Consider the following 60,948-nt stretch of genomic DNA (forward strand, 5'->3'; position numbering starts at 1 on the left):
AATCGTTTTCCTAGGGTTGACTTTGGCACTAATTATAGGCTACAGTTGCCAGGCCCATTGTGAGATTATAAATAATGTTACAATCAAAATGTTTAGGGCTATGTAAGTTATAGCAGAGGTCACATGTGTAAAGTGGGCTTTCATCAATGGCATTCATGTAAGAAGGTGGATGTGAAACCAGGTCTCCTACTTGTCAAAACACTGCCTTAGTGCACTCAGCCAGTCTTCAAGACTAAACTGGTGTGCTAAACCACCCTTGTTACAATGAGCACTGGGGCCTGATTCAGACTTGAGATGAGTAGACTTAACATAGATTCAAGTCATGTTAAATCACCTTATCTCAAGTCTGAATAGGGCCTAGGGAGAATATATTTTTGTGAAATTCCACCTTTATTTTGGAGTGAAAGTTGGACCGGCGGAAGCAGGAATTTAACCCCTGAATGCTGGGGCAGTAAGATGGCAAATTGATTTGGAATTTTACCCACTCAACCACACAGCCACGTACCGTATGAGGAACTTGGTCCCCCATATCAGAATACAAATGTTTAGATTAAAGGCAAAATGTGAACTTCAAACATTGTGCTGCCATACTGTTCAGAATTCAACACACTATCACAGCTTATTATGAAATAGACACAAATGACTTTTTCGAAATTCATGACAGGCACACGAAAAAGTCCATTGTGTATTATACGATTTTCTTTCTTCATAACGCATTCGTGTACATTACACAAATTCCAATTCGTTGCAATAGCCACCGAGCTAAGCTATCTCGGTGGCTAACATTAGCTAGGCTAAGGGTTAAGATTAGGGTTAGGGGTGAAGATTAGGGTTAGGTTTAGGGATTAGGGTTAGTGGTTAAAGTTAGGGTTAGGTAAAATGCTAGCTAAGTAGTTAAAGGGTTAAGGTTATGAGTTAGGTTAAAGGGTTAAGGTTAGGGGAAGGGTTAGCTAACATGCTAAGTAGATGCAAAGTAGATAAAAAGTAGTTGCAAATTTGCTAATTAGCTAAAGTTGTACATGATGAGATTCAAACACACAACCTTTGGGTTCCTAGACGTTCGCGTTATGCGCTCGACCAACCTCCCTCCTATCTGAAGTAACCTACTATCTGTGATTGAAATGCACTGTATACAAATATTGTACTGCACACTGTATATAAAGTCGTGTACTGCACACCAAATGTTTTTTTTCTTCTTCGTGTACCTGTCACAAATTTCCAATAAGCAATTTGTGTCTATTTCACAATAATCTGTTATACTGGGTTGTCAGAATTCCCCCAGTCTGAGGCATGGAGGTGGAGAGAGGGCATTCGTGGCAGGTGTGTCCTCTAGCAAACTCTATGGTCAAGTAACAAAACAGGCACGTTTGTGGATGCCTCCCCTGTATTCGGGTCCTTCAAAAACTCAGACAGGTGAGAGCACACCAAATGCTCACAGGAAGAGGTGAAGCGAGACATTTTACTCTGCCCAAAATCTGTCCATGAAAATAAGCCCACGGAGTGAGGAATTTTTGTATGGAGGTCAATGAGAGAGTGTTTTGGTCAATTTCTTGGGGGAATTGCTCACTTGCTACGTGAGGCTTATTTGATCGAGTAGAAGTTTTGTAATGGTTAGGTTGTTACGAATGCACTGATATAAGAGGACGCACGTGGCATTTCGTCAACTTACCCAAAAACAACTTAATATCGGAGTTGTGCTCGTTGTCATAGATAGAGGACTCATCATTGCTATAACCCGTTTTAGCATGGACATTGCCATTCAGGGCTTCCACCATTTTAAAGTAATCAACTGGGTGGGATTCCTATGAGTTGGGCGCAATCAGCCAATGAAGAAATTGACTACTTTCAAATGGAGATAGCCTCAATGGCACAGATATAAAGATGAGTCCTCTATCTATCTCAATTGCCTGTTGTGCACACACATATCTGCCCTCTCATTGACTAGAATGGTCCCACCTGATCTTGCCTCCTCCCTCCTGCCTTCCATCTTTGAGGACATGTTTTTCCATTGTTAGTGGTCACACGAATATCTTGTCAATATAATAGACAATCTTCGACGCTCAGATAAAACTCTCCAAAACAATCCAAGTATGTGTCAATGAAAACGTGAGTACAATGTTATCAAATTGAGAAAGGAAACGGTATAGGAATTCACTCAATAAGAATATTTGTTTTGTGTAGCATTTTTGGCCGCTAATGCTAATAATCCAAGTCAAACAGCCATTTTGATTAATTGATCAGTTTTTATGATGCTACATGTAGTTGTTAACTGCCACGTTATTGTTGTTTTAAATTAAGGCCTGCTTTTTAATTAATACTGCTGGCTTGTTTGCCTACTAACTTTAGTTTTGTGAAGACAAATTAATATATTTTCTTGTGTCCTTTGTTAGAGCATAATAATAATAATAATTTTGGAATTACTGATGAGTTTGTAAGTGCACCATATAAGATCAGGGAATATACAAATAGAAAAGGGACTCCCATTTACAGTATTTGGAAACTCCAGAAGACAGGATCTAATTCGGCAGTAGACTGGATGTTAAACACCACAAACGCCTCAGAGATAGTCAGGGATGTTGTTGACCATTGAGCCCCATGTTGTCTCTGCCCATTAGTGATGGTACAGTGGACTCTAAACTCTGTGATGCGTTTCCTGTCTCTCCACAGCACTTGTCAGTGGGGTGCCTTTCTATGTAGTTGATGCTCAGCTCTAACTAAGATCCTCCAGAGCCTTGTTTGCTGATGGAGACAGGCCTGCTGGGAGGCTGGTGTTGGCATTTGAGCTGCTCGTCAAAGCACAGTTGGGGTGAGGACAGCGCTCAGTGTTTTTGACTGTCACTGTCAGTTCTCTGACGTAATGTGTGCGCATGCAATGGGGTAAAAATAGGGAAGGTATTTCTGGGTCACAACTAACATGCTGCTAATCAATATGGGCCAATTCGCATACAGCTGAATCAGCAACCATCTGTCAGACCTCTGGTCTTTACCCTCTGACCCCTCTGCTGTTTACAGATACCAACAAACACTGTTTGTCTGACTACAGTGGAGGCTAGAGGCACTCTACTGTCCTGTCTCACTGTGTACATCTCTCTTCTGTCTTCCCATTAAGCCCTCCACAACTTTGTTTATATAGATTCAGACTTCCCTGTTTAGGTAAAGTTCCTAAATCTGCATCGCTGGAGCACTGATATTTACAGTATATGTATCTACAGTACATTCTATCACGATCTTCTTTTATTCACATGGAATGAGACTGAAACCCATTCAAATAAGCTACTTATACTTTTACTACTATACTATTTCTATATGAACCCTCAGATTACTCAGTCCCAGTGCTTTCAGGCAGTTCTCCAATGGCATATTGCTGAACCAAAGGTCTCAACACCCCCTATTAACACTAACATATTAGCAGCAGATAACGCCATGTGTAGTAAACTGTGGCTGATGAAAAGAACAGATTGTGAGTGTGAGCTACCTGTCAAACGTAAAGGGTAAAAGACAGGTGTTTGATGTCCAGGGATGAGTGTATCTGCCAAGCAAATGAATACAGACCAAAGTCATAGTGTTGCCATGTTTGGCATGTCCGTGTGCCACTGTTATTGTCTGTATGTGATGAAAGAGGTCTTTCACCACGTATACATCCGGTTTACAACTTCCCAGTGGATTAAGAAGCTAGTAGCCTACGTAGGCAGACTGTAGTATGGTAAATTACCTCCTGTTTATGATGATGTATTTAGATATGGGTTTAATGCACTGAAATAACTGTGAAATTATATTATCATAGCCATGTATGTAATACTGGACAGGCTGTCTCATCGTCTCCCCCGCACACTTTCCTTCCCTCAACTTAGTCTATTTTAACAAGTGGGACCCCTCTCTGTCATCCCTAAGTCTGCCCTAGTTTTCTGTGTCCCAGTCTTGTCTCAGTGTGTCTCATTTATTAATTACATTTTAGTTATTTAGCAGACGCTCTTATCCAGAGCGACTTACAGTTAGTGAGTGCATACATTATTATTTTATTTTTTCATACTGGCCCCCCGTGGGAATCGAACCCACAACCTTGGCGTTGCAAACGCCATGCTCTACCAACTGAGCTACATCCCTGCCGGCCATTCCCTCCACTACCCTGGACGACGCTGGGCTAATTGTGCGCCACCCCATGGGTCTCCCGGTCGCGGCCGGCTACGACAGAGCCTGGATTCAAACCATTTCTATACACACAGTACCAAACATAAAGCAGATACAGTGAACAGAGGCCCAGTGAGGCCAAAGCAGGAATTATTGTATGAATCGTATTCTATACAGTGTTATCCTACCAGACTGGAGACTACTGGGAGCAAACTTACAAGACACATCGCTACTGTTTATAGCACAAAGTCTGAACACTGTCTTAAGATAAACACTAAGTGGACTCATTTACTGTGTGTGTAATCAAATCAAATCAAATCAAATTGTATTTGTCACATGCGCCGAATACAACAGGTGTACACCTTACAGTGAGATGCTTACTTACAAGCCCCTAACCAACAATGCAGTTTTAAGAAATAAAAGTAACAAATAATTAAAGAGCAGCAGTAAAATAACAATAGTAAAATAACAATAGCAAGGCTATATACAGGAAGGTAATGCTCACTCATTCGTTCCATTATTGCTTGCATGGTCTTGTTCTGTAATTTTTTTATCTGACACCTCTCCCAGCCACCTCTGGCTCTGGTTGCAGCAGTCAAGATTTGATGTGAAAGTGCTGAGATGAATGGAATGTTTGTGTTGATTCGCTCTCCCACTTTCATGAATGATTGATGTGTTTTCCAGCAATGATAGTGTTTGTGCTACCTATGAAGTGACAGAAGAGAGACTTCAATTCTGCTCAAACTCAGAAAGAGGTAACCTCCAGGCTGGCCTGTCATAGCCACAGGTCGAATGTCAGATGTTAATTACCTCAGATGAGGCAGCTCAGGAGGTAAAGCAGGACTGTATTGTAAAGCAGAGAGGCCTGCCATAGAGTATAGGTGGAGTCCTATTGATTCCAGGTGATGTAATTACTCAGAGCTTATATTCTCCATAAGGTTACTGTGACCTTTAGCATAGATCAATTCAATCAGCAGACACATGACTCCACACGCCATGGTTACTCCGCTCCACACCCTCCATTCCTCCCTCCACACCCCACTACTGGGGGAATTCAGATACATTACTGACGTCTGTTTGACTGACCCTGTGTGTGTGTGTGTGTGTTTTCCTACACTATTCATAATAATATAATAATACAATATACAGTATAATAATATACAGTTGAAGTCGGAAGTTTACATACACTTAGGTTGGAGTCATTAAAACTTGTTTTTCAACCACTCCACAAATTTGTTGTTAACAAACAATATATTTTTATTTTTATTTTTTATTTTTAGGGGGTAGATCAGCTTTAATATTGCAGATAGATTGTAACTTCCATCAATGTAATTGTCTGCATCACTTCCAATCCCCCATATGTTTTTTTCTTATTTTTTTCTCGCATATATACAAGTATTTGATACACTGCCGATTTTGCAGGTTTTCCTACTTACAAAGCATGTAGAGGTCTGTAATTTTTATCATAGGTACACTTCAACTGTGAGAGACGGAATCTAAAACAAAAATCCAGAAAATCACATTGTATGATTTTTATGTAAATCATTTGCATTTTATTGGATTTTTGTTTTAGATTCCGTCTCTCACAGTTGAAGTGTACCTATGTTAAAATTACAGACCTCTACATGCTTTGTAAGTAGGAAAACCTACAAAATCGGCAGTGTATCAAATACTTGTTCTCCCCACTGTATATATATACAGTGGGGCAAAAAAAGTATTTAGTCAGCCACCAATTGTGCAAGTTCTCCCACTTAAAAAGATGAGAGAGGCCTGTAATTTTCATCATAGGTACATGTCAACTATGACAGACAAAATGAGGGAAAAAAATCCAGAAAATCACATTGTAGGATTTTTTATGAATTTATTTGCAAATTATGGTGGAAAATAAGTATTTGGTCAATAACAAAAGTTTCTCAATACTTTGTTATATACCCTTCGTTGGCAATGACACATGTCAAACGTTTTCTGTAAGTCTTCACAATGTTTTCACACACTGTTGCTGGTATTTTGGCCCATTCCTCCATGCAGATCTCCTCTAGAGCAGTGATGTTTTGGGGCTGTCGCTGGGCAACACAGACTTTCAACTCCCTCCAAAGATTTTCTATGGGGTTGAGATCTGGAGACTGGCTAGGCCACTCCAGGACCTTGAAATGCTTCTTAGCATTTGTCATGCTGAAAGACCCAGCCACGTTTCATCTTCAATGCCCTTGCTGATGGAAGGAGGTTTTCACTCAAAATCTCACGATACATGGCCCCATTCATTCTTTCCTTTACACGGATCAGTCGTCCTGGTCCCATTGCAGAAAAACAGCCCCAAAGCATGATGTTTCCACCCCCATGCTTCACAGTAGGTATGGTGTTCTTTGGATGCAACTCAGCATTCTTTGTCCTCCAAACACGACGAGTTGAGTTTTTACCAAAAAGTTCTATTTTGGTTTCATCTGACCATATGACATTCTCCCAATCCTCTTCTGGATCATCCAAATGCACTCTAGCAAACTTCAGACGGGCCTGGACATGTACTGGCTTAAGCAGGGGGACACGTCTAGCACTGCAGGATTTGAGTCCCTGGCGGCGTAGTGTTTTACTGATGGTAGGCTTTGTTACTTTGGTCCCAGCTCTCTGCAGGTCATTCACTAGGTTCCCCCGTGTGGTTCTGGGATTTTTGCTCACCGTTCTTGTGATCATTTTGACCCCACGGGGTGAAATCTTGCGTGGAGCCCCAGATCGAGGGAGATTATCAGTGGTCTTGTATGTCTTCCATTTCCTAATAATTGCTCCCACAGTTGATTTCTTCAAACCAAGCTGCTTACCTATTGCAGATTCAGTCTTCCCAGCCTGGTGCAGGTTTACAATTTTGTTTCTGGTGTCCTTTGACAGCTCTTTGGTCTTGGCCATAGTGGAGTTTGGAGTGTGACTGTTTGAGGTTGTGGACAGGTGTCTTTTATACTGATAACAAGTTCAAACAGGTGCCATTAATACAGGTAACGAGTGGAGGACAGAGGAGCCTCTTAAAGAAGAAGTTACAGGTCTGTGAGAGCCAGAAATCTTGCTTGTTTGTAGGTGACCAAATACTTATTTTCCACCATAATTTGCAAATAAATTCATTAAAAATCCTACAATGTGATTTTCTGGATATTTTTTTCTAATTTTGTCTGTCATAATTGACGTGTACCTATGATGAGAATTACAGGCCTCTCTCACCTTTTTAAGTGGGAGAACTTGCACAATTGGTGGCTGACTAAATACTTTTTTCCCCCACTGTATATATATATATATATATATACACATATACACATACATACATATATATATACACATACATACATATATACATACAGTGAGGGAAAAAAGTATTTGATCCCCTGCTGATTTTGTACGTTTGCCCACTGACAAAGAAATGATTAGTCTATAATTTTAATGGTAGGTTTATTTGAACAGTGAGAGACAGAATAACAACAACAAAATCCAGAAAAACGCATGTAAAAAATGTTATAAATTGATTTGCATTTTAATGAGGGAAATAAGTATTTGACCCCCTCTCAATCAGAAAGATTTCTGGCTCCCAGGTGTCTTTTATACAGGTAACAAACTGAGATTAGGAGCACACTCTTAAAGGGAGTGCTCCTAATCTCAGCTTGTTACCTGGATAAAAGACACCTGTCCACAGAAGCAATCAATCAATCAGATTCCAAACTCTCCACCATGGCCAAGACCAAAGAGCTCTCCAAGGATGTCAGGGACAAGATTGTAGACCTACACAAGGTTGGAGTGGGCTACAACACCATCGCCAAGCAGCTTGGTGAGAAGGTGACAACAGTTGGTGCGATTATTCGCAAATGGAAGAAACACAAAAGAACTGTCAATCTCCCTCGGCCTGGGGCTCCATGCAAGATCTCACCTCGTGGAGTTGCAATGATCATGAGAACGGTGAGGAATCAGCCCAGAACTACACGGGAGGATCTTGTCAATGATCTCAAGGCAGCTTGGACCATAGTCACCAAGAAAACAATTGGTAACACACTACGCTGTGAAGGACAGAAATCCTGCAGCGCCCACAAGGTCCCCCTGCTCAAGAAAGCACATATACAGGGCCGTCTGAAGTTTGCCAATGAACATCTGAATGATTCAGAGGAGTACTGGGTGAAAGTGTTGTGGTCAGATGAGACCAGAATCGAGCTCTTTGGCATCAACTCAACTCACCATGTTTGGAGGAGGAGGAATGCTGCCTATGACCACAAGAACACCATCCCCACCATCAAACATGGAGGTGGAAACATTATGCTTTGGGGGTGTTTTTCTGCTAAGGGGACAGGACAACTTCACCGCATCAAAGGGACGATGGACGGGGCCATGTACCGTCAAATCTTGGGTGAGAACCTCCTTCCCTCAGCCAGGGCATTGAAAATGGGTAGTGGATTGGCTATTCCAGCATGACAATGACCCAAAACACACGGCCAAGGCAACAAAGGAGTGGCTCAAGAAGAAGCACATTAAGGTCCTGGAGTGGCCTAGCCAGTCTCCAGACCTTAATCCCATAGAAAATCTGTGGAGGGAGCTGAAGGTTCGAGTTGCCAAACGTCAGCCTCGAAACCTTAATGACTTGGAGAAGATCTGCAAAGAGGAGTGGAACAAAATCCCTCCTGAGATGTGTGCAAACCTGGTGGCCAACTACAAGAAACGTCTGACCTTTGTGATTGCCAACAAGGGTTTTGCCACCAAGTACTAAGTCATGTTTTGCAGAGGGGTCAAATACTTATTTCCCTCATTAAAATGAAAATCAATTTATAACATTTTTGACATGCGTTTTTCAGTTTTTTGTTGTTGTTATTCTGTCTCTCACTGTTCAAATAAACCTACCATTAAAATTATAGACTGATCATGTCTTTGTCAGTGGGCAAACATACAAAATCAGCAGGGGATCTAATACTTTTTTCCCTCACTGTACATACATACATATCCTTTAAAAATATATATATTTCCCTTTATTACTTTCCAACCCCACCATCCCCTTCCTAATTGGAGTAAACTAGTGAACAACAATGCTTAGGCCTCTACTTCATGCTTATACATACTATATACATTTTATGGACACAGTCACTAATTATATTTTGTTTGTTTTTGCTCCTGAACTTCCTCAGATCATTTTCATGATGTCCATCTGGTATGCTTCTATATGCCATATCTTTCTAACTGTGCTCTTTCACAAACGCTCACAATATATAACCTATATACTTATTATGGACACAGCATGTCTTACACTAGTTATCTTGTTGTTATTACAAACTATAGTTTTGGCAAGTCGGTTAGGACATCTACTTTGTGCATGACACAAGTAATTTTTCCAACAATTGTTTACTGTCACGACTTCAGCCGAGGCTGCCTCCCCTCCTTGTTCGGGCAGGCTTCGGCGTTCGTCGTCACCGGCTTACTAACCACTGCCGCCCCAATCATCATCATATTTGTCTTGTCTTGTCAATCACACACACCTGGTTCTAATCCCCTCATTAGTCTGTGTATAAGTGTTCCCTCTGCCCCCTTGTCCTTGTGGGGGATTGTTATTTGTGAGAGTAGTATAGCTCGGTGGAGCTACTCGTACATTTTGTTGCCAGGGTAGATTTTCCCCTGTGCCTATGTATTATTGGATTCTACCATTACAGTGTATTTGCCAGGGATGAGAGTTTCCCCTGTGCCTGTTTCGTTGATCGCTATTTGAGTGCATTTGTGTGTCAACGAAGGAATAAACTCTGTATTCGGTGATTACCCTCCTGCGCCTGACTCCTTTCACTCATCACATTTACAGACAGATTATTTCACTTATAATTCACTGTATCACAATTCCAGTGGGTCATAAGTTTACATACACTAAGTTGACTGTGCCTTTAAACAGCTTGGAACATTCCAGAAAATGATGTCATGGCTTTAGAAGGTTCTGATAGGCTAATTGACATCATTTGAGTCAATTGGAGGTGTACCTGTGGATGTATTTCAAGGCCTACCTTCAAACTCAGTGCCTCTTTGCTTGACATCATGGGAAAATCAAAAGAAATCAGCCAAAACCTCAGAAAAAAAATTGTAGACCTCCACAAGTCTGGTTCATCCTTGGGAGCAATTTCCAAACGCCTGAAGGTACCTCGTTCATCTGTACAAACAATAGTACGCAAGTATAAACACCATGGGACCACGCAGCCGTCATACCGCACAGGAAGGAGACGCGTTCTGTCTCCTAGAGATGAACGTACTTTGGTGCGAAAAGTGCAAATCAATCCCAGAACAACAGCAAAGGACCTTGTGAAGATGCTGGAGGAAACAGGTACAAAAGTATCTATATCCACAGTAAAACGAGTCCTATATCGACATAACCTGAAAGGCCGCTCAGCAAGGAAGAAGCCACTGCTCCAAAACCGCCATAAAAAAGCCAGACTACAAAAGATGGTACTTTTTGGAGAAATGTACTCTGGTCTGATGGAACAAAAATAGAACTGTTTGGCCATAATGACCATCGTTATGTTTGGAGGAAAAAGGGGGTGGCTTGCAAGCCGAAGAACACCATCCCAACCGTGAAGCACGGGGGTGGCAGCATCATGCTGTGGGGGTGCTTTGCTGCAGGAGGGACTGGTGCACTTCACAAAGTAGATGGCATCATGAGGAAGGAAAATATGTGGATATATTGAAGCAACATCTCAAGACATCAGTCAGGAAGTTAAAGCTTGGTCGCAAATGGGTCTTCCAAATGGACAATGGCCCCAAGTGTGTGCGAGCAAGGAGGCATACAAACCTGACTCAGTTACCCCAGCTCTGTCAGGAGGAATGGGCCAAAATTCACCCAACTTATTGTGGGAAGCTTGTGGAAGGCTACCTGAAACATTTGAAAAGGGGTGATCCTAACTGACCTAAGACAGGGAATTTTTTACTAGGATCAAATGTCAGGAATTGTGAAAAACTGAGTTTAAATGTATTTGGCTAAGGTGTATGTAAACTTCCGACTTCAACTGTATATGTCATTTAGCACGCACATTTATCCAAAGTGACTTAGTCATGCATGCATTTTTTGTATGGGTGACCCCAGCAGGAATCGAACCAACAACCCAAGCGGGCTGTCATGTGCCTTTTACTGAGGAGTGGCTTTCATCTGGCCACACTACCATAAAGGCCTGATTGGTGGAGTGCTGCAGAGATGGTTGTCCTTCTGCCAGGTTCTCCCATCTCCACAGAGGAACTCTGGAGCTCTGTCAGAGTGACCATCGGGTTCTTGGTCACCTCCCTGACCAAGGCCCTTCTTCCCGATTGCTCAGTTTGGCCGGGTGGCCAGCTCTAGGAAGAGTCTTGGTAGTTCCAAACTGCTTCCATTTAAGAATGATGGAGGCCACTGTGTTCTTGGGGAACTTCATTGCTGCAGCAATTTTTTGGTACCCTTCCCCAGATCTGTACCTCGACACAATTCTGTCTCGGAGCTCTACGGACAATTCCATTGACCTCATGGCTTGGTTTCTGTTCTGACGTCCACTGTCAACTGTAGGACCTTATATAGACAGGTGTGTGCCTTTCCAAATCATCTCTAATCAATTGAATTTACCACAAGTGGACTTCAATCAAGTCGTAGAAACATCTCAAGGATGATCAATGGAAACAGGATGCACCTGAGCTCAATTTCGAGTCTCATAGCAAAGGGTCTGAATACTTATTTAAATAAGGTATCTGTTTTTTTAAATAAATTTGCAAAAAATTCTAAAGACCTGTTTTTGCTTTGTCATGATGTGTGTAGATGGATGAGGATTTTTTTTATTTAATCCATTTTAGAATAAGGCTGTAAATGTGGAAAAAGTAAAGGGGTCTGAATACTTTCCGAATGCACTGTACCTTAACTCACTCTGGTTTAGGGTTGCAAAGCTACTGGTAATTTACCAAAGTTCCTGGAATCTTCAGTCATTTATTGTAATTAACAGGTAATCTATGGTAACTTTGATAATTTATACTTGAATAACTTTTAAAAAGTGTATTCATATATAGTATTTATGTTTTACATCTGTGTCCATGATTCTACTGGATAGAAAATAACATAATTAATGAAAAAAGCATCTAATCAACAATGGCATTATTGTCAATTAACTCTGCAACTCTTCCAACTATAGACTTTTTTCACAACTTCCACCAGTTTGGCGCCAAAACATTTACAACTAAGAAATATTTATATGGTAATAAAATACAAGTGTGTAAATATATATACAGTATATATACAGTACCAGTCAAAAGTTTGGACACACCTACTCATTCCAGGGTCAAAACTATGAAATAACACATATGTAATCATGTAGTAACCAAAAAAGTGTTAAACAAAACAAATATATTTTATATTTGAGATTCTTCAAATAGCCACCCTTTGCCTTGATGACAGCTTTGCACACTCGTGGCATTCTCTCAACCCGCTTCACCTGGAATGCTTTTCCAACATTCTTGAAGGAGTTCCCACATATGCTAAGCACTTGTTGGCTGCTTTTCCTTCACTCTGCAGTCCAACTCACCCAAACCATCTCAATTGGGTTGAGGTCGGGGGATTGTGGAGGACAGGTCATCTGATGCAGCACTGCATCACTCTCCTTCTTGGTCAAATAGCCCTTACACAGCCTGGAGGTGTGTTGGGTCATTGTCCTGTTGAAAAACAAATGATAGTCCCACTAAGCGCAAACCAGATGGGATGGCGTATCACTGCAGAATGCGGTGGTAGTTATGCTGGTTAGCTGTGCCTTGAATTCTAAATAAATCACTGACAGTGTCACCAGCAAAGCACCCCCACACCATCACATCTCCTCCTCCATGCTTCACGGTGGGAACAACACATGCAGAGATCAGATCATCCGTTCACCTACTCTGCGTTTTACAAAGACACGGCGGTTGTACTCATCAGACCAAAGGACAGATTTCCACCGGTCTAATGTCCATTGCTCGTGTTTCTTGGCCCAAGCAAGTCTCTTCTTCTTATTGGTGTCCTTTAGTAGTGGTTTCTTTGCAGCAATTCAACCATGAAGGCCTGATTCGACCATGGCTATTTGAAGAATCTCAAATATAAAATATGTTTTGATTTGTTTAACACTTTTTTGGTTACTACATGATTCCATATGTGTTATTTCATAGTTTTGATGTCTTCCCTATTATTCTACAATGTAGAAAATAGTAAAAATTAAGAAAAACCCTGGAATGAGTAGGTGTGTCCAAACTTTTGACTGGTACTGTGAATCCCATCTGCTCCTGTTTTGGCCTTGGAAAGATATGTCTGTAAGTTGGCACATGTTGTTTTCAAGTGTTTAGCATATGATTTCGTTAATACAAGTGGTGATTTCTGTCAGTTTCATGTTTTCACATCTTTGTTCAATCTTTTAAGTTCGCAAATGTGCTAAGCGAATTAAGCTAACTAATCGCCATTCACTTAACTTTGTTTGTTAGCATGCTAGCTCCCATTTCGTGATGAAATGTAGCTAGCTTGTCTTTGTATGTATCTGACTAATTTCAGTGCTTAGTATGTTACGAGATTGTATACTTGTAATGACATTGTATGTATACATAGTTAAGTGTACTGGGTTTCAGTCATTTTATGGCTATTTTTCCTACAAGTCATTGTCCTGGCTAGCTAAGCTAGCGTAGAATCCCGTATTATCGGCATATTCAACAGCGTTTAAGAAATATATTACCTTCAACAGTGTTATCTTGTGATCAAGCCTTCAATGTTTTGTGATTATTGGTGTCGTAAAAATGTTAGCTAACGGGTTAGCAATTAGCAAGTTTGACATTTCATTGGAAATACTACTGTTATCAGCTTTTGATAAGCGGTTTAGCAAAAAAATACGTCCCGTATTATCGGTATACGGCCCCCAGTTATTGGCCACCTTACTATTTTGTTCAATTACAAGATATATCCGTTTAATTTTGTTGAAAAAAGAGACACCAACCACGTACCCGAAGTGTTTACTAGATAGTTGACTAGTTGGCTAGTCTTCCGGTAAAAAATTATATGATTTGCCTGTCAACTTTTCATTGCGTAGCCCGGTGCGCCCTCCTGTGGACTCTTAAAAAATGGTTCTTCACCAACATATTCAGTGTTGTAACCAAATCAAATATGAGTATTAATAATTTACATCAAATACACTTTAATTTCTGTTATGTGCATTAACATAAACAATGAAAACACTGTTGGAGTTTGTGTTGCAGAGGTGCACTTGGAAAGTAAAGGAAGAAATACACAAGATGGGTTCAATAAATATATATATTATATTTTAGACATGTATTTTTTTGAACAAATAAATAATTTCATATGAACACAAACAAAACAAACAATTAAATCTCGACCTCCATCCCTATATTGTCACAAAAATCACAATAAAAATCCAGCTCCACCGCTACCTCTTGATCCCACTGCACACACCTGCAGTGGAACCAGTGCTGGCAGAAGTCACAGCACACCCATGGCACCTCGGATCTACACTCCTGAGAGGAGCTTGCAGGCGGATCACGCTCCCCGCAGCGAGCACAGCAGGTGCTGTCTTCTTTTATAAAAAATAAAATAATAATACAAATGGATTAATATGGTTTTGCAAAATGTAGAAGTTCTTCAACAACAATAGTAATTGATACAACTGAGAGAGCGAGAAAAACTGATTATGAAGTACCTGAGAGTGGTGCCATGGGTGGTGTGACAGATGTGACCGGTGTAGCTTTTCTCTTCCTTTTCTGTGCTGCAGTTTGAGAAAAAGTAGTGTTAGACAGAGCATGTTGCATGAAAACCCTTTTCAACTTTTTTACATCAATACCTCTGGAGGAAGCTGCAGAGGTTTTGGAGGAGGTGGAGATGACTTGAGGGCTGGTGCTATGTACTGTAGATATATAAAGATATATATATATATATATATATTTTACATTGCTGTTTTATAAAACAGATAACAAACAGTCATTTTTTCGTAATTTAACATGTGTTTACCTGTGGAGGTGGTGGTATTCAAATTGCAGGGGGCAGGGACACCAGACGAGGCTGCTATGGTGGTGTGACCAGGGGAGACGGAGGAGGCAGTTGGTCCAGAGGAGGCCGTGTTGGTGGTGACAGACATGGGGGGTGGTGTGCATTGGGGTGGTGGTGGACAAAACCGCCGACGATGGCTTGGAGGAGCTGGTGTTTGTAATGGTGGGGTTGAGGGGCTGACAATGGTGTGGCCGGGAGAGTAGGCACGTGGCCTTCTGCAGCTGGGGACTCCGGCGGCTCCTACAGGTGTTGCACACTGGGAGGCACTGGCAGTGGTGATGCAGCTGTCAGGAGTGGTTCCAGCAGGGGGTCCAGCAGAGGCGATGTCGTCAATGGTCTCATCCATGGCAGCCCTCTCCTGTGCCCTCTGTGTTCTGAGGGCTGCCCGACGCTCTTTCTCCTCTGCCTCGGCCCTCTCCTTCTCACCCCTCTCCTGCCACTGGCGCGTGTATTCCTCCCCGGTGAGGCATGTGGCGACCACAGGGAGTCTTCTGTATCGGTCCAGCCGATACTTCAGGACAGTAAGGACGTGCCCCAGGTCCTTCGCTATCAGCCCCCCCTCTATTAGGGGGTGCTCTTCTAGAGCTAGGGATGGGACTGGAGCAGCGGCTGGGACTGGAGCAGGGGCTGAGGGTCCTCCTGTGGTCGCTGGGGAGGAGGTGCTGATGGATGGCACAGTGCTGCTGGTTCCAGTAGAGGCAGTGTTGGGACCCGGTAGGGTTCGAGACGGCATTAAACGGGACCCTTCAATGGCTGAAGGGTCAAAAGGGAAGAGGCCACACTTCTTAAACCCTTCCACCACATAGCGCATGTCCTTGCATCGCTGGTACGGGTAACGGAATACTCTGGCAAATTCTGATTTGTTTACCATGTAGGAGTGGTCAAAATGGCTAAGGTCTCCAGCTACCTTGGAGAACTCAGCCTTTAAAGGGCCAAAGTATGCCACGTCCAGCGGCTGCAGGACATGGGTGCAGTGTGGTGGAAGACAAAGAAGTATAACCCCTTCCCTCAGTGCCGCTGCGAGCACTTCCGGGTCCATGTGGCTCTTGTGCCCATCGAAGAGGAGAAGGAGAGGGCGCTCTTTCACTGCATGCTTAATGAAGTGCTGAAACCACTTCCTGAACAGGTCCCCGTCAATGTAGCCACTGCTTGACCGTCCATACAACACTTGGGGGGGGGGCCTCCCAGTGTGTAGTGGCCACGGGAAACACTTGGGGTAGATGATAAACGGGGGGACGTCCTCCCCAGTTGCGTTGAAGCAGGCCAGCACTGTGATGTGCTCCTTGGTCCCCGGAGCCTGCTGGTACACGTGTTTTGCGCCCCGGGGAGCCAGCACTTTGTGCCTGCTCTGGTCGCTACGAAACCCAGACTCATCGCAGTTATAGATTTGTCTGGGTTTCTCCCTCAACCCACTCTCCTCCAAGTGCTTCTCATAAGAAGTGAAGAAGGTGTCCATCGTCGGACGTGTGGCACACTCAGCTCTCCCCCTATCCAGGGTGTCCGGCCTCCTCATGCTTAGGTTCTTGTGCCTCCTCCTGGACATTTCCCACCACCTCTTGGTGGGATTGTGGTGGGATTGTTTCCCCTGGATGCCGAAACCTACAATAGAATAGAATATATAATTGTCCATCCAGGATGAAAATGTTTGTTTTGGCATCACCATACACATCCACATTTACATCACACACATTGAGAACAGTCAGTCCACCAATCTACATACATAAACACATAGAACACCAAATACCTGCGTATTTTGTTGGGGTATTTCATCAGCCTCTGTCTGGTGAAGGGGAACCCATGGCTGGCGCAGTAGATACAGTACTGCACCAGAGACTTTTCATCCTCTGGTGCAAGCAATGTGGGTGGTCCACTGCGACAACCATGGGTCACCCGGCCGCTCAGCCTGTCCGCCAGGGTCTGCCGAGGTACACCATGCACCTTGGTAGATAAGAAAAGAAAACTGTTACTAGAAGATACAATTAACATACACATGGTAATCTCCTAAAAACAAAAGATGCCTAACCTTGGCAGCCTGGCGGATAACCATCCCTGCCCCACGGTCCTCCATGGCATGGAACATGTCCACCTCACTCCACTGCTTCCTCTTGACTTTCTCCATGCTGTGGTGGTAAATACATGTAGCTAAATAACTTGGCATACTATACACATTTTAGAAAGATAACTAAATCTGAATATGTATAAACATTTACATTTCAAAGCTAAGGCATTGAAAGGTGATAAAAGTTTTCACAATAACTGAAAGTGTACCCACGTTTTTTGTTTGATGTTATCTGTAATGAAAATGAGTGTCCCAATTAGTGTAATATTGATGCATACATTGTACCATTTGACTAAATACTGCCTCTATGTAGCTGTTGTAAGATGAAACATAGCCAACAGTGATAGGTGTCAAAAAGTTCATGGTTCAAAGTTCCAAATACATTTTTGCAGATTGTGCAAAATGCCTCCGTCAGAGGACTCAAATTTTGATACGGTAAAGCTTGACAACATGCAGCTGTTTTCGTGATATGTATTATCTAACACTTACAATTTCTTTCCTTTTTGCTTACTTAGCAGTTCTATCAACATTTAGCAACTAAGATAGCAACATTAGAAAATCCGTTAGCTATATTTCAGAGGTAAAAAGTTGGATATTAAATTAGGTGTGGTGTGTCGCGCAGTCGAATTTTACAATATGCAGCGTGTTCCACAAAATGTGTACATATAACGTTTTTGAAAACTCTCAAAACCTAACTTAACTTACATAAATTGCACTGAAAATCGGTGGTCAGCTAGCTAAAAGGGTGTCGTTAGTCACAAAACTTACCGTTATTTTTCAGTCCATTTAAATGTTGAGCTCGAGGTGATTCAGTCCTCCAACCGCTAGAGAGTGTCCGAGGTTAGGGGGTGTCCGATGTTTGGGGAAAATTAGCTAGGCCCTATTCCTTGTTAGCTCGGGATGGTAAATTAATGGAGTCATGCTATTCATTGGTGTATTTCTAATGTATTATTTTTATGCCTTTGTGTTTGCTTGATGTGAATGGATGCAGAACATTTTGTGATGCATATTTTCAATTTTTTTGTATTGCAGTTTTACAATTATCCTTACTAAAGAACCCAAATGGTATTCCTGCCTCCTGGATCTTCATTATTATTAGAGTTGTTAGCTATCTGTCGATTTGTGTAGGAGACACACAAATTGGGGACAGAATATTTTATATATTTAACATGTGATGAGGCCACACAGAGGGCCAGAGATAATTACAGACACCTGTGATAATCTGAAGTACCCAAAAAGGCCACTAGATGTCATCTGATAAAATAAAATAAAAACCTTGAAAGTTACCAAAATACTTGTAATTTATTGGTAAACTTAGAAACTTTCCAGTATTATACTCTCCATTTGCAACCCTACTCTGGTTTCTGGGATTAAGGAGGATCATTGTGTATGATGAAGCTGTTGCTCCAGACCTATTTGTAACTTTGACTCTAAGGCAAGTGAAGGCTGTGTGACAAGTATGTGTGTACCACAGGCGGCCGGTGGCACCTTTATTGGGGAGGACGGGCTCATAGTAATGGCTGGAACGGAATTAATGGAATGGTATCCAGCACATCAAACACAGTTTCTATGTGTTTGATACCATTCCATTTAGTCCATTACAGCCATTATTATGAGCCGTTCTCCCCTCAGCAGCCTCCTGTGGTGTGTAGGTATGTGTGGAAGATTGAAACGAATCATCACTTCACCATAAATGTTAATCATTCTTGGTGTTCCATATTCTTCTGGCCCAGAGAGCTGATACAAGTCCAAGGTTTATGAACTGCATCAATGAACAATCATGCAGTATAAAACAGGCACCCTCTCCAGGGCATTCACTATGCGTGTGAACATTAAAGTGTTGTCAACATTACTGAAATATACAGCTATGAAACAATATTAAAACCAGCTTCAGTTTTAATTGTGCAAAATTATGAAGGCACGAATAAAGCCACATGTTCTTTGGTAATGCAATGAAAGGGAACATACAGCTACAACATAAATTATTGGCATAAAGATAGCAAAAAAGACTATAAATACGGTAATACAAATACTGAGCTATATGGTATGCTCAAACAAAATTATATTATATTATACTAATACAATTGCTCAGAGAAAAATATTTAGTTCAACAAGTAATAAAATAAAATCTCAAAAAGATGTGTGTCAAAATTATTGGCACCCCTGTTTTCAATACTTTGTGCATCCTCCCCTTGCGAGGATAGCGGCACTTTAACTTTTTCTATAATGTTTTATAAGATTGAAGAAATCATTGGGAGGGATCTTAGACCATTCCTACGTACAGAGTCTTTCCAGATCCTTGATATCCTTCATTCTGCGCTTATGGACTGCCCCCTTCAATTCAAACCACAGATTTTCAATGGGGTTCATGTCTGGAGACTGAGATGGCTATTGCAAGATGTTGATATTGTGGTTTCTTTGTGGATTTTGATGTGTGCTTGGGGTCATTGTCTTGCTAGAAAATCCACTTGCGACCAAGTTTCAGCCTCCTGGCAGAGGCAACAAGGTTTTTGGCTAAAATGTCCTGGTACATGGTAGAGTTCATGATGCCGTTAACCTTAACAAGAGCAAAAAAGCCCCATAACATCAAAGATCCACCACCATATTTTACAGTAGGTATGAGGTTATTTTCTGATATGCATCCTTCTTTCAAACCCACCACTGGTTTGCGTGGCCAAAGAGCTTTATTTTCGTCTCATCTGACCATAGCGCCCGGTTCCAATCCAAGTGCCAATGCCGTTTAGCAAACTCCAGAGGGGTGTCCTCCGAAGCAGGTTTAAGGAATTAGCAAGGTAATTTTGGTCAACTCTGGGTTCAACTCGGAATAACCGGTCATACGAAAGTGGCTCACCTGAGCCGAGAGTTGAGGACCAATGAAATCAGATTCCCTCCCTCTTGCAAAGATTGTGTCATCATCCCCATCATTTGAGGAAGATGACTGATTAAATATTTTATTAATCAAATGTTTTTAGTAATGACAGAATGCATTTTAAACTTCAAATAATGTAACACTTTTGTATGACTTAATAAAGAAAACATAACGATAGGAGTGGGGAAAAAAGGTGCTTGTGCATTGATAAGCACACCAAAGCAAAATATGGCATTAACGATGAGTAATAAAATAAAGTCGGCACTTCTAAAAGCCTATTTCACACCTTAGCCTGCTGAATTTGTAAGACAACTTGTCATTCATTTTGATTTCGTCACAAATTAAAATGTGGCCCATGGATTGATGTTTCAGCATTGTCTCAACGAAGATTTTGGCATTCGACTAGCCATGTGCGACATGCACGCGCAGTTACAAGCCTGCTAGAGTTAGCGGCAGGCGGTCGAGCAATATACACCGTAGTACGGATGAAGCCTGAGCTGGAATGGGAAGCTAACTGAAGCTGGTTAGTTTTAGAAAACCCTGAGATCTAACTTGCTTTGTAGGATATCGCTCTGGTGTTTGCATTTGTTGGTTGCTCTCAATAAAGTTTTTTTTAATGGAAACCCTTCCAAATAGCATATTGATTGGCATGGAGGTGGTAAGGAATTATAAATTTGGTGACCACAGGATGTGACCAAGTTCTGTAATTCTTTGTAAAGTCAACAACCATTTGTCTCTTTTCATTTGTGAGTTCTTTGCTTTTCCCCATGGTGATGGATGACAAATGGATTTTACATTTACGTCATTTAGCAGACGCTCTTATCCAGAGCGACTTACAGTTAGTGAATACATTTTTTTTTTATACTGGCCCCCCGTGGGAATCGAACCCACAACCCTGGCGTTGCAAACGCCATGCTCTATCAACTGAGCTACATCCCTGCCGGCCATTCCCTCCCCTACCCTGGACGACGCTGGGCCAATTGTGCGCCGCCCATGAGTCTCCCGGTCGCGGCCGGCTGCGACAGAGCCTGGATTCGAATCTAGTGGCACAGTTAGCACTGCGATGCAGTGCCTTAGACCACTGTGCCACTCAGGAGACTCACATGTGTGTTACCTCATTATTGTACCCCAGTGAAACAGGAACCCATACAAGGCCACAATACAGAGATTAATTTAAAAACATAAAATGTTAATGCAGATGAAATGTTGCTTTATTTTATTTAAAAGAATCGTTAGAGGTGCCAATAATTTTGACACTTATCTTTTTTTGATTTTTTAATTTACTTCTCTGAACAATTGTATTAGTATAAAATAATGTAATTTTTCCAAAAAAAATTGAGCCTACAATATACACTGAGTATACAAAAAATTACAAACACTTTCCTAATATTTAGTCCCCCCCCCTTTTGCACTCAGAACAGCCTCAATTTGCTGGGGCAATGGACTCCACAAGGTGTCGAAAGCATTCCACAGGGATGCTGGCCCATGTTGACTCTAATGCTTCCCACAGTTGTTTCAAGTTGGCTGGATGTCCTTCGGTTGGTGGACCATTCATGGGAAACTGTTGAGCGTGAAAAACCCAGCAGCGTTACAGTTCTTGACACACTCAAACCGGTGTGCCTGGCACCTACTACCATTCCCTGTTCAAAAGCACTTACATTTTTTGTCTTGCCCATTCACCCTCTGAATGACACACATACACAATCCATGTCTCAGTTGTCTCAAGGCTTAAAAATCCTTCTTTAACCTGTCTCCTCCCCTTCATCTACACTAAATGAAGTAGATTTAACAAGTGACATCAATAAGGGATCATAACTTTCACGTCTGGATTCAGCTGGTAAGTCTATGTCATGGAAAGTGCAGGTGTTCTTAATGTTTTGTACACTCAGTGTAGCTCAGTATTTGTATTATTTATTTTATATAGTCTTTTTTGCTAATCTTTATCAAGCGATCCAATAATTTGGGTTATGACTGTAACTTACTGTCATTTGGGGGACAGGTAGCCTAGCGGTTAAGAGTGTTGGGTCAGTAACCGAATGGTCGCTGGTTAAAATCCCCGAGCTGACTCTGTGAAAAATGTGTCGATGTGCCCTTGAGCAAGGCACTTAACCCTAATTGCTCCTGTAAGTCGCTCTGGATAAGAGTTTCTGCTAAAAGACAAAAATGTATATTTTGACTTACAGTTTTTGGAGGCTGGGTGTTTGGTTGCCATTCACAGTTTGACAGTTAGAGAATTGACCAAGCTACATCCTTAGAGATATGTCCTAAGATTTTGCATTGATTGCTGTAATAGTGAGTGTTTTGTATGTGTCACCGGTCGGTCTGGCTGTATTCTACAGTGCATGTGTCTCCAGTGAATATGAGCTGCTGGAGAGGCAGTTCTGTGTGAGTAACATCCAGAACCCATTCCTGCTCCTTCTTCTCCTCTGTGCAGCAAAGTCACCATGATATTAATGATTATTTCCCTTTACTTTATTTCCCAGGATGCATTGCTCCGACTGGCCTCAGTCACAGACTCCTCTTCCCTGCAGGATGCCATCAGAAAGGCTCTCCAGGCTGTCCTCTCTGAAGTGGTGTGTGTCTACTGTCTCCGTCATGATTTGTATCTAAAGTCTGTGTCCATCCTATCCACCACCATACTGTATTCTCCCTGTGGTAGGGCTTACAGAGAAACTGGAAACCAATTGAATGACACAAAACAGACCAAAGACCATCCACTTGTACATGTTTGACCAAATAATGAAATAAATGTAATAGAAATTCCAACCATATTTTCTCCTGCTTGGCCTTAAAGTATACATACACTCCCCTCCATATACAGTTGAAGTCGGAAGTTTACATACACCTTAGCCAAATACATTTAAACTCAGTTTTTCACAATTCCTGACATTGAATCCTAATAAAAATTCCCTGTTTTAGGTCAGTGAGGATCACCACTTTATTTTAAGAATGTGGAATGTCAGAATAATAGTAGAGAGAATTATTTATTTAAGCTTTTATTTCTTTCATCACATTCCCAGTGGGTCAGAAGTTTACATACACTCAATTAGTATTTGGTAGCATTGCCTTTAAATTGTTTAACTTGGGTCCAACGTTTTGGGTAACCTTCCACAAGCTTCCCACAATAAGTTGTGTGAATTTTGGCCCATTCCTCCTGACAGAGCTGGTGTAACTGAGAAGGTTTGTAGGCCTCCTTGCTCGCACACGCTTTTTCTATAGGATTGAGGGCTTTGTGATGGCCACTCCAATACCTTCACTTTGTTGTCCTTAAGCCATTTTGTCACAACTTTGGAAGTATGCTTGGGGTCATTGTCCATTTGGAAGACCCATTTGCGACCAAGCTTTAACTTGCTGACTGATGTCTTGAGATGTTGCTTCAATATATCCACATAATTTTCCTTCCTCATGATGCCATCTATTTTGTGAAGTGCACCAGTCCCCCCTGCAGCAAAGCACCCCAACAGCATGATGCTGCCACCCCTGTGCTTCACGGTTGGGATGGTGTTCTTCGGCTTGCAAGCCCCCCCTATTTCCTCCAAACATAACGATGGTCATTATGGCCAAACAGTTCTATTTTTGTTTCATCAGACCAGAGGACATTTCTCCAAAAAGTACGATCTTTGTCCCCATGTGCAGTTGCAAACCATAGTCTGGCTTTTTTATGGCGGTTTTGGAGCAGTGGCTTCTTCCTTGCTGAGCGGCCTTTCAGGTTATGTCGATATAGGACTTGTTTTACTGTGGATATAGATACTTTTGTACCTGTTTCCTCCAGCATCTTCACAAGGTCCTTTGCTGTTGTTCTGGGATTGATTTGCACTTTTCGCACCAAAGTATGTTCATCTCTAAACGCGTCTCCTTCCTGAGCGGTATGACGGCTGCGTGGTCCCATGGTGTTTATACTTGCATACTATTGGAAATTGCTCCCAAGGATGAACCAGACTTGTGGAGGTCTACAATTATTTTTCTGAGGTCTTGGCTGATTTCTTTTGATTTTCCCATGATGTCAAGCAAAGAGGCACTGTGTTTGAATGTAGGCCTTGAAATACATCCACAGGTGCACCTCCAATTGACTCAAATGATGTCAATTAGCCTATCAGAAGCTTCTAAATCCATGACATAATTTTCTGGAATATTCCAAGCTGTTTAAAGGCACAGTCAACTTCATGTATGTAAACTTCTGACCCACTGGAATTGTGATACAGTGAATTATAAGTGAAATAATCTGTCTGTAAACAATTGTTGGAAAAATGACTTGTGTCTTGCACAAAGTAGATGTCCTAACCGACTTGCCAAAACTATAGTTTGTTAAAAAGAAATTTGTGGAGTGGTTGAAAAACAAGTTTTAATGACTCCAACCTAAGTGTATGTAAACTTCCGACTTCAACTGTATATTTGGACAGTGAAGCTACTTTTATTTTATTTTGGCTCTATACACCAGCATTTTGGAATTGAAATAAAAATTTTAATTTCAGGCAACAGTACAGAATGTCACCTTTATTTGAGGGTATGTTCATATATCTGTTTTACTGTTTAGAAAGGAAAGCACTTTATGCATCTAGTCCCCCCATGTCATAAGTATTTGGAAAAATTCCCTTACAGGGTATCAAAAGTTTAGTATTTGTTCCCATATTCCTTTAACACAATGACTACATCAAGCTTGTGGCTCTACAAACTTGTTGGCCGCATTTGCGGTAGGTTTTGGCTTATGTTTTGCCCAATAGGAACTGAGTGAGTAGATAAGATGTTTCTGAACACTAAATTAATCATATAATGCCATGATTAAGAATGAATTGTGAATAATGATGAGTGAGAATATTACAGAGACTTCAACAAATCATGCTAACCTCTCACCATTACCACTAACAGGGGAGGTTAGCATTTTTGGGGGGGTATGATCTTTGTGCCTCTGTAATCTTTTTCTCACTAATTTACATTTACGTCATTTAGCAGACGCTCTTATCCAGAGTGACTTACAGTTAGTGAATACATATATATATATATATTTTTTTTTTTATACTGGCCCCCCGTGGGAATCGAACCCACAACCCTGGCGTTGCAAACGCCATGCTCTATCAACTGAGCTACATCCCTGCCGGCCATTCCCTCCCCTACCCTGGGCGACGCTGGGCCAATTGTGCGCCGCCCATGAGTCTCCCGGTTGCGGCCGGCTGCGACAGAGCCTGGATTCGAACCAGGATCTCTAGTGGCACAGTTAGCACTGCGATGCAGCGCCTTAGACCACTGCGCCACTCAGGAGACATTATTGATGACCCATTCATGATTATCCATACTCATGGTAGCATCCACATGAATGTAGAAGTGTTCAGAAACATCTTTTATTCTTACTTACAATAAAAGTGACTCCAAAATGGCACAAGACATTATTCACCATTCAGTTCCTATTGGGCAAAACGTAATCCAAAACACAGCCAAAACAAACCGCAAATGCATCCAACAAGTTTGTAGAGTCACAAGCTTGATGTAGTCATTGCGTGCTAGGAATATGGGACTAAATACAAACTTTTGACTAAACGTAATACACTATAAGTGAATTTGTCCAAATAATTATAGGGGGGACTAGAGACATAAAGTGCTTTCAAAACAGAAATGTATGAAAATACCCTAAAACAAAAGCTGACATTCTGTACTGTCGCCTAATATGAAACATTATATCTTAAATTAGAATGCCGAAGTATAGAGCCAAATAAAAAAATATAGCTTTACTGTCCAAAAATACATATGGAGCGGAGCGTATGTGGTTTTTACCCTCCTCATTAACAGGCTCCCCCCCCCCCCTGTCTCTGTTATAGGACAGTGTATACATCTATCTATTAGATGCAGAGACAGGACGCTTGTGGTGTGAAGAACCACCTCATGAGCTACAGAAGAAGGGGAGACTCAGGTAATAGGCAAAGCTGATGTGGTGCCCAGTTGACCTGTACTTCAGACAGTCATAATTTAGTCTTCATTTTCCCTCAAGTGACATTGTTTGTAATGTAATATATCAGCCTAATGCGTAATGTTTTTTATAAAGACTACCTATCATTTATCACATCATACAAGCAATATTATATAATATAACGAATATCTCTATTAATATGTTATATTATCTAGATGGCTTAGGTTGTTACCTAACTGGCTAAAAGTGAATTAGCTAGCTAGCTTACCAATTGACCTAGCTAGCTAGCCAACCAACTTTTGTCGTACTAATTTTGCGGACAATTTTGGCAGACAACTTTTGGTATGCAATGCAATGATATTGACAAAATTTGGTGGACAATTTTTGGCGCACAACTTTCGGTGGACAAATTGACCAACAGGACCATCGTCAAAAATAACTTTAGCTGACTTTAGCTAACTAGGCAAGCTGGCTCCCATGTCTCAATCCCAGCAATGTGTCGACATGTTTTTGGAACACAGTCACAAGTTGACAAGCTAGATAAGCTTGCTAGCTAGCAGAGAGACAGGCTATGACACATTAGCTAAGTTAGCTGGTCAAAAACATTGCAGGCAGTGTAGCTTTTCTTGTAACGTTATTAGTATACAGGTAGTAACCTTATAATAAATGTTAGCTAGCTAGATATAACAATCTAGAAATGTTAGCTAGATGATAGATAAATACAGTATAATTTGTACAAATACATAGCTAGTTAAGTTAGCCATAAAGTGTAGCTATATTAGAGGTTTACCACATTGAACTTACCTGGTTTATCTCCATCATTGCTGACACTCGCGATGTACCGGAAGGTCAGTAGGGAACAGGTTGCAGGCTTCACATTCATGCTCGGCACAGCACCTGGTTTCAGTCGGAGTCTCATTCCGAATCCTGTCTTCCACTGGTTATAGCCATCAAAATCCTCCGGGGTGAAATGAGTACCGCATACAGTAGATGTGCCCGCGGTTCCCTTACTCCAATCCACTCGCTTCAACCGGACAAACTAGTCCCACTTCAAAGCTAGTTTCTTGTTTTTGGGCCACAAAGGAGTTGTAACCCTGTCCTTGTGGGTATTACTGCACCCAGCAACAACACACTACTTGGCATATTTAGCTTCTAAAAAAGCTGTTGGGTTGAGCTTTAAAAAAAGCTGTTGGGTCTGAAATGAAAACTAACACTAGCTACAGACAAAGGAAAAATACTACAACACTTACTAGCTCGCTCGACTACCACTACCAAACGCACAGGAGAAGAGCAGATGCAGTTTTTCGCATTCATTTATATGGTTTCTTCTGCATGGATGTACATAGTAGCTCACAAGCGCCAACACTTGGTTTGGAATGTAATTACATGCTAGCATGGCTAGTAGCTAACGTTAGCCAGCTGGAACTAGCTAGGTAGCACCGGTTCTCCATATGACGTTGAAAAATAGTGCATTGTGGGTAGTTCCGAACATATCCGGAAATAAGTTAATAAATATGTAAAAATGTAGTTATAGGTAACCAGTTAATGACTACAACTAAGTTACTAAGTCTTTGACCACACTGAGTTATTACTTTGGTGAGTAAAAACCCATGCTTCCTACCCTTTAAATAAATCGGTAATACTTTATTTGGATAGTCCATCTGTAGCTGCTCTACAGACTATCAATAAGATTTCAACTAACTAACTACAGTGAGGGAAAAAAGTATTTGATCCCCTGCTGATTTTGTACGTTTGCCCACTGACAAAGAAATTATCAGTCTATAATTTTAATGGTAGGTTTATTTGAACAGTGAGAGACAGAATAACAACAAAAGAATCCTGAAAAATGCATGTCAAAAATGTTATAAATTGATTTGCATTTTAATGAGGGAAATAAGTATTTGACCCCCTCTCAATCAGAAAGATTTCTGGCTCCCAGGTGTCTTTTATACAGGTAACGAGCTGAGATTAGGAGCACACTCTTAAAGGGAGTGCTCCTAATCTCAGTTTGTTACCCGTATAAAAGACACCTGTCCACAGAAGCAATCAATCAATCAGATTCCAAACTCTCCACCATGGCCAAGACCAAAGAGCTCTCCAAGGATGTCAGGGACATGATTGTAGACCTACACAAGGCTGGAATGGGCTACAAGACCATCGCCAAGCAGCTTGGTGAGAAGGTGACAACAGTTGGTGTGATTATTCGCAAATGGAAGAAACACAAAATAAATGTCCATCTCCCTCGGCCTGGGGCTCCATGCAAGATCTCACCTCGTGGAGTTGCAATGATCATGAGAATGGTGAGGAATCAGCCCAGAACTACACGGGAGGATCTTGTCAATGATCTCAAGGCAGCTGGGACCATAGTCACCAAGAAAACAATTGGTAACACACTACGCCGTGAAGGACTGAAATCCTGCAGCGCCCGCAAGGTCCCCCTGCTCAAGAAAGCACATATACATGCCCATCTGAAGTTTGCCAATGAACATCTGAATGATTCAGAGGAGAACTAGGTGAAAGTGTTGTGGTCAGATGAGACCAGAATGGAGCTCTTTGGCATCAACTCAACTCGCCGTGTTTGGAGGAGGAGGAATGCTGCCTATGACCCCAAGAACACCATCCCCACGTCAAACATGGAGGTGGAAACATTATGCTTTGGGGGTGTTTTTCTGCTAAGGGGACAGGACAACTTCACCGCATCAAAGGGACGATGGACGGGGCCATGTACCGTCAAATCTTGGGTGAGAACCTCCTTCCCTCAGCCAGGGCATTGAAAATGGGTCGTGGATGGGTATTCCATCTTGACAATGACCCAAAATACACGGCCAAGGCAACAAAGGAGTGGCTCAAGAAGAAGCACATTAAGGTCCTGGAGTGGCCTAGCCAGAAAATAGAAAATATGTGGAGGGAGCTGAAGGTTCGAGTTGCCAAACGTCAGCCTCGAAACCTTAATGACTTGGAGAAGATCTGCAAAGAGGAGTGGGACAAAATCCCTCCTGAGATGTGTGCAAACCTGGTGGCCAACTACAAGAAACGTCTGACCTCTGTGATTGCCAACAAGGGTTTTGCCACCAAGTACTAAGTCATGTTTTGCAGAGGGGTCAAATGCTTATTTCCCTCATTAAAATGCAAATCAATTTATAACATTTTTGACATGCGTTTTTCTGGATTTTTTTGTTGTTATTCTGTCTCTCACTGTTAAAATACACCTACCATTAAAATGTTTGACTGATCATTTCTTTGTCAGTGGGCAAACGTACAAAATCAGCAGGGGATCAAATACATTTTTCCCTCACTGTACCTACTTACCCTAACCCTAGCTCTAACCCTAACCTTAACCCTTATCCTAACCCTAAACTTAACCCTAACCCTAGCCGTAACCCTTACCCTAACCCTTATTCTAAACCTAACCCTAACCGTAACATTAGCAAGCAGTCGCTTATCAACAGATAGTGTACTGATAGAATGGCCATCTGTAGGGCATCTACAGATGGAAAATCCGGACTATCCAAATAAAGTGTGACCAATCAATCAAATCTCTGTCTCTCTCAGGGATGTGGTTGTCCAGCAGAGGAGAGTACAGTGTGAGGGTCTTCCTTCCTCAGAGCTGCAGGAGCAACAGAGAGAGAGACTAACAGAGCCACTGCAGCAGGACAAAAGAGGTGTGTTTTTGCTTATAATTGTCCTATTTCACACATTTGAATTGGAAATAATATTTTTGCGTATCCCAACTCCCCCTGAGAGGGGGATCACGGCCAGGGTCTGCCAACGGGTGAAGTGCCTAACTCAAGGGCACATCTACAGATTTGTTCACCTTGGGGATTCGAACTAGCGAGCTTTCTGTTACTGGTCCAATGCGCTAACCTCTAGGCTACATGCCGCCCAGTGTCAGTATCTGTGTGTATTACTGGGTGAACAACAGCAACTATACTCGAAACGATTTGAGAGAGTTCAAGGAGAGTTCAAAACAGTGCACAGTCCTCCTCCAGGCTAATACTTCCCTCCTCTCCACCCCCTAATTTGTCTTTAATTTTCTCTCCATCTTCTCCACCTCCACCCCAGTGATGATCATTCCAATCCTGGATGGGGACCAAGGCGTAGCTACCGCCCTCCTCTTGGTGAGCATGCTCCACATAACCATCTCACCTCTCTGCCTTGCAGTGTGAAAGATAATACTTCATTCTTATGACTGTACCTCTGTCTTCTCTATTCTAAAAGGTTTGCTGTACACTGCCCACTATAGCTCAGGAACAAAGCCTTGATGTCCTGGAGAAACACGTGAGTATGAAGTGCCTTCTCCAGACCCACCGGTCCTTTCATGGGATCACATTCTGGGACAACAGGCCTGCTCTGAATGCAGCTGACATTTGCTGGTACAACTCTGATTGTGCCTCACAGGTCACCGTAGCCTGTAAGAGAGTCCAGGCTCTGCAGGGTCAAAGGCTCACCCAGGGGTCAGAGGTCAACAGGACACCATGTCTATCCCTGAACAAGAGGACAACAACTGATGTGGACTACAGTGCACTGGACCATCAGATCCTGAGGCTTTGTGGTATGATAGTGGGATGGGAGACGTACATCTGTATTTTGCTGTCTGTAGACACATCAATGTTGAGTGTATTGGATAATAGTAGATAAGAATATATTATAAAGTAATATAAAGTAATCACTTTATGTTGCTTCTTTCACTCCTTACTATAGGAGAGTTGTATGACCTGGACGCTGCCTCCCTCCAACTTAAAGTCATCCGTTATGTGAGTCCAGAACCATAAATAAACTGTGAATGATCAGAGCTGGTTGATCGTTTGATTGATACACAGTGACTGTTTGACTGAATCGGTTGTATTGTTGTTTTCACAGCTGGAGGAGCAGACTCAGTCATTGTGCTGCTGTTTACTTCTGGTATCAGAGAATAACCAACAGCTGTTCTGTCAGGTACACATACACACACACAATATGCAATCATCTAAAATGAAGCAAAAGTTGCAAAAATAAACAAACAAAGACAAGTTTGTTAGATGTCTTTGTTATTCCTCAGGTAGTTGGAGACAAGGTTCTGAAGGCGGAGATCAGTTTCCCAGTAAGTTACACAACACAGCCCTTCTATCCCTCTGACATTACCACCTGTGTCCCTGCTGCTGCCCCTTACTCTGCCTGACCCTGTCTATCTGTCTGGGGTCCAGTTGACATTTGGCCACCTTGGTCAGGCTGTGCAGAAGAGGAAGAGCATCTCCCTGCAAGACGTCACTCCAGTAAGAACACTGAAATGTTCCTGATCAGTATTGTAGTGTTTTGTAGTCTTACAATAAGTAGTAGGTTTGGATGTGTTTGATGCTCGTGTTCTCTACATCTCTGCCCCTTTCCCTTCTTCTCTGGGCTAATAATGTAGGAGGAACACCAGCAGCTGAACAGCACTCTGGGATTTGAAGTTCTCTCTATGCTGTGTGTTCCTGTTGAGTGTCGGGCCACCACCAAGGTTGTGGCCCTCGCCTGTGCCTTCAACAAAAAAGGAGCAGACAGGTATAGAGCTATGTGTGTTAGCGTAAGCGTGCATACGGCTGCCTGTGGGTGTATGCGTGTGTGCATGGGTAGCTGCATATGTCTGTGTCTTACTGTAAAATATTGTATGTGTGTTTGTCATCCTTCAGACACACAGAGGTGGATGAACACATAGTGCAGCACTGTTTCCGCTACACATCCTCAGTACTGACCAGCACACTGGCCTTCCAGAAGGAACAGAGACTCAAGTATGAATGTCAGGTAAGGAGACGCTACCTGACTGCACTCATTGACCACTGAGCCAATACTGTACTGTGCTAGCCTTGCTCTGCGTGACTGACCTTTGTCCATCACAATCCCTAACTTGGTGAGAATCTTTATCTAGGCCACAAATACACTTCTAGTCTTCTCAACTGTTACCTGTGTCTGTTTGGGTTCATATAGGCACTGCTTCAGGTCGCCAAAAACCTCTTCACACATTTGGGTACGTATCATAATTAACCTAATTTTAGTGGCACAGTGAGGCATCAGTGTCAGCCGTTAAAACAACAGTTATTTATTTCTGTCTCCAGATGATGTATCAGTCCTGCTGAAAGAGATTATTGCAGAAGCCAGGAGTCTCACCAGTGCAGAAATGTAAGTACTGTATTACCATAAGGCTATCACAAGGATGGTAACAAAAGCGTTAGTAACATTGATTAATATGACCCTTCTATCTCTCCTCCAGTTGTTCTGTGTTCCTGTTGGACAGTGTCAGTCATGAACTGGTTGCCAAGGTGTTTAATGGAGGAGTGGTTATCGATGAGGAGGTAGGTCGTCATCCTAAACTCACTCCCACCAAAGCCCTAATCCACAGACTTTTAGTTTAGACAAAATGGTATTGTATATGGCTGTTATTTCCAGAGTGTAATGGCCTCTTTCTTCTCGTCTCAGACAGAGCTGCGTATCCCTGCTGACCAAGGCATAGCAGGCCATGTGGCCACCACAGGGAAGATCCTCAACATCACAGATGCCTACTCCCACCCTCTCTTCTACCGTGCCGTGGACGACAGCACAGGCTTCAGAACACGCAACATCCTCTGCTTCCCCATAAAGGACGAACACGGAGGTCTGTCTCTGTCTCTCTTTTTTTCTGCCTGTTTTTCTTTCTTTCTCTCTCCATTTTCCCTCCTCCCTATTTCTGATCTATCTACTGATAATTGTATATCTCACATCTCTCGCTCTCTCTTTTTCCCTCTCTCTCTGTTATCCCTCTCTCTCTCTCTGTCATTTCAGAAGTGATTGGCGTGGCTGAGCTGGTCAACAAGACTAATGGACCATGGTTCACCCACCTGGATGAGGACTTGGCCACAGCTTTCTCCATATACTGTGGCATCAGCATCACTCATGTGAGTGCACAGGCATCCCATTTGCTTATCCTATAGACCTTATAACTGATTATTACCTGACATCTGGGTTTTTTTATAGAGTAAAGGGCCATCCAAACCAAGGACGATAACTATAACGATAAATTATACATAACTATAAACGCTGGCGAGCATCCACACCAGCAGACAGTTTATCGTTCTGAAGTACACCTGTCAATCAGCTGATTAACGCATCCTTCTGCACGCTGTAGGCCTAGTAATAAGGTGGTAACACAGACCATTCATTGCTTTAATGTACATGTAATGAAAAGTAATATAGAAACTCATTTTTAAATGTAGCAATTCAACAACAAACGCTGTTTAGCCTGCACACCTTTTACATAATGTTATTGATTATGCAACCATTTGGATTAGTTATTGGTCTATTCTCAACAGTTTACTAGGTCCAGAAAGACATATTAGCAGGCCAGTCATAGTGAGTGTTTTGTCAGACTCAGGATGTATCGGCATTAACAGATAGGCCTACCAATCAGAAAATATGGCCTTCTCATGCGCTGTTTGTCGTGGATCATCATTCTCCCAAGTCGTCCTATAATTAATGTTGCCACCAATATGCTCACACATGCCCAGTTATTCAGGCAAGCTTACCATGCGCTCAGCCTTCTCTCTTCTCCGAGCAGCATCGCGCACCTAGAACCAAGAATGCTTCAATACAATGCTTTTTCGATTGGTTGTCAATGTTTTATCATCAGAGGGACAGGGAAAAGAATCGCTCTGAAAGTGATCCGAACGATAGCTCTTGTAATCGTTCTCCACTCTTTTTGTAGTTGTGGTTGTACTGTGAACGCTCCTGTTCACTTGAATTAGAACAATAAAATATATATATATCGTTATAGTTATCGTCCTTGGTGTGGATATTGATAAATTGATTAACACTAATTTGTCATCATTTCTGTTCCTCCTCAGTCCCTCCTATATAAGAGGGTCGATGAAGCACAGTTTAGGAGTCAGCTGGCCAATGAGATGATGAAGTACCACATGATGGTAAAGCATCCAATCAGAGCACTTCAACCTATTCAACTGATCTCTTCAATCTATGAATGCAGATCCAGTCATTGTTATTTTTGGCAGTTAATGTCCTGACCTTTGACCCTGTCTCTCAGGTGTCAGACGAGGAAGTGACCCGGCTACTGACTGTGGGCATCCAGCCTGTAGGGGAAATCCACCCCAGCTTCTCCAGCTTCACCTACACACCTCGCTCCCTGTCAGACGACTGCACACCCACAGTGAGACAATCAACACACAATCTTGGAGAAAGACACTGGTAGTGTTTATTATTTCTGTTTTCTCATGTCTCTCAATCATGCCTCCTTTTTTTAGGCTGTGATCAGCATGTTTGAGGACATGGGCTTCATCAACACCTACAAGATTCACATTCACACGCTGGCCAGGTTCTGTCTAATGGTGAAGAGAGGCTACAGGGATCCTCCATATCACAACTGGATGCACGCATTCTCAGTCTCTCATTTCTGCTACCTCCTCTGCAAGAACCTGGAGCTCTCCAACTACCTAGAGTAAGAACACACAGAGAAATGCATTTTAAAACTTTGTTACGGTAAAGTGAAACACCCTCATGAACACTTCAACTCACACTGCAGCGTCCTCTTTCAGGGACATCGAGATGTTTGCTCTTTTTGTGTCCTGCATGTGTCATGACTTGGACCACAGAGGGACCAACAACTCCTTCCAGGTGGCATCGGTAAGATCCCACATACCACAAACACACAGACTTATGCTGTATGTAACCTTTCTATATCCCACTAAGCACGGAACGACGCCGATGTCTTTTGGATGTATTTTTTTGGTCCTGTCCGGACCAACCGTCTTTTTTTGGTGCGGTCCGGACCGGCCTTGATTTCAACGTCCGGACCGGACCAAATATGAACCTATCATAGACGTCTACGTTTGGTTCAGATTTGGTCCGGGCCGGACTGGCCTTGATTTCAACATCCGCAAATGTCCAGTCCTGACGGGCCTATATTTGGCCCAAACATAGATTTGGTCCGGTCTGAACCAATCATTGATATATATGTTTCACAAGTTAGGACAGCACAGTACAGTACAGTAGAGTACAGTAAATTAAGGAAAAGTTAAGTATAACTCAGTACAGTACAGGACAGTATAGTACAGTATAATGTACTGTATTGTACCCTACTTTACTCTAATGTACTCTACTCTACTAAACTGTACTGTACTCTACTGTACTGTACTCTATTCTACTGAATTAAACTGCACTGTACCATACTCTACTGTGCTCTTCTGTACTGAACTGTGCCGTACTGTACTATGCTGTTCAAACTTGTGAAACATAGCCTAGATGTCTATGATTGGTTCAGATTTGGTCTGGTCTGGACCGACCACATTTGTACTTATTTGGGGGCTTCATTCATCAGACGCGCTTATCCAGAGCGACTTACAGTCAATGCATTCAACTAAGGTAGATAAACAACAACATATCACAGCCATAGTAAGACAAATATTTTTCTGTAACCGTTACTGAGAATTGTATTGTATTTGAAGTGGTCTGTTGGTTTATTCTGTAGCTTGGACTACTTTGAACATCATCGCTGCCAGTTTTAACATAAGTGCATGTGACAGATAGGAGCAATAATAAATATTATATGTTGCAATCTTCAGTTGGCTCCTCTTTCCTATATTAAATTGATTTAAACATTATTATTGTGATATAATGCATACTTCATTGAGAATGTATTTGCAGTTTAAAGGACAATTCCACCACTTTATAACCAGTTATTATGCTGTAAGTACCTGTATACACTGAGTGTACAAAACATTAGGAACACCTTTCTAATATTGAATTGCACCCCCTTTTGCCCTCAGAACAGCCTCAATTCGTCGGTGCATGGACTCTACAAGGTGTTGAAAGTGTTCCACAGGGATGCTGGCACATGTTGACTCAAATGCTTCCCACAGTTGTGTCAAGTTGGCTGGATGTCCTTCGGTTGGTGGACCATTCATGGGAAACTGTTGAGCGTGAAAAACCCAGCAGCGTTACAGTTCTTGACACACTCAAACCGGTGCGCCTGGCACCTACTACCATACCCTGTTCAAAGGCACTTAAATCTTTTGTCTTGCCCATTCACCCTCTGAATGGCACACATATACATTCCATGTCTCAATTGTCTCAAGGCTTAAAAATCCTTCTATAACCTGTTTCCTCCCCTTCATCTACACTGATTGAAGTGGATTTAACAGGTGACATCAATAAGGGATCACAGCTTTCACCTGGATTCACCTGATCAGTCTATGTCATGGAAAGAGCAGGTATTCCTAATGTTTTGTACACTCAGTGTATATGCACTACTGTAAGATTTGATACATATTTTGATGTTTTATCGTTTTTGTTAGTCATACTGCACGATTCCTTGTTTCTGTCATTTTTGAAGCTTCTGCATTGCCCTCGTCTACAGTATACTAGAATTCCCAGGGTGCATTTGACCTCCCAGGATGCAATGCTTCGCCCAGTCTGCAGTTAGCTTAGCTGGCTAGCAAGCCCAGACTAAAAGGCTCTGCATGGTCAAGCCGACCTCCGCAGAAGTCAGAGCATTCATACACATCCAATAAATTGGTCTGCACCGCACCACTCCTAGTGATTCAGGGCTAATCTCAATAGCCATCCAGCTAATTACAAGCAACAGGTTAAACGAAAAGACAAGCCCTTACCTCTTCTGAGATGTTGGTAGTCCGTTTCCCAGTGCTTGACATAGGAGCTCAGCCAAGATAGCATGAAGTAAAAAGGCTGCACTGTTTTCCCACCTGCATCTCCATTCCGAATCTCTCCATTGCCCCCTAAAGTTATCCTACATTTAGGCTATTGTTTATATGTGTATATCACACTATGTTGAGGTAAGAATAGGAGTATAATGCCTGTATGGATGTCAACCCCAATACATGTTCATGTCATCGTCATCAATCAACTGCATTACGGTTAAAAACTACTTTGACTACCAAATTCGATTTCTGTATGTTACCATGTTACATGTTACCAGCTTATACAAATGGGAGTTAGCATTTAGCAGTCACTTTTTCTAAACTTGAAAAGGGACAACTTCTAAATGTTATGCAGTGAAAATAGCCAAATATATCCAAATCAGATTTTAGTAACCACATTGTGGGCCTGTTACAATACATTAATCATGATGGATTTGACAAATATCCACTTTGTTAGATCAGACTGGTTAAATGTGCGCCAATCCAGCATCCTTCTATCCCCCATGGTCTGCATTCCATTGACCTCTAACCCATTACCTCCCCGATCTCTTTCCAGGATTTCAAACTAATTTTTGTGTCTTTGAAATTCCTTACATGAGGTATCATAAAGATGTTTTTTATTTGTGAACTTGTTCTGATAGCCTTTCGTCAAAGTTCTCCATGTTTGTTGACAAGGAAGTTGTCTTCTTCTTCAATGAGGTTTAACAGCGGTTGGCATCCAATAAATGTTGCATTACCGCCACCTACTAGACTGGAGAACTCCCTTATACTTTGCTTGAAAAAATAAAATAAATATCCTACCATCTAACACTACACTCACAAAAAAATAAAAAATAAAATAAAAATAATAAAATAACACCACCCTACTCCACTATTTAAATCTATTTAGTCCTACCCAGGCCAACAACCTGAAAGGATGGGACACCACCACTTAACACACCCTGTAACTCTTCTGATGTCAAGTCTCGCACACCCAAATACCTCTCTGCTGCTGCCACTACAACCTCAATTTTCTGCAACTTCCGTTCCATCCCTGCAGTACAGTTGGTAACCATTGCTATAAATGCTAAAAATCCAATCTTACTGAAACATATATCACTTGTTGGCCTATCCCTCTGTACTACTCACACCACTCCTCTCAGGATCCCTCCCCCTTGACCCATCTTCCTCTACTTTCTTCACTGCCTCAGCATATGACAACTTCTGCACTATTCTAACCCTGGAAACCTCAACCTGCCTCTCTCGCACGGGACATTTCTGATCCCCATCCCCATGGGCACCCCTACAATTAACAGATACCACTACTTTCCCCAATGCTACACATTCCTTTGTCTCATGCCCTTCTGCAGACTTCTCACACCTAGGAACCTCCCTCCTACACACTGCTGCCACATGCCCATAAGTTTGACACCTGTAACAACGTAATGTATTCGGCACAAAAGCTCTTACAAGATAACTTATATATACTAACATCACTTTGTCGGGCAAAGACTCAACATCAAAACTCAAAGGAACAGACAACGACTCTTCTGTTTCACCACTCATGCCACCCTGTCTGTGTCGCACCAAACGACGAGCATCACAAACACCGGGAATCTTCCCCTTCAGTTGGTCAACTTTTACATTTACTGCTACCCCAGTAATCTCTTGCCACCATTAGTTTAACGCGGACACCTGCTCCCTCTGATGAGCAGAAACACAAACAATTATTGTTACCCTCACCGATTCCACAGCACCCAACTCTGTTTTCACCCACCCTGAAACCACAAATGGATCAGCCAAAAGACAAGGTTCCACCTTTTCCAAAAACTTCATTCCTACTGTCACAGACTCATCTTTATCCTGACCCTCGTGTAACCTCAGGCTCCAAGAACTTCACCACACCTACCACCTCCGATACTTCACCCTCATTCACTTCCATTTCTCCTCCTGTCTTCAGCTCACTCTGCTTATACTTTCTACCATTCTTCTTTAACAAACCATCTCCCTTTTCCCCGCCATTTTTTACCAACTCAATCTCACCCTATTCCTCCCTCGCTCTCTTAGACCTCCTCTGCCTCTCTTTTTCCCTCCATTCCTCCTCCGTATTCCAAGTATACGTCTCCTTATGATAATACTGCACTTCTGCTGACATACATCTTGTTCTTGCCTTCTCAAGGGACGCCATTTAACTGGCAATCAGCACAAACCCCTCGGGATGTAGCGCTCAACAGTGCATCCCACAGAGCGCGTCTTGATGTTCTTCTTTATCAATAGCTACCACGACGCTTTTCCATTTGAAATAAGTGCGCTCTTCCAACCACCATCCACCGTCACTCATTACGCTCTGTGTCGCCCGGTACTCTCCAAGGAAGTTGTCAGGAAGTGAGTTTGTATTTATACAGGATGTACCGCCCCCACCTACCTTCAACCAATCATGTAATTGTTACAACATTTGGGAGGTGCACGGTGATGCGGTACAGAGCTCGATTTGGCCTCCGCAAGCCTTCGGAGGCTCCGCAATTGCATCACACCCTCCATATTGTGCCTCCAGATCGCATGCTAGCTAGCCCGACTGCTACACCCAAAATAATAGTGTTTGCAACAATAATAGCCAAGTTTAATCTTAATGACTGTCTTAAACAACAGTTCAAACAACACGTAGGCCTGTTAGAACACAACATTTATTACACAGCATTTATTATGAAATGTATAGGCAAATCACTACAGGATCCTAGTCTCTCATGTTTAAAGCCTGTATCTTTGGTGCTAACATTAGCAATGCTAGCTAGCTACGTAAAGTAGCTAACCCTGCTGCATCTGAAATGTTTTCAACATTAACAGCCAAATACAGCCTTAGCGATGTTTCAATCAACCATCCAACAACACTGTAGAGCTATTGGAACTAATAAAAAGTTTACAAGTAATTCACTACGAAAATATAGGTTATTTGGAAAGGACGCAATGGCCAGAGCTGCAACTTCGTCTGTGATGGTGGGAGTGGTTTTGCCAAATGGAGTCATGGGAGTTTGAGCCTTGAACAACATAACATTATTGGAGTAAACTGACTATAAATATCATTCTATAGGTTTTTGGAGGAAGACAATCATAGCAATATATAGCAGGGAGTTCCAATATGATCAGAAAACTACAGACAGGTTATATAGATAGCTGAAAAGGACTATCCATAATTTATTTGATTAGTCATCTCAGAGATTCTACTTGAAAACTTCACAGAGAAGCAATTTACAGTTTTGCTCATCAATAAACAGTCAATAGACATGAAATCATAATAATACACACTATGTAGGACATCACTAAATACTTAATAATAACAACCCAAATGTTAAAAGTGGCGGAGTTGCCCTTTACATTTAGCCATAGAATCAATTACCAAGAAATATGTATTTTCAACATCTGTAAATTACGTATTTTCTATTTTTAACTTCCAGAAAATACGTATTTTAAACGTCCGGAAAATATGTATTTTAAACGTCCGTAAAGTATGTAATTTAAACGTCCGGAAAAGACGGTCTTTTCACCTTTCATTCAGAACCTAAAATATATTTTGCTTACTGGAATCACACAAACTGCCACTGAAGCATGCATTACAAAAACTATCTGTTTCTCTTCTCTTCTCCAGAAATCTGTGTTGGCTGGCCTGTATAGTTCTGAGGGATCTGTGCTGGAGGTAAACACAAAGTTTCATGAAACAGAAATGTATTATGCGTGTCCCTCATCTGAAGGGAAAAGGTAAAAACATGAGTTGATTGCGCACTGGGTCTTTGCTATCCTCTAGTGGATATGAAATGTAATTGCAGCCTCACCACTGACTATTGGTTTTCATTTCCAGAGACACCACTTTGCTCAGGCAATCGCCATCCTCAACACCCAGGGCTGCAATATCTTTGAGAAGTTCTCCAGAAAAGTAAGACAAAGGCAATGTAAGGACATTCCTCTTTTCTCATGAGGTTTCTAGTTGGTTTTGTACTATTTTGAATGTTTCTGTGTTGTCTTTTGGTTGCCAGGACTACCAGAGGATGCTTGACCTGATGAGGGACATCATCCTGGCCACAGACTTGGCTCATCACCTGCGGATCCTGAAGGATCTGCAGAAAATGGCAGTTGGTAAGTCACCCCCCCTCCCCATACATCCTGTCTGTGTGTCTTATAAGCGGTAGGTAGGTAGGTAGTTATTAGCTTCTACAGCTCTTCCATTTCTATTTAGAATCCTTCTGTCTGTTGTGTCTTCCAGTGGGCTACAACACCAAAGACCCTCAGCACCATAACCTGCTACTGTGCCTGATCATGACCTCCTGTGACCTCTCTGACCAGACCAAGGACTGGAAGACCACCTGGAAGATCGCAGTAAGAACCCACTCAGATCTGACTCCTCTAATAATAATAATAATTTGGGGGTGCTTATATTTTTCCTTTTATACACAAGTGTGAAATGTTTTTTTTTGTTGCATATCCCAACTCCCCCTGAGACACCCGTAGGGTCACACCCCTGGAGCAATTAGTCTTGCTCAAGGGCACAGCGATATATTTTTATTTTCACCTTGTCGGCTCCGGGAGTTGAAACAGAAACCTTTCGGTTACTGGCCCAACGCTCTAACCTTGAGGCTACCTGCCGCCCCTAAACCAACTGTGTTCCCACCTTCTTTATTGCATTTAGATCCATTTGATTGTTCTTAGTAAAATGGCATAGGCCTCCATGCAGTATGTTCACATGAAACTCATGTCTGTTTTTGTTACAGGGACTCATTTACAAGGAATTCTTTTCTCAAGGAGATCTGGTATGTATGCAATTTTTTATGAATGCCAAACATTGTATGCATCATATTGTTCTCTGTCTCCATGTAGTACATGAACATGAACAATTTCCTGTGTGTGTGTGTCCCTGTGCTTGTGGCTGCAGGAGAAGGCTATGGGGAACCGTCCCAGTGAGATGATGGACAGGGAGAAGGCCTACATCCCAGAGCTGCAGACTGGCTTCATGGAGCACATAGCCATGCCCATCTACAAGTGAGTCTCTGACTGATCCCTAACCCCCATATCTGGGAGATGAGGGGTGTAATTGTTATCTCAGACAATAAGAACTGTTGTGTGTTGTATATTACATATTAGTGGACCCTCCTTAGCTTGTGTCTGACTATACTTTCCTCCCGGCTTTGCTCCCTTCTCCTGCAGACTCCTCCAGGACCTGTTCCCCAGGTCGGCAGAGCTGTATGACACCGTGGCCAGCAATAGAGAACAGTGGGGCAGGGTCTCTCACAAGCTCAACATTAAGGGGTGGCCGGGAAACGATTCTCTGGACTACCTAGATGCAGAGTTTGAGCAGCTACAGGACGAGCAGAATGGACAGACGGAACAGGGAGAACAGGATGGACAGACAGAGCAGGGAAGGGACGATGAGACCAATGGTAGCCCTCCGGCCCAGTCCTAGGACACAGCAAGACAAACTAACAACTACATCATCAGTATTTTATTACCTGAAAATACACCTATTTTACAGGTTGTCGTGTGGTGTTGTGGCTGATTTGTGTACAGAAATCTAAATGATAATTAGAGTGTGTCACATTGCAGCAGGTATAGAAAAACACAATGCAGACAGCAGGGGGAGAGGATTGATTACACATAATTGGAGAAGAGAATACTGCAGGCTTTGAACTTATTTTTCAACAACAACAAAAATCCTTTGCCTTAAGTTTCTCACAATGATATTTGAACTTTGTGTGAATCTTTACAGGCAGGTATTGAGGGTTACCAGGTCAAAACATGTACATTATAAACAGAATGTTACAAGCTTGCCTTACTTTGTCTAAATTGCCTTCAATGTGAGATTGCTGGATTGATAATATATACTTTGTGGTATTGTGTATATAACAATGTTAGTGATTGGAATGCATAATACTGTAAAACTGTATCTTTTTTAAAGTTATAAATGTACAAGTTGATAGCACACAGATTTTTCTTAACATGTAAATGGGTAAATTGGCTTTACCACCACTTTGGGGGATTCCCTGTTTTGCCTGTATAACCCCAAATGTTGTTTTCAGGGTTTTGTCTAAATCTGGGGTTGATTATCTCCCCCTTTGGACATTGCTTTTTGAATATGTGACATGTACAAATGGCATAGGGTCTATATGCATTTTGTTTTTGGAACAGCTATATTCAGTTATTATGTTGATGTACTGTACAGTATGTATGTTTGCATTTTCCTATTTCCAAATACCAAAAAATGGAGATAATTCTGTGAATTCTGAATCTACATGTTAACATCATGCACTGGATATTTATATTTGTTCTTAATTAATAGTTGTGCACATTGTAAAATATTTTGCACACAATGTCTTGAGTACGTGTCCTTTTTCAATCCTCATCTTCACCTTCTCTCCACATAAGAAGCATGTTGCTGTTGATAATGATGATGATAAGGGTGGGCTACATGTAATAGCCAGTAATGGCGGCAGGGGGCGCTAACCCCAACTCCAAACACCACTCCCTTGTTTATTATGGATAGTGAACTCTGGGAAAAGATGGCAGCTTCCTGTCTGTACCTGGGATTTACTTTTCACCAAGGACGGAATCAAAACAGTTGCATGTAGATATCTGCCCAATCGCATCAAAGACCTCTTAATTCATATATTTGAAAACTTTACCAAGATTTACCATGGAGAAGCGCGGGAGCATCGACAGTCTGGGCTCGAAGGAATCCTCGTCAAGGCAGCCCAGTGTAGATTCATTGTCCAGGTGGGGCTCGTTCAACTAGCTCCCTGTGTAGTCGATTGACGGGAGCTTTTATAGTTGTCTAACTACTTGCTATCTAAATGTGGCGAAAAATTATCGATAGTGAAGATATTTAATTATACTAGTGTAATTAAATGAAAGATGTTGATGTATCAGCTAAACCATACTGTGATTCGGGTTACAAAAGTCGCTATAGCAGGCAGCCCGAGAAGGTAAACAGTTTGCCCAAGAAAGCAGCCTTATTTTATACTACTAACGTTATCTAGTTAGCTAGACATAATGGCAGATTCCACAGTCATCTAGTTTGGGTACAAGTAGCCCAGGGGACTGAAAAACAGAGAGGGTCTGTAACATACAGAGTGGATCTATTCTCCAGTCCCCTGGGCTTGGTGCCAGCCATTTCGTTTCTGCTTTAGCAATTTTGGTATGGTATTATTTCATACTGCTCATTATGTATTCTGCCATTCTCTTGACAGTACCTCCACGTCTCGTTCTGACCGGTCCACTCACGCTGCCAAGACCCCCTATGCAATGTCTTCTGACAACGTGTCCACCTCAACAGAGTTCTCCCCAGAGCTACGGGTTGGTACATGGCTTTTCACCTACAACTTTACATAGATTTAGGTCTACTAAAGTAGCAATAGCATCTTAAACATGTCTGCGTTTAACCCTCTTGCTTTTCTCCTAATGATTTCAGGGCAGACCTAAAGCAGTTGCCAAGGTATAGTCTTCCATCCCTCTTCCCTCAAAGATTTGTGTTGGCGTTTAAGTAAAAATAATCAACTTGCTATGTGCTATTGGCTACTCTGTATGTTTTACCTATACATGGGATATTGTTTTATATACAGGTGCTCAGGGATTCAAACAAAGAAGAACCACAGTTACTACCAAAGGAAAGTGTGCAAGACATGGGTAGGTCATCTCCCCCACCCCCCAGCTATGGGTTATTTCGGGTTTAATGTAATGACCTGCTTAAACTTTTATTTTTATTTTCTAACAGCCAAAGATGTCACCTACATTTGTCCTTACATCGGTGCACTGAGGGGGACATTGACTGTCACCAACTACAGACTGTTCTTCAAATGCATGGACAGGGTATACTTTTTAGCTTTCGATCTGTCTCCATTCCACCCTTCAGGATGTCAAGTCAGTGTTATTATTATTTCCATTGTCTCCTAGGAACCAGCGTTTGTGCTGGACTTGCCCCTGGGGGTAGTGAGCCGTGTGGAGAAGATAGGAGGTGCCTCTAGCCGTGGTGAGGTCTCCTATGGGCTGGTCTGCAAGGTGAGCAGTGACCACCACAAAAATGTCTGGAACATCCCTTACCTGATGTTTGTACTATTATATAATATCTTTGTTGCTCTCAAAGAGAACAGGCATTTTTCTTATTTTTCTTATACTTACTTCGGACTCTAATCACTGCACTCTAGTGTACTTCTTCTTTCTCTGTGTGTAATTGACAGTGGTTACAGTGACTTGTCAATCTATCTCCTCAGGATATCCGTAATCTGCGGTTTGCACACAAGCAGATGGAGGACTCACTCAGGAAGTCAATTTTCGAGATCCTGATGAAATTTGCCTTTCCTGTTTCCAATGGTCTGGTGAGTGAGTCACTAGGTCTGCTGCCCATGGTCTGTTTCTGTGTGCTGTATGTAAAGGCCCAGGGCCAACTGACTGACTGTTTTTTCCCTCTGTCATCCACAGCCAACCTTTGCCTTTGAGTATGGGCAGGTCTATCCTGAAAATGGTTGGAAAGTGTATGATGCTCAAGCGGAATACAAAAGACAGGTATTTGAAAGATTCCGAAAATCTGGGCTTTAGGTATGAGTTGTTTGAAATGTCTTTATACTCGCGTGTGCGTGTGTGTGTGTGTGTGTGTGTGTGTGTGTGTGTGTGTGTGTGTGTGTATAGGGATTACCCAACGAGAGCTGGAGGATAACTAAAGTGAATGATCACTACGAGCTGTGTGACACTTACCCATCAACCCTGGTGGTGCCTGTCAACATCCCAGATGAGGAGCTGAAGAGAGTGGCTGCCTTCAGAGCCAAGGGCAGGATACCTGTGAGTTAACATTTACACTTCACACTGTCCCCACTCTTTAACTGTCTGTGGTACCTCTGTAGTAGTACGTTGATGTAGTGCCTGTGGTCTTGTGTTACTGTCCGTGCCAATGCCTCGGCTGTGTGCTGTGCAGGTGCTGTCGTGGATCCACCCAGAGAGCCAGGCCACAGTGACCCGCTGTAGTCAGCCCATGGTCGGGGTCAACGGCAAGCGCAGCAAAGACGATGAGAAGTACCTCCAGGCCATCATGGATGCCAACGCTCAGTCCCACAAGCTCTTCATCTTCGATGCCAGGCCTAGCGTCAATGCTGCCGCCAACAAGGTATGTAATTAGTAATAATAATCATGTTTTATTTTGAGTCAAAGTGAATTTCCCACACCCAATGCCTATACTGTTCAATGCTCAACCCATAGCGTTATTTTATTTGGATTTGATTTTGATCTCCTCTCACATTCTGTAATTATGAAAACTATTCAGTATTATTCAGAGTATATTCAATTCCAAGAGATGACTACATTCTCTGCGTTCTCCTCAGATGAAAGGGGGTGGCTATGAGAGTGAGGATGCATATCAGAATGCAGAGCTGGTGTTCTTGGATATCCACAACATCCACGTAATGAGAGAGTCACTGCGCAAACTGAAGGAGGTGGTCTATCCCAACATCGAGGAGTCCCATTGGCTCTCCAACCTCGAGTCCACTCATTGGCTGGAGCACATCAAGGTGAGGACAGAAGGGAGAGAAAAAAAATCATGGTTGAGATTATTTGTTGAACCTGTCTGTCTGTGCCCTGTGTAGCTGATCCTGGCTGGGGCGCTGCGTATTGCAGACAAGGTGGAGTCTGGGAAGACGTCAGTGGTAGTTCACTGCAGTGATGGATGGGACCGTACGGCCCAGCTCACCTCCCTGGCCATGATGATGCTGGACGGACACTACCGCACCATCCGCGGCTTCCAGGTGCTGCTGGAGAAAGAGTGGCTGAGCTTTGGCCACCGCTTCCAGCTGGTAAATAAGCCTTTACTCCCTCTCACTGTGTAGTGTTCCTTATACCAAGCCACAACACTTGGGACACATTCTCTTGATTATTCATTTACATTTTGGAAATGCTTTGGCCATTCTCATGTGGTAAGAGAAGTTGAAATGGTTTGAAACTCTGGGTGGCTTCCTAATTTCCTTACTCATTTCCTCATTTTCTATTCTACTGTATTTGAGTCAATGCCACTCCAACATTGCTCGTCCTAATATTTATATATTTCTTAATTCCATTATTTTACTTTTAGATTTGTGTGTATTGTTGTGAATTGTTAGATATAACTGCACTGTTGGAGCTAGGAACACAAGCATTTCGCTACACCCACAATAACATCTGCTAAATATGTGTATGTGACCAATAAAATTTGATTTGATTTGACATGGGTCAACCATCGTGCATGGCACAGCTTTACCCTTCCTGTTTCTTGTGTTTTGTTCAGCCATTACGGTCACTTGACTTCCTGTTCTTCTCCCTCTTCCCCCCTCTCCTTCCAGAGGATCGGTCATGGGGATAAGAACCACACAGACGCAGACCGCTCGCCTGTCTTCCTGCAGTTCATTGACTGTGTGTGGCAGATTACCCGACAGGTGAGTGACATCACTGGTTGGGGGTGTTGATGTGTAGTCGTGACCTGACCAGAAAAAATTCCAGGCCCTAGTAATAAGGTACACAAATTACACAGGGGATGTTTTACTTGATGTACATAATCCCTCTGGATTCTCCTGATTGTATATGGATTATAATTTAACTGTTGTTGTCTAGTTTCCTGCAGCCTTTGAGTTCAACGAGTACTTCCTGGTCACCATCCTGGACCACCTGTACAGCTGCCTGTTTGGGACATTCATGTGTAACAGTGAACAGCAAAGGGTGAAGGAGGTGAGAGTGCAGACTATATGTTAGGTTTAAACACCACTGGGATGGAGTGCAATTCAGAAAACCTGAAACTAAACTTGTTTATTTGACTGTCTCTCATGGATGACATTTCATACACGGTTGTTCAAACAGTGCTAATAGGAATATGCTAAGTGATATGTTTTATTTGCAAATGTTAAAACCAACATCTCATACATCTAATTGTTCTGCAGGAGCTGCCTAAGAAGACAGTTTCTCTGTGGGCCTACATCAACAGCCAGCTAGAGGAGTTCACCAACCCTCTGTATGTCAACTATTCTAACCATGTGCTGTTCCCAGTGGTCAGCATGCGCCACCTGGAGCTCTGGGTGGGCTACTACATCCGCTGGAATCCTCGCATGAGGCCACAGGTCTGGGCAAAATACCTCACTTTCATAGTAGGAATAATAATGGTGATAGTAGTAATATTTATGCTATCTTGTATAATTGTCTCCCTGAATGAAATCGGGGAGGGGTCTATGGATCTCTCTCTGTCCGTTAGTATGTTAGTCACACTCGATATCTCAGACAGCACTGGCCCGATTTCGACCAAAGTTGGGTTAATGATGCGTATTGCCATAAAGAACCGGCATTTACAAAATTACACTGATTGGCCCAAGGTGGGAGCTATAGTAATTAACAAAAATGTGTTACTCACACACAATATCTCAATTGGCCTGGGGGGGCTGCATCATTTGTGGGGGATAATAATAATAATAATAATATGCCATTTAGCAGACGCTTTTATCCAAAGCGACTTACAGTCATGCATGCATACATTTTTGTGTATGGGTGGTCCCGGGGCTCGAACCCACTACCTTGGCGTTTCAAGCGCCGTGCTCTACCAGTTGAGCTACAGAGGACCACGTGGATGACATGGTTACTGTTGCCTTGTTATTATGAGTATAAATGGCAGTTCATATGCTTGTTATAGCATAGTTATGTTCTAGTGTTGACCACTATTGTTTGTGTACCTTATTCCCAGGAGCCTGTTCACCAGCGCTACAAGGAGCTGCTGGCGAAGCGGGCGGAGCTTCAGAAGAGGGTGGAGAAGCTGCAGAGAGATGTGACCAATCGCTCTGCCTCCTCTGAGAGGGCGGGCTCGCCCACCCGCTCCATCACTCCTGTTCAGACCTTTGTTTGACAAACGTAGTTTGACAGGCGGGTTATAGAGTAAGGCTGAGGACTGAGGCCCCACAACGATAAGGTGCCATGCCCACAACCAGTAGACAGCACTGCAGGGGACTTGCTGCGTCACACACTCCTGCTTGGCATGACACATTCCTGTAGGAAGAAAAGCAACCACCAAGTGTCTGTAGAAACCATGTATTGGCCTTTGGCTGTTCCACCTCACTGCTATTCCAACAGCTGAGGTTGTACAGGGTCAGAACCATAGAAATAGAATAAGAATTTTAATTTATATGTCTATGTCTATGGTCAGAACCCTATGTTGCTGATGCACCAAACAGAGCTGCCTCTGTTTCAGACCACCCATAGACAATAACAGAGGCCTCTAGTGGCCAAAAGGCCGTTTTAGCATGGGCAGCACCATTAAAGGCTTCCACCATGCTTCCAGCATTTTAAAGTAATCAAAGTAGTCAACAGGGTGGGGATTCCTATGGGTTGTAGCCTCAATGGCGCTGCCCATGCTGTCACAGACGCTATAATGGCACAGATATAAAGATGAGTCCTCTATCTATCTCTATGAGACCACCTCACTACAGCCATACTATACTTCGCAGACCTCTGCTACTGGATCAAGAGTACTGTAACATATAATGATCATCAAATAAGCCCTCACAAGTATGCTATAGCATATCAGCTGAACTACATCCAGTATTAATGCATTCGTTTATTCTAAAGTAATAAGTACACTAAATGATTAATAGGATAAAACAAGTAGCTAACACACTAAAAGTAAATGCTCAATTAATTTCTCCATTGTGAAAGCGAGGTGGAGAATTGTTTAAAAAAAGCTATGATATTTAAGCAATTTTATGTTATGTCTACTTGACATATTCCAAATAGGTTTTGACATCAGAAATGTCTCTGCAAATGGTTTTGAAGCTGAGAAAATAGTTACTGAATGGACACATATTTTGACCAAATAGGTATGAATGTGGGTGTATAGTTATGTATGACATTCCATCTGATCAGTATGTTGATGTTTTTTAAGCTGTTGAATTATTTTTACTAGCAAGTTAACTACATACTATTTCCATTCCCTTAGCCTAGGTTGTGTGTACAGTTTATACCATAGACTTTTAGGCTTATACTGAGCTCTGAGTCTCAGTTCTAATTAGGTGATAACTTGAGGGCTTTGGTGATGATGGTGATGATGTCTACATCACGTTGCAGACTGTTTACTCAGAAAATCAGATCAGCAAAATTGACAATGTGCATGATATGGTTTAGTTGAAAGGTCATACCCACAGGTTGTTAATAAATGCTGCATATGTATAGAATAACTCATTCTACAGAAACTAGAATCTGAATGCCACAGATGGCACTAACCATTCCTCCACGTAAGATGTTAAGACTCGCCAACAACATGCCTCTCACAGGCACAGTGATGTAGAGCTTTGCACTGTTGTTTAACAACAGGGTTTTGTCTTTGAACAGTGATCTGATAACGAACCAGAGGAAAAGTAGTGTGGCTCATTCCCCACTAGTGCAATGATGAAGTGGCCTTTTTCAATGTCTCGCAAGGGCACATCCTTAATCAATATAAATCAGTAACTGTTTAACTAATATTTATGTGTGTTAGTAGAATAGCATGAGAATGTTATGGTCAATTTAATTGCAAGCCATTAATTAGAGCAAGGTGACTACCATGGACTGTAACCCGTCTGTCAACAATACATGTTTGACCGTGATATTTTGATAAATAATTTGTTTTTGTTTAAATGGTAATTTGCAAAATAGGAAATAAAAGAAAACGATTTATTGTCCTATATTATGATCACCAATAGATTGTTAGTAGGTAGGTAGGTAGATACAGTAGATAGAACATGACAAAGTACTTTATATTGCCTGTGAACCACAGCATATGGCTCAGTACGTCAGCAGTTTATCCAGCCTGGATTTACTTTGCTCTTTGATCCGGGATTGGCACCGGTTGCTGTTGACTTAATTTAATAATAAATAAAAGACCACAACAAATTAAATGTGTGTTGTGAACTCAATCTTCATCAGAATTCATAGTACCATTGCATTGCCTGTTATTTTCAGAATGACAGTGACAATTAACAAAATGGTATGAATAGATTATATTTTATCCCCAGACACCTGACAGTGCCATTTAATTACATTTAGCTACCTTTTATAATTAAAAGATCTAACAGTAACACTGCACATATACATTCTAGTTACTTTGTTTCCATATTCCTCTTATCACAGTAATACAAATTGAGGCAGCTAAGTGGAACTTAATCGCTGTGTTGTTTTGCTCTGTGATTGGCTCCTGTGTTTCAAAATACAAAGTCCCGCGCACTGATAATGCGTCATGATTGGCTTCTCTTTCTTCTGTAGTTGACCGTATCCGGTCTGAGTGACGATGCTGCGGATACAAAAAAGAGAAAGGGAAAATAGGAATAGCTAGCTAAGAACAGCGAAAAACGATTTACTCTTGTTTAGAAGTTTTGCGGATGCTAAATCAGTATTTTTGATTACCTATGTCAAGTAACTTATGTTAGCTAGCCAATAGAGAGAGATATTTGAGAATATTTAGCATTATCCTAGCTGGCTTAGCTAGCAACGTTAGCTACCAAGGTGGAAATTGTTTGACAGCACATTGTCTGGGTGACTAGCTATTTCGCTCTTTTTGTTTTTATCTTTGACTTTTTATTAATCTTGGTGATAATGGCAACATCGGCACTGTACGCGTGTACGAAGTGTAACCAGCGGTATCCGTTCGAAGAACTGTCGCAGGGACAGCAACTGTGCAAGGTTTGGACTGGAAGTGTGTGGGTGCTAGCTACCTGCTAGCTAGTTAACTAGCACCATATCTTGCAATATGAATAGATTAGCTAGCAACTGCTACAGGCGTATATGTTTCACGCGTGTTTCGACTGCTCCCTAGATGTGTAATTATAAGGTCTCTGGCCACATTAAGCACTTATCGCAAGCGATGATTGCTTTGATGCTAGATTATGTAACAACTAACTATTATCCTTGTAACCTGTCTGGGACGCAAATGGCAACCTTGTTAGATAATGTCACGCAGGACGATACAATGTATTCGCGAAATTTTTTTTCTACCCATGGAGTGTCTGCTGGGTGTAGCAGACAAAATAACGTCAGATAAACATTTGTTAGCTAGCAAGATCTTTTCACATTACGTCTCCCATGACCTGTTAATTTAGCATTTGTTTACACTTCATGCGCCTTACAAATAAGTATATTTTATCATCAATGTAGCCACAGCGTCGGTGTCTTTAACCTACCGGCAGCTACAAAATGTAATTCCAGGGGGCTCAGTGTACCATCCCTCTTCGGCCAGTAGTGTAGGCTATGTTCCACATAAATTGTAAATGCAATGGGCAAAAATCGAGTTATAATTCCAGTGGCAAATGGTAACATTTTAATACATTTTGCTATTCATGCTGGTGCGTTGGAAATACATATTTCACATTGCCATAATAAGCACACCACCACACATACTGGGCAGAAGGCTTGAAAACCTGTGTCTGAATATAAGGTGCCTTTGTAAGCACACTATTCCATGAATGGTTAATAATTGTTTTAAAAAATGCATAACGCAATACAAAGCGTTAAGTGAATTCTTAAAATGTTATGGCCTACATTTGTATATTTTTGTATTTATTTTTAAGCAATTGGCCTTGAAAGGGCTGAATAAACTCTCCAACAGATGAATCCCTCAAATGCTTTGTTTCTTGTGTCAACAGGAGTGTCGCATCGCTCATCCCATCGTCAAGTGTACATACTGCAGATCAGAGTTTCAGCAGGAGAGGCGAGTTCTGCTCCACCACCTTTACTGTACATGGTATTATTATTCCAAAGGTATCACCATGTAATATAGTGATAACATTGGTTCCAGGATGTTGATGCGATTTCTTTTTCACATTCTCTATTCCAGCAAAACAAACACCATTTGCAAGAAGTGTGCCCAGAATGTAAAGCAGTTTGGGACGGTAAGTTTTGACTTGAATTGAAGCATCTGTTATAATTGTACAGTATGTGTTGACTCAGTTAAGGTGATGTTTGCCAAATCTTCTGTTGTTTCCCACGCAGCCTAAACCCTGCCAGTACTGTAACATCATTGCTGCTTTCATCGGGACAAAGTGTCAGCGTTGCACTAACTCGGAGAAGAAGTATGGCCCTCCACAGACCTGCGAGCAGTGCAAACAACAGTGCGCATTTGACCGCAAGGAGGAGGGCAGGAGAAAGGTAGGCACAGACACCTGCTGCATTGATACCCTAACACACATTGTCCAACACTCATTGGGTCGCGTATTCACCATTTTCCACTGTCCTGTGTGTGTTGTCAGGTGGATGGGAAGCTGCTGTGCTGGCTATGCACTCTGTCCTACCGCCGTGTGCTGCAGAAGACCAAGGAGCAAAGGAAAGGCTTCAGCTCCTCCCACTCCAACACCTCCTCGCTCAATGAGAAGGACCACCACTCCAGACAGCATCATCAACACCACCAGCAGCACAGACACAGCAGCTCACATAAGTAGGCCATGGTGCCACAACCCTGTCCTCTATATGTTAGGCCATTACATCCTCTGTGATGCGGGTCTTCCGCAGGTCTCTACTCTGTCACAATACTGTATATGTATTGTGCTGAACGGGCACTTTTTGGAAGGATGTAGTGGTCTCTGAGTAATGATGCATGTGTCAGATATGGGAAGGAACATGGTGGAAGGGAAAAATCTCTGATGACTTGGTGTTTTTTTTGTTTGTCTTTTTGTAGACTCAGTGGGAGCCTAAGTCCAGAACAGGAGCAGGGACTGTGGAAGCAGAGGTGAGACATACCTTCCCCCCTCTCTCTCTGAATCACATTCCCCAGTCTTTATTGACTGTTATGACAAGGCTATTTGCCTAGTAATGCAACTTAGTTGAACTATGGCATACTCTGGGATACTTTACAGGTCTGATGGAGAGCCTCCGTGGCTAAAGTTGTGTGTTGGTTCTCCCCTCAGCCATAAATCGTCTTCGATCCAGAAGGAGACCCCAAAGAAGAAGCCAAAACTGGAGGTGAAGCCATCCAACGGGGACAGGTACGAGAGGAGTTTCAATCACATGTAAGGAGTTACAAACCGGTTCTAACTTTTGAAGTAAACAGGGCAAACATCCAGTAGGTTCCTACTGACACTTTTTTGGCCTTCATGGTTCTAACACATCTCTGTGATAGTTGCCATCAAGGTGTTGTTGGAGCAGGTAATGGCACAAAGTGGGTCAGTGTGGAAAAATATCTGAGTCCAGGTACTTTCCTTTTTCTGACAATCTAACTTTTCTTCCCTTCTCTCTCTCTCCTCTCTCCCATCAGTAGTTCCATCACCCAATCTATGGATTCTGGAGGAACGGACAACTTCATTCTGATCAGCCAGCTGAAAGAGGAAGTGATGTCATTAAAGAGAATGCTTCAGCAGAGGGATCAGACAATACTGGAGAAGGACCGAAAGGTACACACTTAATTGTATCTTCACAGTAATACATGCCCCTAAACAACCACTGCTGAGATGGGCCGCCCCCAGGTGGTAAGGGTAGGCAACAACACATCTGTCGCGCTGATCCTCAAGCTTAGTCCCCTCCTGTACTCCCTGTTCACCCACGACTGCGTGGCCAGGCACGACTCCAACACCATCATTAAGTTTGTTGACGACACAACGGTGGTAGGCCTGATCACCGACGACAATGAGACAGCCTATAGGGAGGAGGTCAGAGACCTGGAAGTGTGGTGCCAGGACAACAACCTCTCCCTCAACGTGAGCAAGACAAAGGAGCCGATCGTGGACTACAGTAAAAGGAGGGCCGAACTGGCTCCCATTCACATCAACAGGGCTGTAGTGGAGCGGGTTGAGAGCTTCAAGTTCCTTGGTGTCCACATCACCAACAAACTATCATGGTCCAAACACACCAAGACAGTCGTGAAGAGGGCACGACAACGCCTATTCCCCCTCAGGAGACTGAAAAGATTTGTTATGGGTCCCCAGATTCTCCAAAAGTTCTACAGCTGCACCATCGAAAGCATCCTGATCGGTAGCATCACTGGTTGGTATGGCAACTCGGCATCCGACTGTAAGGCGCTACAAGCTTCCTGCCATCCAGGACCTCTATACTAGGCGGTGTCAGAGGAAGGCCCAAATAATTATCTGACTCCAGCCACCCAAGTCATAGACTGTTCTCTCTGTTACCGCACAGCAAGCGGTACCGGAGTGCCAAGTCTAGGTCCAAAAGGCTCCTTAACAGCTTCTACCCCCAAGCCATAAGACTGCTGAACAATTAATCAAATGGCCACCTGGAAAATGTGCATTGTTTTTACACTGCTGCTGCTCGCTGTTTATTATCTATGCATAGTCACTTTACCCCTACCTACATGTGACTTTTGGTCATGTTGTATTCACCAGATCGTCTCCCTCTTTGTTTTGTACTTCCAGCTCACAGAAATCAAAGCAGACTTCCAGTACCAGGAATCCAACATGAGGGTTAAGATGAACAACATGGAGAAGGCACACAAAGAGGCCATGGAACAGCAACAGGTAGAGTAAAAACCACCATACACACATAAAAAAAACTGACATCGTGTGGGCCGCTAGCTAGATTTCCATCCAATTGGCAACACATTTTCATGCAAATATTCTAAAATCTGCATAAAAATAATACACACATTTTTCCACCAAATGTGTTTCCATCAAATTGACTCGTTGGTCATAAAAGGCTGTGCGTGATGACATGGTGCATATAGAATACCTTTTGCAGTTAAGTTCCCATGTACCGAATAAAAAAAATCCAAGTTAAATGGGTTTCCATCTATTTATTTTTTAAACTCTGATGGTTTTCTCTCAAAACATTTTGTGTTATATAGCGAGTGTGCCCATTCTGGTATTGGCATGTGCGCTCTAGCCAACAGCTGGCAGATACAGTGTGGGTATAGCCTACATGATTTTTGGACGAAAGAGCGAGATTATTTTTATTTGTCAAAGAATAAGACCCTTGACTTTTATTGGAAAGGAGCATCAAGCTCATCACCTTGCACCACCCTGTGAAGTTCATCATAGCTTATTTCATCTAGCCTAATAAACTGCATACTTTCCCGAGTCATCGCGTGACTCCAAGTATACTTTGAAATGATGGTTATTGTATCAATATTTGTGCATAAAAGCGTTTCCACTGACATTTCTTGCATAATTAATTTTACTGACACAAAAAGGTCCCACCTTGTCTAGCGAATTTCGTTTTGTAGCCATTTGGAAAGTTTCCGGACTAATTGTTTCCATCATGCCTGTCATATAAAAATAAAACAATCTGACATGTTCGTTACTCCCATAAAAAGGTTGGATGGAAACCTGGTTATTAAGTTCCAGCCCAATATGTTGACATGGACCCTCTCAAGCACATAGGATTAAAACAACTTTCCTAACAAGTTAGAGGCACAGTAGGATGTACAATGCCTTCAGATAGTATTCATACCCCTTGACTTATTCCACATTTTGATGTTACAGCCTGAATTCAAAATGGATTAAATAGATTTGTTCTTCTCATCCATCTACACACAATACCCCATAATGACAAAGTGAAAACATGTTTGCAAATGTATTTAAAATGAAATACATAAATCTAATTTACATAAGTATATCCCTGAGTCAATACTTTGTAGAAGCACCGTTGGCAGTGATTACAGCTGTGAGTCTTACTGGGTAAGTCTCTAAGAGCGTTCCACATCTGGATTGTGCAACATTTGCCCATTTTTATTATTTTCAGAATTCTTCAAGCTCAGTTAAATTGGTTGTTGATCATTGCTAGACAACCATTGTCAGTTCTTGCCATAGATTTAAGCAGATTTAAGTCAACACTGTTACTCGGCCACTCACTGTCTTCTTGGTAAGCAACTCCAGTGTAGATTTGGCCTTGTGTTTCAGGCTATTGTCCTGCTGACAGGTGAATTAATCTCCCAGTGTCTGGTGGAAAGCAGACTGAACCAGGTTTTCCTCTAGGATTTTGCCTGCGCTTAGCTCCATTCTGTTTTTTTTCTTCCTGAAACTCCCCAGTCCTTAACGATTACAAGCATACCAATAACATGATGCAGCCACCACTATGCTTGAAAATATGGAGAGTGGTACTCAGTAATGTGTTGTATTGGATTTGTCCCAAACATAACACTTTGTATTCAGGACAAAAACTGAATTGCTTTGCCACATTTTGTTTGCAGTATTACTTTAGTGCCGTGTTGTAAAAACAAACATGCATGTTTTGGAATATTTTTATTCTGCACAGGCTTCCTCCTTTTCACACTGTCAATTAAGTTAGTATTGTGGAGTAATAACTACACATTTTTTAATTTTTTTTAATTTAACCTTTATTTGACTAGGCAAGTCAGTTAAGAACCAATGACGGCCAAAGCCGGACGACGCTGGGCCAATTGTGCGCTGCCCTATGGGACTCCCAATCACGGCCAGTTGTGATACAGCCTGGAATCGAACCAGGGGCACTGAGATGCAGTGCCTTAGACCACTGCGCCACTCGGGAGCCCCAACAATGTTTTCTCCTATCACAGCCATTAAACTCTGTAACTGTCATGGTGAAATCCCTGAACGGTTTAATTTCTCTCCGCAACGGAGTTAGGAAGGACGTCTATCTTTCTAGTGACTTAGTGTATTGATACACCATGCCCCAGCATGCATTTGTAGTCTACTTGTGTGCTGCTATAGCCCCTTGCTTTAGCTACTGTCATGGAGTTTGCTAAATATTTTCATAAAGAAACTGATAAAACACACAGGTGCTAAATCAAGGTGACTTACAAAGATGAGGAGCAAGAAGGGGACTGTGGTGATGTAGTGTCCACAACTAAAGAATCATTGTGGAATCTGAAAAGACACGTATCCTGAAAGCATGATGGTATACTTACTATGTACACATGCTAAAAGAAAGGAACGAGGTGGGTAGATAACTGTGTCATTGTAGCAAAGTATTTATAAACAAAAAATCAGATCTCTTAAACATTTCATTCATTTTCGTTCTATTATCAATACAATAGGCCATAATTTATTTTGGCCCAATAGGCCTGGCATATTCCCACGTTCAAGGAGCTTTCCGTTTTGATTGGGTTATTTTGCCTGAACATTTAGGCCTACCTATAGAAAAATAAGAAAACAACTCTGCATCTCTGCCCAGCCTGGCAAGAGTGGCCAAAAGGGTGTTTAGCATCCTCAGTGGCTCTGGAAGTGTGGAGAGGATATTCTCTGCTGCTGGCGGGCTCTCCAGACACCATCGCATGAGCCTGAAGCCACAGATTGGCCAAACTCGTGTTTCTAAAAATGAATTTAAAGGCACTAATAATTTGTATTTCATTCTAAGTCACAGCCTATATGCACAATTTATAGACTATAATGATTTAAAACAACAAAATGTTTGTCCCACCAGCCTATTATGTCCTACTCGCAAATGCTTCACAATGTATTTCTTTGTAGGCTATAGCCTTGAAATAATTGAAATAATATAGCTTTAAATAATTCATTTGTGTTCCTTCTTAGGCTCCCTGTCTGGCTCCTGACCTATTTAGTGTTTATATTATGTTTAATACGGCATGTAGCCTATTTGAAATGATGAGCGCTTCTTACATTCACCTTTTCATGTTTATTCAAATACTTTTCATTCAAATCCATATGGTTTGGTTTCAATGCTTACAAACCAATTGGTAGGTCCAGGTAGTATCAAAAATAGATGGGTGTTGGTTAAATTATAATTTTAATGAACGGAGTGAATTTGGAGAGGCGTGTTTTTTTAAATTTATTTTTGTGAGCGCGGAGCGGTTATTTAGCGGAGTGGTAGGGAATGACGTGGAGCACCGGAGCGGTGCTCATTTCCAACCGCTCACATTCTCTGGTGGGATACAGAGATGAGGTAGTCATTTAAAAATCATGTGAAACACTTATTGCACATAGTGAGTCCGTGCAACTTATGTGAATTTTTAAGCACATTTTTACGCCTGAACTTATTTAGGCTTGCCATAACAAAGGGGTTGAATGCTTTTGGACTAAAGGCTTTTCATTTTTAATTTGCACAAACAAAATCTCACTTTAATCCCTTTTTAAATTCAGGCTGTAACACAACAAAAATGTGGGAAAAGTCAAGGGGTGTGAATACTTTGAAGGCACTGTAATCAAACGCTCCTAGCTTGTGGTAAAGGCTTTCATTAAACACAGATGGTCACATACTCACTTATTTTCTTTTACTACAGGCCAAAAACCGGGAGCTGCTGAAACAAGTGGCCGCCCTCTCAAAGGGCAAGAAATTTGACAGGACAGGGAGTTCACTGCTGTTACCGTAACGACAAGCCCACCCAACCACGGCTCAGAGTGGCTTCATTGTTTTAACGCTGTGAAAGCCTGATGCCATTCTACCTTTCCCTCCCTCCTTCCTGTGTTTTCTCAATCGTTTTGATCCTTTTCAGTTATGTTCTTTGTTGGAAAACTGGTGACCATGCTGTATATGGAAATCCTCTTTCATGTTGACGTGACAATAAGGACGCATCCTCCAAATTTCAACATGTTTTAACCCTGAGTTTTAATCTGCCATGTGATGTGACTGTGGAGGGAGGAGAGGAGAGAGCCTCGTTAACACTGCCCGGGTCCAACAGCATGTTTTGCGCAAGGTGGATACAATTCTGTCAACATCACAGATCCCACTTGATTTTTACGGATGTCATGCAATTTTATTTATTCAATTACATTTTGTAGCTTTTGTTTTTTCTCACCACATACTCAGAGCATTTCCCAGGTTTGGGAGATTTTTTTTCTTCAACAGCAACTTTCTCGTAACATATTAATTATATTTTTCTAAATGGACGTAATTATGGAAGAGGAACTCTCCTCCTTATTGGAGACCCTTCTCAACTTACTATGTATGCAAATGTCAACAGGGTGACTGACAACAGCATTGCTGCCCAGCAGCAGAGACCTCCCTCGACGTTCAAGTCCAAAAACGATGAACTCTACGAGAGATATTTTTAAACTTTGTTTTGTAGAGACACCTCCCAGCTGCCCTCTTTCTCACTGTGTGACAGCGGTAGTGCTTTGCTGTTTTTCTGTAGTGGAACGATTTGCATGACTTACTGCCATATACAGGTTGGCATTGTGGTCTCCTGTACTGTAATGTAGAGGTTCTCAAATTGGGGTCCACGGGCCCCTGGGGGAGATACTGCAGGAGGTCTGCAGCCAGATCAACAAAAAAATGTTTTTACATTTAAAAAATGTAATATTACTAACTACAGATTCCATTTTGATCCATGGATTAAGTTTAGAGGGTGTAGTATTATTAATCTACAATTTATGTTCTTAACTCTTGGGAACTTTGCCCCCCCCCCCCCCCCCAAGGAAATGCAGAACATAAATGCACTGTAATTAAAGCTTTAAAACTGCGAAGTTGTATCTCTGCCTCATGGCAAAATGTGTAGAATTGCAGGGTATTAGCTTGTATGCAACTTTTTCTCACTTGAGTTGTGTTCTGGTTAAGAGGGGGTCCTTGATGAATTTGCAATGACAAAAGGAGGCCCCTGCCCCAAACAGTTGAGAACCCCTGCTGTAATGTACTTTTCCCATTATTTTTATTATTTTTTTAACATGTAAAGGTATTACAGGGGTCAGCCTATGTATTTAAAATGTGTAACTTGTATCGGTTTTAGTGAGTATGTGTAAGGCTGGTTAATTATATAAATACATCTGTAGAATACGCTTTATAAAGGAACACACCTTTCACTTTACAGCTCTGGACCAAACTGAGCTGGTTTCATACTGTGGCGTACTGATCACTTTTGTACTTTTTTCCGAACCCAATGTTTTAAAAATATTAAATCTGGTTAAACATACGTTGTTTTTTATTCTGCGACCATTATCTCAAGGAGTGGCTCGCTACTATTGGCCCTGTAGCATTCCTTTATAATAATGTCAGACCCACACATACACCATTTTTTGCCTGAACTTTTTCCTCTTCCACCAGAGTTGGGGTTTGTGTCAAGGGCTATTCCATGGTTGACCACTAGGGAGCACTCGTTTATTTGCATTAATCTGTAAAATCTGACATGCTGTCTCAAAGGGCTTGTTTGAGTGGTAAGGCTGAAGCATCTGACGAAAGTCTGGGGAGGTGCAGCTGCGACAGCCAAACAGTCTGGGGAGGTGCAGCTGCGACAGCCGAACAGTCTGGGGAGGTGCAGCTGCGACAGCCGAACGGTCTGGGGAGGTGCAGCTGCGACAGCCGAACAGTCTGGGGAGGTGCAGCTGCGACAGCCGAACGGTCTGGGGAGGTGCAGCTGCGACAGCCGAACGGTCTGGGGAGGTGCAGCTGCGACAGCCGAACGGTCTGGGGAGGTGCAGCTGCGACAGCCGAACGGTCTGGGGAGGTGCAGCTGCGACAGCCGAACAGTCTGGGGAG

At 42.2% G+C, this 60,948-nt stretch overlaps 3 protein-coding genes and 1 long non-coding RNA gene across 6 annotated transcripts; 3 read left to right on the plus strand and 1 right to left on the minus strand.

Annotated features, from left to right (window-relative positions):
* Positions 1 to 17,209: 17,209 nt before the first annotated feature.
* LOC311142132 lies at positions 17,210 to 18,046 on the minus strand. The gene is made up of 3 exons (XR_014614271.1): positions 17,964 to 18,046; positions 17,409 to 17,427; positions 17,210 to 17,256 (listed from the first exon to the last, which is right to left on the minus strand). It is a non-coding gene; the product is annotated as an uncharacterized lncRNA (long non-coding RNA).
* A 2,667-nt stretch (positions 18,047 to 20,713) lies between these two features.
* Positions 20,714 to 42,952, plus strand: LOC311143108 (cGMP-dependent 3',5'-cyclic phosphodiesterase-like; the record flags this gene model as incomplete). Its single annotated transcript, XM_084178908.1, has 29 exons — positions 20,714 to 20,722; positions 22,548 to 22,637; positions 25,875 to 25,966; positions 29,516 to 29,625; positions 30,026 to 30,081; positions 30,182 to 30,241; positions 30,362 to 30,515; positions 30,665 to 30,717; positions 30,824 to 30,898; positions 31,002 to 31,043; positions 31,147 to 31,215; positions 31,353 to 31,483; positions 31,612 to 31,723; positions 31,907 to 31,946; positions 32,035 to 32,098; positions 32,190 to 32,271; positions 32,396 to 32,570; positions 32,738 to 32,850; positions 33,796 to 33,873; positions 33,993 to 34,115; positions 34,210 to 34,403; positions 34,501 to 34,588; positions 40,244 to 40,291; positions 40,454 to 40,528; positions 40,629 to 40,728; positions 40,856 to 40,968; positions 41,361 to 41,399; positions 41,522 to 41,628; positions 41,794 to 42,952. 29 exons carry the CDS (start codon positions 20,714 to 20,716, stop codon positions 42,047 to 42,049), a joined length of 2,748 nt encoding a protein of 915 aa, XP_084035034.1. The 3' UTR covers positions 42,050 to 42,952.
* A 169-nt stretch (positions 42,953 to 43,121) lies between these two features.
* Positions 43,122 to 50,504, plus strand: LOC311142085 (phosphatidylinositol-3,5-bisphosphate 3-phosphatase MTMR2). The gene is made up of 16 exons (XM_084177666.1): positions 43,122 to 43,356; positions 43,830 to 43,935; positions 44,051 to 44,074; positions 44,202 to 44,265; positions 44,354 to 44,448; positions 44,533 to 44,637; positions 44,850 to 44,954; positions 45,058 to 45,141; positions 45,265 to 45,414; positions 45,548 to 45,736; positions 45,951 to 46,136; positions 46,212 to 46,418; positions 46,941 to 47,033; positions 47,209 to 47,322; positions 47,532 to 47,708; positions 48,323 to 50,504. Exons 1-16 carry the CDS (start codon positions 43,277 to 43,279, stop codon positions 48,479 to 48,481), a joined length of 1,938 nt encoding a protein of 645 aa, XP_084033792.1. The 5' UTR covers positions 43,122 to 43,276; the 3' UTR covers positions 48,482 to 50,504.
* A 370-nt stretch (positions 50,505 to 50,874) lies between these two features.
* LOC311142096 (protein FAM76B-like) lies at positions 50,875 to 60,385 on the plus strand. 3 transcript variants are annotated; one of them, XM_084177681.1, is made up of 10 exons: positions 50,875 to 51,285; positions 52,245 to 52,309; positions 52,436 to 52,490; positions 52,591 to 52,746; positions 52,848 to 53,032; positions 53,273 to 53,323; positions 53,502 to 53,579; positions 53,849 to 53,984; positions 54,960 to 55,061; positions 58,760 to 60,385. In XM_084177681.1, exons 1-10 carry the CDS (start codon positions 51,199 to 51,201, stop codon positions 58,847 to 58,849), a joined length of 1,005 nt encoding a protein of 334 aa, XP_084033807.1. In that variant the 5' UTR covers positions 50,875 to 51,198; the 3' UTR covers positions 58,850 to 60,385. The 3 variants fall into 3 exon arrangements, with proteins under 3 accessions (XP_084033807.1, XP_084033806.1, XP_084033805.1); XM_084177680.1 differs by having other exon boundaries at positions 50,901 to 51,285; positions 53,502 to 53,603; XM_084177679.1 differs by having other exon boundaries at positions 50,902 to 51,285; positions 53,451 to 53,603.
* Positions 60,386 to 60,948: the final 563 nt, after the last annotated feature.

This window comes from Coregonus lavaretus (genome assembly GCF_964263955.1).
Source record: "Coregonus lavaretus genome assembly, chromosome: 15".
Taxonomy (NCBI): domain Eukaryota; kingdom Metazoa; phylum Chordata; class Actinopteri; order Salmoniformes; family Salmonidae; genus Coregonus; species Coregonus lavaretus.

Bases quoted from the DNA above. Each gene is read 5' to 3' on its own strand.
- LOC311142085 (XM_084177666.1), top strand. From the start codon at position 43,277: ATGGAGAAGCGCGGGAGCATCGACAGTCTGGGCTCGAAGGAATCCTCG. The intron at 43,357-43,829 runs GTGGGGCTCGTT...TTCTCTTGACAG, and splicing joins AGTGTAGATTCATTGTCCAG to TACCTCCACGTCTCGTTCTG. The intron at 44,075-44,201 runs GTATAGTCTTCC...TTTTATATACAG, and splicing joins GACCTAAAGCAGTTGCCAAG to GTGCTCAGGGATTCAAACAA.
- LOC311142096 (XM_084177679.1), top strand. From the start codon at position 51,199: ATGGCAACATCGGCACTGTACGCGTGTACGAAGTGTAACCAGCGGTAT. The intron at 52,491-52,590 runs GTAAGTTTTGAC...TTTCCCACGCAG, and splicing joins ATGTAAAGCAGTTTGGGACG to CCTAAACCCTGCCAGTACTG. The intron at 53,033-53,272 runs GTAGGCCATGGT...GTCTTTTTGTAG, and splicing joins AGACACAGCAGCTCACATAA to ACTCAGTGGGAGCCTAAGTC.